Below are 72,089 nucleotides of genomic sequence, written 5' to 3' on the forward strand. Positions count from 1 at the left end.
CGATGCAGTGTAAGTCCTTCTGAGAATGTTTATACTTGCGCGCTTTGAAAAACTTCATTTAGTATTATTTTAACACATAATGCAAAATTTCAACACATTGATCAAAATAGAATATTTCTTAATGAACATAAAGTAAAAATTATGTATTTTGGTTTTTTGGTCCCTTTAATGACTCCTAATTTCTTTATACAACAGAACAACACATATATACAGAAAATAATCGAAAAATTCTATCAGAGGAAAATTTTGAAAAATAAAAGAGCTTAGAAAGTCGTCTGTCATCACATTTATCTCTCTGATATGGACATTCAAACTATTTCGTTTTGTATTTACGGGTCTAAAGGAAAACAAAACCATTCCTTCTCAACTGTATTATAAAATGAAAACAATTATTTAATAAACTCATGTGTCCGGGTCGTTTTGCTATATAAAACTTCATCAGGAACGCTTAGAGTCGAATATTTGAAAGCCAATGATGTATAAAAACCAAAACGAAACAGGTTAAGATTGATTATTTATATGATTTTAACTTAATATGTTCTTCTCAATTATTTCTTAAAAAAAAAACCAACAGCTTCTAAATACATGTTATGTTATTTTTTGAGACGTTTATTCGACAATTCAAAATTATCCTTCACTTCCATTGACAAATATTTCAAATATATGCATGCCAATTAACAGATATGTGATTATTAACAGACTATATTAAAATGTCAGTGTACGTTTTGTCCTCATCAGTATTCATTTCGACGGTTATGATAACTTATCTTAAATTTTCAATTGATCTGTTTCCGTCTTAGGATATTTAAGGCTAAGGTTTGATTCCGAGGATGTTCCCAATGCTTACGTGCCAGTAATGAATAGAAATATGTAATTCGTGAATTAAGGTTAAAAAATATTAAAAAATATGTCAACTGATCACATATAAGATTGCTTGATAGTCTGCTACACACTACTGTCACATTCATTTCAACACACGACCCTCATGCATACATTGTATTTTCACCCTGTCAAAATCTGGTTATTTCGGTTGACATTTCAGCCGTCTTTTGTTTAAAACTACAACCAAAGAACGACACAATAAGCTGTCTGTACCCATTTCTGAAGAAAGAACTTGTCATAGTATAGATAATTGTGTTAACAGAAAAATTAAAAAGTTCAAGGTATGTTATGGTTGAAAAAAACAATGAAAGTTCATTCTGCAAAAGGCCATCATACATTATACCAGCTAATAACCGACCAGGTACCATGCAGACGAAGTAGACACTGGTAACAGTCATTACCATTTTTGTGATGGCTACTTCCTGTCGCATTCTTTCTCGTTCCACTTTAGGATTGAACATTGCGGTCAAAAGTCTGTTAGTTTTAATCAATTCACGTGCAAGAAGTATGTTCGTCACCAAGATCACTGTAAAAGGAATTCCACGAATTAGTATATTGTACGTTACATACAAGTATCCATCGACTAAAGCTTCATCAAACTGGTTGAAAACATGTTTCACAATAATAATTGTAATCATTATAACCAGGATAACGATATACAATTTAACTGTTAGGCCGATGTTCCATTTCTCCTTAAATTTAAGAGGATTTCGTATAGCAAAACTTCTTTCCATCCCTATTATCATTGCACTGATGCAGCTACTTGTTATAAAGATATCTCTTACCAGTGTTGTCAGCCAATAAATGTCCTTGCCCAGAAACTTCTGTGTTTGCGTACTAGTGATAAACGGAAGTGCAAGGATATCCGATATTGACATAATCAAAATAAGTATATTGACGGAAGTCCAAAGTTTTCCCTTGAACAATACTAGCAGTGTTGTACCATTTCCTATGATTCCAAAAACTGATAAACCCCAAAATATGATAACATTTTGTAGGGATTGTTTAGCTCCAATAGAACCTTCTCCCAAACCCAATGTAGACATGTTGTCTGTAGCGCTAATATTTTTGACTGAAATATTGGTATTCATGATAATCAAACAACTATGTAACTAATATTTTCAATTTTGTTACAATTTTTCTCCGGGGATATTTCATTTATGAAAGCCAAGTGAAGAACAGAACATATATAGTAATACATTTATGAAAATCTTTAATCAGAAAAAAAAATAATCCTTCAATCAAAACTGATCAAATTGATGTAAGCATAATAATAAATAAGTTATAGGTTATCGTGAAGTATCTTGAATCAAATATATCTGTTTTCGCTTTGCAAATCAAATATTAAGCCGAGATATGTTAGATCAAAGTTTAGACTTTAATAATTTATTAATCTTTTTATAAGTGCCGCTTTGATTTATAATCATATATTTTTAAATTCATTTAAATTCGTGTGGGATTCTTTTCAAATTTTTGAAATCCTAGAAAAAAATATTCAGATAAAGTTTTGATAGATAAAAGGACAGACAGAAGGATAAATGTAACATTATCTTAAATATACCTTAATATATTTTGTTTGATCCTGTCACTGCATCTATCATAATGCAAAAATTAAGGATTATAAATTTAATCTTAAGTACTCGGTAGAGAAAATATATGCTAATGTTTAATATTACAAATTTATCGATAATGACAAAAATAGAAAACAATATTTGAAGTCTTTCAAACTTATATTAATGTTATTGATAAATGATCAACTGATATAATCTGCCCTTTCTAGTGCAGGAATCTCATTCGGGGATTTTGCTATGAAGCCATTAACAAGCCTAAATTGACATATTTGATCTAAAATGGCAATTTTTTCAGTTGTATATTGTCAAATTAGTTATGAACACCATCATTTAATTCCCCAAAAAGATATGTTAAACACATAAGCATCTTAAAACGTTTGTAAATTACATTTTGTATCTCGATATTTGTTTTGGGAAAACTGTTGCTTCTCCCTTAATATAGATGACAGGTTCTCAACCTGATGCTATTTTAACAACATGTCACAAAATGCAAAAATCTAAAAGAAGAACTAAGGCAAATATGCTTGATTTATTTTTTATTATGCAAATACTTATGATTGATAGTTCAGTGTCTTTTGAACACCAGGAGTAAGTTTCTCATCAGTAGTGTTTAAAATCAACTATACGTTTATTTTTAATAGAAAAAGATAATAACTTAAGCGAAACTTAAAATATCAAAATGCACCACTGATATTATGCCATTAGAAAGCATAAAAAAGCCACTAGCAGAGCAACGGATCAAGTGTAGTAATTATTCCATTGGAGATTACTAATACATGTACTCACGGGATATATTTCTTAGCATTTACCTTCCACAGAAATGATCGATGCAAATAAGTATACTAAGAGGCTAGAAACCGACCCAGAATATGCAATTTTTATATACTGTGCCAAATTTCATCGAGTATTGCATTCATATCAAATTCAAAATTAGACTGGATAAACCGCCAATAAAGACTGATTTCAACTTTGCATAGAAAATAGAAATCATATTGAAAATTTGTTTTAGCCAAGCGAGTCGTATAATAGTATTATCACAGAAAAACTGAATAAGCAAATTCCTTAAAAAATTACGTAAGAAGAAAACAGATATCTCCCTTTCACAAAACAAACTGCAAGAATATTAATGATCACAGTTCGCAATATGACCAACTTTAGTTTGTCTTCTTTAAATCAGGAATTGGCATATTGAAACACAATATATAGTCAGCGACCCACTCCGGTAGTCGACCAAGGATATGCACTAAGAATCTTGCATCCCATCCTACTAAATATTGATATTTGGGAAACTTGGCTGTCAGTGCATGGACATAAGAATTAATAACATGGTCAATATCTGGACATGATACAATAGTTAGCCCTTTTTTGACCGACTCCTTATCTGAAAATGAATTAATTAATATTAACAGTTTTGAAGATTCATCGTTGAAATTTGATTTTATTTATACATCAGTTTTGTTAAATGCATTAAAGTTAATTTCATCATAAACTGTCGTTAAAAAACGCAACTGTTGAATACCGCTGTTCAAAAGTTATAACTCAATTGGGAAAGAAAAAACCTGGTGACAAACTAAAACCGAGGGAAACGCATCAACTATAAGAGGAATACAACGGCACATTATAAACACTGAAATGGCAAAAAAAATAATGCCAACATATAAAGAAACGGACAATGTGATAACAATGCCATATTCCTGACTTGTTACAGGACATTTCAAGAAAAACGGTGGGTTGAATCTGGTTTTATAGCTAGCAAACCTCCATATGTCTGCTTCAATTTTAAAAGAAATTCCTTTTTTTTTGCTATATATATTAGATAAAAAATCAAGAGAAAGCAAATTTAAATACACAAAAAAAAGCAATAAAAAGACGAAAAACTAATGCACAGGACATTTTATGACATACATTACAACTGTCTGGTGTTTTCGTATAAGTATGTCATACAGGTAAATATTGAATAAAACACAGAAAACTTATTTTTTTATCGTATGCCGTTGTATGGATAGTTGTGTCATTGGCACCCATACGATATTTCCTTATATTAAAGTAATTTGATTGTGTACATGCCGCTAGAAGTCGGGGTGATATGATTATCAGATGCTCTTTGTTATAGGATGTATACAGCAAACTCGTTTCATATCGAATCATTAAGTCTGGATTTCTTTTTAATCTTACCATTTTGTAGGATTATAAAGATCAATCAAATTATGTTTTAGAATTCTATCTAATGATTTATATAAACATAAATCAATAGCGTTATACTGTATTAACTACTGTTTAAAAACTTACACTGTTTAAGAAATCCAAGTCCAAAGTTACGCTGTATATCCAAGTGAAGATTGTCATAGTGAACACCTATAGCGTTACAGATGACATCCGGATCTGTGATACGAATTTTAAAACACCCAGGTTCTATGATATGAACAGTGACCCCTCTTTTTTTGCGTCTGAAAGAAAAGAAGCAAAACGTGAAGACCCATCGAACCATTTTTTTTAAAATCCTGTCAAAAGAAAATGCATCATGATTCAACATTTTGTTTAAAATTCCGAATGGTAAATAGGGCTTTTCATGAAAATCAAAATGTTGTATAAAACGATTTGCTTTGAAATTGGGCTCCTATTTCTAAATGAGAACATTTTTTTTTCAGTTAGCGGTCAAAAAAGCTTTCTTTCTGTTAAACTACACACTCTAAGGGTACTTGGAGAATATAAGACTTACAGAGGAACCAATTTCTCTTTTCTAGTCACAGTAGTACACGTTCATCTGTTTGTAAGTAATCATAATAAATACAATCACGTTCCGTCGAATCATTGACATTACATCTATGTCATGGACTCGTTGAATGGCAGGTTTATTACATAATCTGATACATGTGACTTACAACTCTTCAGAGGTTCTGTAAGTTATATATTGTTAGCAAAATTAATTACAATTTCCATGGTGTATCTTTAGGTTTTCAGTCGCATATTTGATTATTACAAAGTTAATTACCAATACCTGCGTTTACAAGAAAGCGAGTAGTACATAAAGAGGAAAATAGGAGCATATGTTATAATTTAAAAAAAAAACGAAAATTTGCTTTTAAACAAACAAATATCCTTCTACACATTTCCGTATATCAAGATTATTATATCATTTTATTGCGGAACTAGGTTCAAGTTATTTATATATTTTCGTGTTCAAAGTATCAAGCGTTAATTTTGGTTATATATGTGATATCTACTCCGATAAATCTCGATATGTCAGTCTTAGTATGTCTTGCAGATTTGAAAGGTGGCTGACTATCTGGGGAGACCAAATAATGAAACATGCATAAAAAAGATTAGACATATATATAATAGTTTTAATTCAATACGACTATTAAGTGACGTCTTGTTATTTGAACCTTCTCAATCCATCAAAGTATCAAGTGTTTTTTATATGTGATATAAACTCCTACTCCTGATTACTTGTTTATTGTGTGCATTGGATATCTGTTTACCTGTGATAATTTCATATATTTGTTTGGCTAAGAGTACCTTGCTTGTATTTTTTGGTATACTTGTTTTATACTGCTTGTTTACATATATGTTTTGTTCATATGTAGTGATCCATAATCCCTCAGCATTCCTCTTGCTCACCTATGATCGGGGTTGATCAGTATAGAGCGGGTATCGGAAGATTTCATAATACTATTGCATCAAAGCAATTACGACTAAACAGTTCTCTCTTTTTGAGTAACACCTCGTCACACTCACGTTACGTGTACGTCTTTTATTCAGTTATTACCGTTCTCTCATTTTCTGTTTCATTACACAAGCTAGCACTAATGATGCTTTTATTACTAGTCAAATCGGGAACTATTCATCCTTATCTGTGTCCGTCCGGGGATCTTTCTGTATTTCACTTAGATGCACGTAGTTTATATTCTTTAGATAGCGTATTAAAGTCTAATCGAACTGGGCTAGACGAAATTGAGTTCGTTATGTGCAACGAATTCCAATATGATGTGATCTGTATTAGTAAAATCTGGTTAAAACCAGATATTTCATTTGAAGATATTAAGATTGATAATTATAACATCCACAGGCGAGTTAGGGCTGACGGGACGGGTTACGGTGGTGTCGCCATATATGTTTCCGACCGATTATATTCTATGCTCCGTCAGGATATATTACATCTTCAAACAGATTTTCCCGACAGCAAAATAACATTTTGTACTCTATCTTTTTTCTTGTAATAAAAAACAAGGTATGAAACACATAAACTTTTTTTTTCATTTGACGGGATTGTACTCAGAATGGTTTTTCCATAATAATTATTCTATATTACTGAATCATACATTTTTTTAAAGCCGTGTGCAAGTGTGAAAGAATGAACGAGTGATTGGATGGTATGTAGTAAGTCGTAAGTCATGTCCTGTACATATTGTCTTGTCTTGTGTCTAACAAGTTTGTAAACTTAAAAAACAACTTTGTTAATTGTGAATCTGTGTATATGTCTTTGTTCAGGAGACCAAAACATAGCCTCTTATCTGTTGGCATTCCTCTTTAAATAAATAAAGAATTAAATTAAAAAATTAAAAAAACTCCTCAGCTTGTCTTGTCAGATTTTGTGAATTGGCTGTGCCTTACCATATTTAATTTTTTTTTAAATGTTTGACAAAATGGTTTGCCAGTAGGTCTAGTTCAAATGTTTTTCATTTGGATTATTTTATCATACGCTTTGGTTGCAGTTGTTGGTAATGTCATACCTTAGCATATCAGAATATCCCTCGGCAGCGTACTTAGACACGGCGTAAGGAGTAGATAATACAGCCATACGTCCTGCTTCACTCGTGATGTTGACAATGTGACCTTTAGACTTTAGAACCAATGGAAGAAAGATACGGCTTGTTTCGACTATTCCTAAAGTATTAACTTCAATTACACTTTCATAGTCTGCTTTGTTCAATCATTCAATCGGCACAACAGGTCTAGATATACCAGCATTGTTAACTAAGCCCCAGATTCATTGCAAGACAAAACAAAATAAAACTATACAATTGATATACGACGAAATGAAGTGTTACTATAGAATAGTGGGTCAATGGGTGGTAAAACAACAACAAAATCTTAACTCAAATGACATTAAGATGTGAACTTACAACTTCGTCTCCATCAAAGAAAATTAAAACATCAATAAAATGGAACACCACAGCTGTCTTATGTGGAACTCTTATATTAGGTAATGTTGTTCTATTATTACTTATAATAACGTACAATATACTAACTCGTGGAATTTCTTTTACTGTGATATTTGTGGCGAACATACTTCTTGCACGTGAACTGATTAAAACTAACACACTAACACGGATTTTAGTGGAGTTCGTATTGTTTCTTATTTATTTATTATTTATAACTGTTGATGTTAAATTTCCTTTGACTTTGGAGTCTTTGTTTACTCCTTTGTTTTGATTGTTATTGTCTTTTGACCGCAATGATCAATGCTAAATTGGAACAGGAAAGAATGAGACAGGAAGCAGCCATCACAAAAATGGTAATAACTGTTAGCAGTTATCTGTATGGTACCAGATCGTCCTTTAGCTGGTAAAATGAAAGACGGTCTTTTGCACGTGAACGTTCATTTGTTTATTCAACCATTACATACCTTGAACTTTCTAAATTTTCTGTAAACACAATAATCTATACTATGACAAATTCATTCTTTAATAATGGATACAGACAGCTTATGGTGTCGATCTTTGGTTGCAGATATAAACAAAAAACGGCTAAAAATGTCAACCGAAATAACCAGATTCTGACAGGGTTAAATACAATCTAAGCATTAGATTCGTGTGTTGCAATGAATGTTGCAAATGGATTTTCAGCAGACTATTCATCAATCTAATATGTGATCAGTTGACATATTTTTCAATATTTTTTAACCTTTATTCACGAATCAAATATTTCTATTCCTTACTGGCATGTTATCATCGGGAACACCCTCGAAATCAAACCTTAGCCTTAACTATTTAAAGACGGAAACAGATCAATTGAAAATTTAAGATAAGTTATCATAACCGTCGACATGAATTACTGATGAAAACGAAACGTACACTGATAGATCTTTATCATTTCATATGCTCTGTTAATAATCACATATACTGAAAGGATTTGCCAATGGAAGTGAAGCATTAATTTTGAATTGTTGAATAAACGTCTCAAAAATAACATGACAAGACTTTGAGTGCTGCTTTTTTTTTAAAGAAATAATTGAGAAGAACATAATTATTAAGTTAAAATCTTATAAATAATAAATCTTCATCCGTTTCGGTTTGGTTTTTATACATCATTGGCTTTCAAGTATTTGACTCAAAGCGTTCCTGATGCAGTTTTGTTTTTCTTTAGACTCGTAAATACAAAACGAAATAGTTTGAATTTCCCTATCAGAGAGATGACTGAGATGACAGACGACTTTTTATGCTATTTTATTTTTCTAAACTTTCCACTGAAAGAGTTTTTGGATTTTTGTTATGTATATGTGTGTTGTTCTGTTGTATAAATTTTTAGGAGTACTAGTCATTAAAGGGACCAATAAAACAACATACATAATGTTTACTTTAGGTTCATTAAGAAATATTCTATTTTTATAAATCTGATGAAATCGTCTGCGTTATGTGTTAAAATAATATTAAATAAATTTTTCAAAGCACGCAATTATAAACATTCTCAGAAGGACTTACACTGCATCGTATGGTACGTGATTACATTTGTAAATATTATAGAAATTTATTCAACTTTGATTATTTAAAAGTATTAGGTTATTATTGCAATAAACATTTTGTTATCATTTATGTTTGTCTAGAGCGCTGGACATGAGGCTAAGCGATTGGTGCTGTAGTGTATCAAAGGTGTGAGTTCGAATCCCGCTGAGGGACGGACAAAAATTTGTCAGTATAAAATCTAACTCTAACACTGTTTGGTGTAATTTTCAGACTTATATAAATATTTGCATTAACCTTGTATCTATATCACTCTTAGATCCAGTGGACATGTATATTGTATGGTTTGTCACTTGTTTAGACTTGTTTGTAAAATATACTTATTTCTAGTGACTGTATAATGAAATGAATCATGATCCTATATGATATATAAAAATTGTTGAGTTAGATTGCTGACAAATGATAAATACATTGTGTATGAAAATAATAATATAACATCTACACACGCTTAAAAAAAACACGTGTCTCATGTCTATCTCTAGATTCACCTTCCGTGACAAGGTAACACTACGACTATTGAAGTTATATTTTAATATAGCGGATGTGGTCGAGTGGTCTAGAGCGCTGGACATGAGGCTAAGCGATTGGTGCTGTAGTGTATCAAAGGTGTGAGTTCGAATCCCGCTGAGGGACGGACAAAAATTTGTCAGTATAAAATCCAACTCTAACACTGTTTGGTGTAATTTTCAGACTTATATATATATATATATATATATATACATGTATTGCACTACAAATATCACAAACACAAACGTGGTTATTTCGTCAACGTACATTATTATAAAATGCATGGATATGATCTTTGGTGGCTTAATGAAAAAATAAAAGGATTTCCTGTATGAAGACAGCATAAAAACTTTGAAAGACAAAAAAAGGTATTTGGAGAAACTTGATTTTCAAGGTTCAGTGAATCACAATTGGTTTAATCTTATTGTAATAATTAAGATCTTAATCTCTGAGTCTTGGTAAAACTTTCCTTCTGGTCTGTTATCCACTGGTTCAGTTAAAATCCATCTAAATACACTAAAGAATCACTTTCTATTGTTGGGAATGACGAGTCTATAATGTTGTTGCACCCATGTACACTTCTTCCGCATCTCTGAATCGAGGCTGAGGACATATTGCCATGCAATGCATTCAATGCATTTTTTGCTCTCATGTTCAAAAACTCAAGTGCTTGGTCGGCTGGAACATTACACCCGATGAATGTTTATGCATCTGTTGTGTTTCAGCTGATGTCCTAATTTGATGGTAAAAGTGACATTAACTGCGCTTGTAAACGAAAGGCTAAAAGTCGATATTTGGTGTGGATATTTATTGTAAATCTAAGAAAGTCAAACCTCCACATTCTCACTAGCCTGTCTCCATCGTTTTCCTTCGATGAATCTTCTGTGATACAGTCTTGGAGACCTTCTCTTAATTAGCAGACAACAGGAATATTTGAATTTATAATCCTGTTTCTCTACCGCCGGGTTTGAAGAAGACTGTTAATCTAAGTCTATCTCTACATCAGGTACACTAAACTCTCTGATATATCTATATAGGAGGATGCCACTACAGTTATAGGACAAACGCCAGATTTTGAGTTTCTTCAGCAAAATAGCCATAACATTATCCAATTAACAGATTATTGATAAATCATTTATGCAAACACTTGTTTATTTGTCGTCACAGCAGGAAAGCTTCTGATTACCACAATATTTTAGATGACTGACCAGAAATGACCACATGTGTACTATATGTACTGTCAAGGACTGGTCCACATAAATAGATTGTTATCAGAATCAGCTAGTGGCAAATGTTATGACTTTTGAATTTTATCTATAAAAGACCCCCCTTTTTATGATACAAATTTTGGCAATGCAAACATTTGAAAACAGAGTATTTGTATTCAGTATTTTATTTTTTATATTTAAGCATATAACTAAATCTACAATATAAATATGAATAAGAAATTACTGATTTTGCAAAATATTTTTTTGTAAACTGGAATGAAACTTGAGAAGTTATCAAATTAAATGTTCCTGTACCACAGGCACATTTTGAAAATGTTTTCTCTTTTAAGCTTAGTAACGGTGTCAAAAATCCAACACAAGTTTTGACATTTTTAAAATTTCCAGTTTTAAAATTCGCTATTTGTCAAGCCTGCAAGTAAAGTGGCCAAATCTAGAAATAACAATCCTTCTATGGGGAACGGATTTATATACGTTTTTCTTGTTTCCAAATCCTTACATTTCTATTGTATTATTGCAACATATGCACTTTTGAAAAATAAAATACTGTTTTTGAACTAAGCTATAATCCTTCTCTAGTGTCACAACATTTAGATTTATTCTTCAGTTATTTTCCTATTTAAAACGTCAACATTTTTGTTAAACCTTCACATTATTTATATAACTAACAAACATATCTTCTACACAATTACAGCATGCAGAGAATTCTTTAATTTTTTTCTCGATATTTTACCGTTATTTTGTCTTGGGTTAAAGTTTCAAATATCAATAACTTTATACAATTTTTTTAACAGAACAGAATTCTCCTCATGATAAAAAAGGCAACTTGAGAAAAGAAAAACATTGTTTTAATGACCCCGCAACTGAAAGTTGAGAGGGATCATATTGTTTTACTCCTGGTCCGTAAGTCCTGCTCCCTTCCATCTTTCTGTCCGTCTGTCCCTTTAGGGGTATATAGCTTTTCCACATAATTTTATATAAATTTGAATGCTAGGAAGTTTTCACTTTACTGGCTGTATGTGCATGAAGATGTGCAGGTGGTCAGTGTTTTGATTTGTGTCGAGCATGTGGCTTTTGTCGCAGAACGTGATATACGGAGTGATTCTGGTGGCAGCGTAAGTTAACTTCTTAAAAGCTTTACATAATCGAGAGGTCAACTATATTTGTTTTTTGGAATGATTGTGAGGTGTATTATATCTGTCTGGCAGCTTTCATCTGACCTTGACCTTAATTTTATGTGTCATTGGTCAATTGGTTAAGTTTTCATGGTTAAGTTTTTTTCTTAGATACATGTACTATAAGCAATAGGTGAACTATATTTAACGCACAGATTGATTGTAAGGTGTGCATGTCTGGTTCATCTGACTTTATTTTCATGATTCAGTTGATAATGTTTAGTTTTCCTGTTTAAGTCTGATTCATAGTTTTTTTTATTTTTGTTTTCCAGACACAATAGTATCTTTTAAAAAAATCCAACATTGACTTTGTTATAATACAGTTACTTCACAAGTGAAGTGCGTTGATATCATTTTGTCTAGTTTTTATTTGAACTAACCTTTCTCAAACCTTAATTTTGAATTATTTTCTAAATACGGTAATGATATTTGTAAAAAAATGTTTTCCAATAATTTTAATTCAAGAATTTATTAGGGTCATATTCAAATGTAGGTACTCCTAACGGTGCCTTGTTGCATCCCCTTTTCAAAATCCTTTATTAATTTAGTAATTAATTCCTGTAAAAATCCTTTCAAATATATATACAAAGAACTCTTTTAAAAATATTTATACTATATACACATATGTTGTATTCCTGGAACAGATTTCACGCTATAAGTTTCTATACAACAGTGTTCTACAAATTCTGAAATATACACTAATATATTGTTTCTGATTTGATCTATTTGTCTCTATGGTCAGTGGTCTGATAGTAGTCTCAGATTATAATCTCTACCAGCAGGGAGTCTGATACGAGGTTGTAATATGTTGAATGGGTTAATTAACATCAATAAATTGTGCAATTTGATATCTCCTAAATTTTAGGATGAAATTTGGCGTTTGTCCTATAACTGACTATGGGTTTTTCTACATTTTCCGTCCCTAAAAATATCTTTTGACACACCGGAAAGCCACATGGCAATCGGTTCTTCTCATTAGTTTTCTTCCCATGATCTTTCTCTGTAAGGATGGCATCTCTGTTTGAAGGAATTTGGAAACTATTTTTTGATACATTTTCAGAAAATAAACAATTATAAGTGAAAGTCGTCTTCTCTTCCTTTGTTTTAGTACTCAAGCTCTCTTCAATGTCATTCACTGAGTGTATATTTAGCACATTCAGAGCAGCAAGGATGACATGCTCTTTGTTCAAAACGAAGGAAATCCCGACAACTATTTACAGCATCTTTTACCTGCAATACAATAAAAATTAATGTTTTTTCCTGTTTAAAGACATGTATTTAAATTTAATTTGAATTGATTGTAACCATTAAGCGTATTTATCTTTAAATTATCTCAAAGTTATAATATATATAACATCAGTAGCAACAACTTTCTTTCTGTAAAATATGAAAAATACTTAGTAGTAGCTCAGCTTCCTAATGCTGATAAACTGAACATCTGTTCGAATTAAGACTAGTTTAAAGTACTTTACACATTTATCAGAGAAATAAAACAAATACATGGACTTGCCAGGCAACTTTTTTTCCTGGATTCTTTTGAAAACTGATGCGGTATATGATAAACAACGAATTCCTTGCAATCTTTCAACTCTTTGATTTTTCCAACAAGAACCCTTTGTATCAAAATATTGTATTCCTGGTTTAGTTGAAGTTAGTCATCTTTTCTTGGTAGGAAAGCTTCATTTGGTATATTTAGTATATCAGCCTGAGGTACATAGTCTTCCAGGTCATCTGCAGAAACTCTGTCATGAACAGCTAAAGCATGGACAATATTGTGCATTTTGTTAGACGTATCGTCTGTTTTGTGTCTAGCTTTTGTCATCATGTTTAAGTTGTTCATAGCAATTTTGAAAGAAGATATGTCATCTGTTTCTGTCGCTATATCTGTGGTGTAAGGAGACTCTATAAAGACTTCTGCTGATGTACAATCAGGTGTATCTAGATCTGTTAAAATCAAATTGTAATAAAAATTAAATTTAAATTATCAAAAGAATATTAATATCAGAGTGCTGCTCATATAATAACTAATAACTTGACTGTCATTACTTCTTTTTGTCTTGCTTATTTTCTTTCCTTAGCGGTTTCTACAAGTACATGTGTTTTAACATCAGGTTATATAACATGTAATTTCTATGACATTTGGTCTCTTGTGACAATCATACCACATCTTTTTAATCTATATACATGTACATTTTGAAATATTTTTTTTGGTGTCACAAACAGATCTGTAGCACAACACATTTCTTGTTCCACACTTCCTAGATTGTACATGCATATGTTATCACGAAAAGATGTATTTACCTTGGTGCGAATGTGACCCCTGAACATCAGAATACTATTAATGGCTTGTTTTAACCCATCTGTGTATTTCGGTTGAAAAGCAAGATGGCTATGCTGAATACCATTCTTGGTATCTGTTTATTCTTATTTCCCGCAATTAGTAACATCAACACTGTTACCAATTGACATTTTTCTTTGAGTTCATTGTAAGCTCTCATCCATGTAATTTGTCTTGAACTTCCTTTAAATCCCAGATGTACCTGTGAAGACAATACCAACATGTAAACAAAGAAGGGAGTAATTTGCATGTACATGTACAGGGGCAAATCCAGAAGCTTGATGAAATAGGGGCACTATGAAGCCAAACGTATATGTTTCTTTAGAGATGTATAAATGTATATGCAAGTGTTAGTGGTAATGGATAAAAAAAATGGGAAAAAATTACAACATTCAAATATTCAGTTAAAATAAATATTGTTTGATATAAAAAAAAAAAAATGTTAAAGTTAGTCACATAAAAGACAGTTTCATAAATTGATACCAACAGTCTTGACCTTTAACTACTATATTTATATCTATTTATTCTACAAAAACAGATTTAGATGGTTATTTATTTCATGGTCAGAAGATCTAGATTTTACCTGTTATAATTTTTTGATTTATAGAAATTAAAGACAAATAAAAATAAAAATATTTATACTATTCCTATCAATAAGTACATGTAGTCTACATTAAAGGATCTAAGAGACATATAACATATACAATGTAGGTGTCAAAATTACACATAAATGAGATGGGATTAATTAACAGTTGATTTAAGAAGTCAAATCCTGCTGTGATTAATTTCATGTCAAGATAACAAATGGATAAGCAGACTCAGTAGCAATAAAATTATGCTAGAAAATTGTCTCACTATACAAATGAAATCCTTGAGCATGCATGTACATGTATGTCCATATTGCATGTGCACAAAAGTTTGGCACTGAATTAAACTTAAAAAGTATACATTTTACTGTTTGATAACACAGTAACTTTAATACCATGTAGAATGTGGTTCTATTTTATCATAAAATGACTAACCTTCACTTTTTGAACTGGACTGACAGGAGATGTTTTAGTAGATTTAGGGGTCTGTCGTGGAGTTTTGTTGAAATTTAATCTCTTTCTTCTTGCTTTTGGAGTTTCACATGATGTTGCCATTGGTTTCTTTCCATGGAGTGTGTATCCCGACTTCACTGGAGTCAAACATTTCCTCGATCTTTGCTTAGTTAGAGATTGTTTTTCCTGTGCAAGTGAACATGATTTGATCCATTGCGTTATTACAGTTGTGTTTTCTGGATGCGGCGATGAAAATTTTGTAGATGCTACAGAGTCTGGTAAAGTAAAAGTTTCTTCTGCCTCCTATATATACCCTGTATAACATTATAGCACTAACTGTCCAAAACCACTGAAATCTTGCAGTTCAACACCACCTTAAACAGGTAAACTTACTTTAAAGTTTCTAATATATTGATTTCACCGTGAATCTAGTGAATATTCCTTCTGCATTCCTTCGTTTAACTCTTCAGATCAAACACGTGTGTACAATGAAAACACGTTTCTTGCTCCATTGCACATGTTTACAAACAATTTTGAACTCCTCCTCTATTTCGCGCCATACGTCAAGATATATTGATCCCATGATGCAGCTCGATTTATAAATTTCCGGTTGACGCGTTTTGACTGTAAGTGCATTCAGGCGTTAATGGAGTGATCATACTGATCGTAATATAACGACTGGATTATTCGGGTTATGTTTTATATTGTTATTTTGGGGCATTTTATAGCTGATTATGCGGTTTGGGCTTTGTTTATTGATGGAGGCTGTACGGTGACCTTAATTGTTAATTTATGTGTCTTGTTTGTCACTTGTGGAGAGTTGTTTCATTGGCATTCATACCACATCTTTTTTTTTATAGATGATTCAACTCTTTATCAATCCAATAAACTTGTCTTTGGTATCCCAAACATATATTGTTATGTTTATGGTATGTAGTGTACAACTAATGTCGGATACTCATAGCTAGACTGGCATTCTCATGATTACATCGGAAGATAAATCCGACCTAACAAATCAAACTTAGACAAAACACAGTATATTGATATCAACATTTAATCACGTTAAATATGTATATCATAATTGTATGTTGACGGTTTGAAAGACATCTATTTATAGACTCTATGGCCCCTATTTCAGCCTATTGACCTTAAGGTGTGATACACACAGGACACGACACACAATACGTCCCAGAAATCATACAAAAAAGGACTTAAAACAAATATTCCGTTAATTTAAACAGTTTTAGGAAATTAACCCTGCATGTCATAGCTAAACAATATCTTGGGTGAATAAATAACTATCCTTTTTATATATTTTCTGTTTCTATACCTTATTTTGGAACTTCAGGTAACATGGTTATTTATGGTAGGTTGTTACCAAAATTTATGACAAACACGATGATTTTAATTTTCTTATAGTCAACTTTCCATTTTTGTGTAGCAACATCCCAGCGGCACCAGCATATGGAGTATATGTGTCTCAATTGAAACGTTACTCTAGAGCTAGCTCAAAGTACGTTGATTTTGTTGAACGAGGAATACTACTTTCTCAAAAGTTGCTAAGACAGGGCTATGAATCAATCAAATTAAGGTCATCCCTCAAGAAATTTTACGGTCGCCATCATGAGCGGATTGGTCATTATGCCAAAAGTGTGTCAGAAATCATATCTGATATTCTTCCTCAGTCATAATTACCTTCCATCATTACCGAACTGAACAAGGAAATAACACGACGGGTGCCGTATACGGTGCAGGAAATGCTTACCCTTCCTGAGCACCTGATTTCATTCCCAGTTTTTAGTGGAGTTCGTGTTGTTTCTTAATTATTATTTATAACTGTTGATGTAAATGTCCTTTGTTTTTGTGAGTCTTTGTTTACTCCTTGGTTTTGATTGTTATTGTTTTAAACCTTTTATCAGAAAAAGGAGGCGTAATTTGATTGGTTTATTTCTAGTGTAGTTATTATCTATCTATCAATCAATGAAATGTTATTTGAAATTTTAACTGTAGTATTTGACAGGATAAAGCTTTACTAATGCCAATTAAAGATTTAAGACTTGAAGTTAATCAGTAAATAAACAATAAACATATAACGATTTCATAACATTCTTTATTCGACTTATTCAAGTGTCAAATTCAATTTCTGTTATTTTTGTTATTTTTCTTTTCTTTGTTATTTTTCTTGTCTTTGTTATTTTTCTTTCCTTTGGTATTATTTTTATTGTTCTTGCCTTTCTTATCTTTGTTATTCTTCTTATTTTTTATTTTCAGCTTTTCTTTAATCCAGTCTGTATAAGCAGAAATTCTGATATAAATACTTGGAATCCTTGCATCGCAAGGGGTAGGACCAAACGATAATACTCCTACAAGCTTTTTACTGCAAACCAGAGGCCCACCACTATCTCTCTGAATAAAAAAGAAATATCTTAAAATAAATTCAATATAAGTATACAAAGCCAAATTCTTGAGTAAATAAAAACCACCAGTCGAACTCATTTTTGTTTTTTCGACGAGTGTTTACTGATATCATACGCCCTACTCTTTTTTTTATCAATAGTATTTTAACGTATAGACAAGAATGTAATCCGTAGTTATCTTTGTTATATTGAGACATGATTTGTCCTGTACAAATCTAAAAATGAATTTTATATTTTTCTTGGTTAACATTGCATAGACATATACCTGACATCGCGTTTTTTTTTTTTTTTTTTTGTTTTTTTGTTATTTCCCCTGCTTAAAAAATATGTTTTTTTTTTCTATTTTGATAAGCTAGGCACTTGTTCATCCTTCAAAACAAAAGACAGACAGATTTACTCTTAAAAAAATACCGATCATAGATAATGAAGCAGATGTGAACAAAATAAAAAAAACTTTGACAGGAACCGTATTGGAGCTTGAAGTAAAAAAAACCAATTGATATTGGTGTGAAAAGAAGCTAAAATGTGTTAATATATGATGTTGTTTTAACCTTTCAAATAATAATAATAATAAACAAATAAATTCTTTTCTGTTAACTCATTGCATGTAATGATACACCGTTCCAAGAGGTAATATCAAAATGAAAACCCCACAAACATTAGTATTGTGAATGTAACTACGTACCTTGGCCTTAACCAAAACAGTATTTGTATTGCAAATAAATCAGACTCATTACGACTTATTGCTACTAGAGTGAATCATGCGAAATTAGAGATTTTCGATTTAACCTTTAAGTTTGCAGTAAGAAATTGCAATAGTTTATTGGTGGTTAATCAAATAGATATAATTGTTCAATAGAATTGTTTGGCTTCAATCATGTATGTTCATATAAATTGTTTCAATGAATCTTAATAACTATGTTTTCTATAACAATGTTCACAGGATTACGTTTCATATCATGACTCACTTGATGTAGGATAAGTTCTCACAAGGAATCTAAGAAACCAAGAGTTCGAAGTTGTGTAATAGAAATAATTCCTTCTACCATGTGTCAGACACCATCACGACTTTACTGACAATAGCGTAACATCTGTTTCACAAATGACGACGGATGAATTCCATTCGTCGTTATCATAATCCAACAAACCCTTTCACCTTGCGAATGAGACTTTTTGTCGTGTTTCTATTTTCACGAATAACACAAAAGTGACATATGTGTAACAAGATCTGCTTACCTTTCTTGACACCTGAGATCAATCCCGCTTTAAAAAGTGCGTGTTTATAAGTCGTGAGTTTACTATGTTGTGTTTTGTAGTCTAATGTTTGTCTTTTCATGTTTGCATCCTTTTTGCCATAGCGTTGTCTGGCTTATGAGTTTGAATGTCCTCTTTGATATATTTAGTCTTTCGCTTATATTAACAGCTTTTAAAATTTGAACCGAGGAACGTGGTATCGATTTTCTACGATGTATATGAAATGTTTGTAATCATATGTATCTATAAATAAAACGTCTAGATATAAGTCAACAATCTTTCTCGCGAGGGAACGGGTTAATTACGAGTAATGATACGTGTACACAATAATTTAGATATAGTCGGACATCTTCGAAAGATTTTTGAAAGCAAATACAGCTTATTATTTTGATCATCAAATATCCTTTATCTTGAAATTGCCTAACCAATGTGAAATTTACTGAAACGAGTTAACAACTTTGAATCTATTATGTAGGTTAATGAAATATAGTTACATTACAAGAATCCTTTTTCCCATCCTGAAGACAAATGATGTTCTTCAAAAACGTGTTTGGAAAAGACCAGGAAGTATGACAGTAGTCACTTGTGACAACAGGAATCGAAACTACTTGCAGACGATCAGGATAATTCGACCCTGTAATCAAAATGATTAATAGTCCAAATTAATCATGTTGTTAATATCCTTAAAATAATGAGTTTGAAATTTACTTTGTTGTTGTAAAATTTATATTATGTGTAACATTAGTGTCACCATTCTTCCAGGTGACGTATGAGTAAAACTCTAATAAAGATGTTTTTAAACCCACGTCACTTTATTGCTATGTTTTCATTGACCAAGGTCATACGATGATATCATCTTGTGACATTTTCCGGAAAACATACGTTTCCTTCGAATTTGGTGTAACTGAAAAATGGTTACACTAACCTTACTGGATATCATCTACATCTGTCTTCAAACATTCAGTATTACCAGAATCTATGTATAGACAATCTAAATGTGTTTCTCACTTCTGCATTCGTTAATGTCAAGTTTACAATTCCGAAAGCATGACAACCTCTCAGAGAAAATAGATATGACAGTTGGGAATGCTTTCTTGCTAGTCCAATATTGTGTGACACTAGTATTAAGGCTTTTTTCTTTTTTTTTAAATTAGAAGAAATATACCAGATAAATGTGAATTTCATTAGATATGATACTACTATATCTGATGAACATCAAGTATCAAAATCATTTGTTGAAAAAAATACAAACAGGAACTAGCATTAACTCTATCTGCTATTATAAGACTTGTTAAAAGTTCAAAAGGATCTAAAGATATGTATGTTATTTTAAATAAAAATATCAGTGTTCCCAATTAATAAGTTAAGATGGACTGAAGTTTTTGGCTTTGGTCAAAATCATTGGAAGAAAAATATTAACTGCCATTTGTTTTCTCAAAAAATACTAAATTACAATGGCTGCAGTATATATCCAATCATCGAATCTTAGCTACAAACAAGTTTTTTTTCCATAAAATTAAGATTGATAATAATCCAAATTGTACATTTTGTAATAGAGAAATTTAAACATTAGAACATCTTTTATAGGATTTGAGCAAAATCCAAAGTAATAAAAAGGATTTCAAAATAGTATACAGTAATGTGTGTAGTTTACTTCCGAACTTAGACCTCATAAACAATAAATGACATAAGTATGGATGTATTTATTAAAGTTGATCATACACGTGTTTCTATTATGTAAACAATCACACGTGAGTGTATGTCTGCATAACGGTCATCTATTGATGTTTATATCAAAACACAGGTTTGTATTTTAAATATATGATAATTCGGATTGATCAATATTTGTCGCATTGCGTAAATATATTGAATATGATATTTGGGATGGTAATAGCTCTGTATTTTTAAAGCACAAATAGTTTCCTTGTTAAAGTAAGTTAAGATATATTGTCATTCGAAGCTCGTATACTATTCTGTAAAGTGCAGTTGAGGTAAATCCCCCCTCCATTTGAATGGCTGTATTTTTTAAATAGTTTTACGTTTAGATAGATAACTATTTAGTTTTACGTTTAGTTAGATAACTATTTATATACTACCAGTATTACATTGCTTGGTTGATCATTAAGACCTCTATGGATATGTATAAAAGATTTCTCATTTTCATTTTTTTTTATTTTGCAGGTTGTCGTGGACTTCGCAGTTGTTTTGCCGGTATAATGATAACATCAAAACTCAAATTTAATTTCGTTTTAATAAAATGAGGTAAGTTGCACATGCTGGTGAGCTATTCCTTTTAATAAAAGTTACTCAATCGTTTAAATTTAGATTTTGATGTTTGGGAGTCTACTTTACAACCAAAACTGGCACTTGTATTGAATTATGTGTGAATAATCGCAAAAACTTATTAAATCAGTATTTGTTCTTACGCCGACATGCAGTCATCACTCTCCCGTTTCCATCGAAATTACATTTAAAATTTTAAAACAAGACTCATTTTAATGACAAATTCGTGATTGTAAGCGTGCAGATTATGACGGTCTTAAAAACCGGTTTATCGGTACTGACTGGGATGACGTTATTTCAATCGAAATTTCATTTGATACTTTAAAACAAAACTCGTTTAACAGGCAAATTCGGGATTTTACGCGTGCAGATTATGATGTTCTTAACCACCAGTTGATCAGTACTGACTGAGATGGTGTTGTTTTTATTTCAAATAATATATATTATACAGATGTGACATTTGTCAAACCATTTTAAAGTACTGTCATTAGATATATACCTATTACAGAAAGGCCAAATGATAAAACATTTAGAAACAGCTTGATAAGAAACAAGACATCGAAATACAATTCAAAACAAAGAGAAAACTTTCCAGATCGCTGGGAAAAATAACCGAAATTCGTAATTTTTACATTCAAGATGTATAAGAGATATTTGACAAAATTGGCCGGATATAACAACATTTGTGACCTGGAAACATAGCACGCAGGTGTCGAAAAACTAAATAAAGTTAAACATCTAAGATATCAGTTTAGTTAGAAAGGCAAAAGGTTATCATAATTGCCAACTGATATCACAAATTATTGACACAAATATTCCTCCTGGTAAATGGTGGTGCATTGCCAAGTCTGTATGAAATTTTACAAAAAAAACAGAGATTCACCTATTTTTTTTTGTAGCATGATGGCTAAATGTTTATTTATCCATTAGATAAGTCAGAGATCACGAACGTTGATTTTGCTTATATAAGTTATACTTATACGGAACCAGAAATTAATGACAATAACGAGCCTTCTCCATGTCATTTAAATAAATTCGTTATCACCGAGAAAGAAATATAAGACCAGTTAAAAATCTTGAATGTTAAAAACCAGCTGGAATGGCGGTGTCAATCCTATCTTTTAAAGATGTTGCTAGCTTTATTAACGGCATACACGCAAATATAATTGGAATACGAGATGAAAGGATGTTAAAATCAGACCTGGGTCAATTACATGCCAAAGTACTATAATTTATTGCATATCAGTTTTGGTAATTGAATAACAAAAAAGGCAACACACGTTATCATAATTGTATTGTCATTGTAACAAAATACAGTTAAATCACTTGCGTGCTAAAAACAGGACCAAAAAGGTTAACCAACTAGTATGGGGCTTTCTTTTAGATGTACTGTTTGGTTATGAACCATTTGTACAATTGTTTTAATTATCATTTAAAGATATCTGTTATATAACCTCGTATCTTATTTATTGTATTTTTTGCACTTCTGTCGTTTAGGTATTTAATCACGAGTCATTTGTTTTTTTATTTTCTTAAGTTTTTCTCATTAAGTCCTTTCACTAACACTTCTCTTTATTATAGTTCAAACCTTGAAAATACCAAATGTTTTCTCTGAATCTTCTAATCCTGTTGTTAAACGTTCTCGAGAAAAGAAAAGACAAATTAGAAAGTCAAGGTATCTGATTAATATTCAGTTGTGCTGCTATTCTTATACTAGTACAGTCTGTCTTTTCGGGTTTTTTTTCGTTTTTTGTTTGTTCATTGCGTTGTCCTTTTGTGTTAGACTTATGAGTTTTTATATCCCTTTGGTATCTTAAGCTTCTAATTTCTATAACTAATTTATGATAAATCTTACCACTATCATTGGTAGCTCCCCATCCAGATATTGTGCACAATTCACCAGTATAATTTTTCCCTGTATCCTTGTCCAGGTCGATTTTATTAATGGTAGACTCATATTTAAGCGGCATCTTTAGCTGTAGTAGCATCAGGTCAGCGTTTGTATCTTCACCAGTTTGATATTTTTCGTGCTGAAACATATTGAGTATAATTTAATTTATTGTATTATCAGTATATGTAAACGATATGATTGACGTTAGTACAAATATAAAACTAAAGAAAAACAAATCGTGATTGTTTTCTTCCGAGAAGAACTAAAGTTTTTAAACTGAGTATGAAGTCGTACTTTGAATTTCTCTTGCTGGTAAAATGTAATGACTTTTGAAAACGGAAATCTATCATGAAAATAATATTATGATATCCTTCCTTTCGTTGTGTAATTATACATGTATTCTTGAAATAACTTGTGTAGTGGGTACTGAGTAAATTTCTCTCTATCGACTAATGTGCTGAGCATAAAAGAGGGACGAAAGATACCAAAGGGACAGTCAAACTCATAAATCTAAAACAAACTGACAACGCCATGGCTAAAAACGAAAAAGACAAACAGAAAAACAATAGTACACATGACACAACATAGAAAACTAAAGAATAAACAACACGAACCCCACCAAAAACAAGGGGTGATCTCAGGTGCTCCGGAAGGGTAAGCAGATCCTGCTCCACATGTGGCATCCGTCGTGTTGTTTATGTGATTACAAATCCGGTAAATAGTCTAATTCGGTAGGTCACATTCATGAAAGGGAAGGGGATTGTAGTTACGACGTAAGGAACATATCCGATAACCAACTCGTGATGGCGTCCGTAAAATTTACGAAGGGATGATTTCAACTTCACCATTTGGAACTCTTGGTTTAATAGCTTCCTTGTGAGCAGTAACCCCCTATCAAAAAAATCATGATAGGAAATGCAAGCACGGGAATATCGTATCAATTGTGAGATATATACCCCGTATGCAGGTGCTGCTGGAATGTTGCTACTTAGAAATGGAAAGTTCACAATAGGAAAGCTGAAATCATCTCTTTTGTCGTAAAGTTTTGTTTTCAACCGACCCTCATTGTCAATTTCTAGATGTAAGTGAAGATATGAAGCCGACTTAACTGTATCTGTAGTATCCTTTATCTTCAATTCGATGGGATAGATGCGTTCCACATAGTCACCAAATTTTGAATTGTTTAGTGAAAGAACGTCGTCTATATAGCGGAAAGTAGAGTTAAAGGATATTGCTAACTTCTTATCTTTCTTCCTAAGAAGTTCCTGCATGAAGTCAGCCTCATAATAATAAAGAAACAAGTCGGCAAGTAGAGGGGCACAGTTTGTTCCCATTGGGATGCCGACAGTCTGTTGAAAAACACGTCCTCCTCAAGCATCTTGATAATATCGGTTTCAGAGAATTTTTTGTTTGAATCAGAGTGATTCTTTACAAAGTATGATTTATCCCTCCCTAAGACAAGATACTTGTATCTACGTTGGCCATTCTTTTTTATGAAGCAAAGTAATACCAACTCTTTCAATTTGTCTTTTAGTTTGGAATAATCGTCTCTGCAACAAATTCAATTACAATACTACATTGACTATCTATTTCTGCAAAATACTGTTAAATATATTTTTATGTGCCTATTCGATGACGATACTTTTTCCCTAGTACTTTAGTTACGTTGAAACAGTATGTGAGATTCTAAATGGATATGAAATTCTAAAAAGATAATATATATATACAATAACCCATTTGTCATTCAAATAATCAGTATTAGATGTTTACGTAGTTACCTCTAAGTGCAAAGAGATAAAGCGAAGGAAAGGAATCAAATATATAATGTCACGAAAAACAATAACTACTCTACTTTTGTTACAATTCAAATATGTTGCAAATCAACGATAAACATTTATTTGCAGCAGACAATTTTTTTTTAACTGACTGATTTGTTTCAGCATTTCTCCTAAATCATGAAAAGTACCATGTAAAGTATCGAATTCAAGTAGCATACAAAACTTAATAAACCACTTATGCCAAGCTGCCAACATATTTAAGTTATTTACGTTATTTAAGGTACCGGTACTTTCTTTATCAAACCAACAAAAAGTTTCAATAAAGTTTATGTATCTATAATTAAAAAAAGGAAGTTATATAAGGAATGACTGTAATCTTTTTTCTGTCTGTGAAGAAATAACATAAAAAATGTGGTGCACACTTTAATAACGCGCGTGTTATTTCGAATAAGCAGAAAAAAAATATTACAGTCATTTCTTATAATTTAATTCTTAATTCCATTTTAAACCGGAGTAAATCATGAAAAACGTTGATGACGTCACGGTCACATGCTAAAATCATGTCTATGGGCTGATAAACCAACGACGTCAAGCAATCAGAAGACACGTTACATCCAAAATTAAATTATTCTGTTTTGTACTGATGACGCAAAGTATATATTCAAATTAACGGCAAACAGGAAGATATGAATACAAAATAATGTTTATTATAATATTATAATTAGCGAATCGCGATCATGTTTTATTACAGGGACATCAATCTTAACAGAGAATCAACTGTTCATTGTTAATATACATTTAAATTGGTCCGGTAACGACCAGTTTTCTGGTCCGTTTTTTTTTTAGTTGAAGACCGATTGAATTTTTTACTGTAGAATACAAAATGTAATGTGGATCCTTGTAATCCAGAGAGCTTATGCTTGACCGATATTAAATAAATAAAAATAATATCTGTTCAGAAGCTTTGCAGCTAATTGAGTAGGTGTTTAAGCGTGCAGGTAAACAAATCTTCGGAATTAATTGACTATAAGCGAATTGTATGAACAGTTCTGAATTTACCGCTGATGATAACTCTGCAAATAAACAGACAATCATAAATCAAAATTGGAAGTGTTTTAACAGCTTTAAATGTCATAATGACCATTTAAAATTAATATGGGGTTAATCTGTATGAAGTCATCCTATTCAATAATACATAAGAAATTGTCGACATAATTAGTGTTGTCCAAGCTTACGAACGTATAAATAAAGGCTACAGTAGTATACCGATGTTCAAACTCATAAATCCATGGAAAAAAAACAAAATCGGGGTAACAAATTAAAACTGAGGGAAACGCATTAAATATAAGAGGAGAACAACGACACAACACTACAATGTAACACACACAGAAACGGACCTAGCAACAGACAAAATCCCACGAGAATAACAAATATAACATCAAAACCAAATACATGAATTTGGGATAGACAAGTACCGTGACACGTCTTATCGCAATGTGAATTTACACTTAAAAATAAGAGAAAACAAACGACGAAACGTTAAAATGTAACACATACAGAAACGAACTATAATATAACAATGGCCATATTCCTGACTTGGTACAGGACATTTTTAAAGACAAAAATGGCGGGTTGAACCTAGTTTTGTGGCATGCCAAACCTCCCCTTTTATAACCATGTGAAATATAACATTAAGATGACAACTCAACACTACAGGACTACAATATAAATAAATTGGAGAATACAATTGACAAAAAAACACACGAACAACAGCCAACAAAAGGCAACAAGTTGAAAATTTTAATACGCCAGAAGTGCATTTTATCCACACAAGATCTACTAGTGATGCCCAGATACAAAAGTTTGAAAGCCGAAACAAGCACAAAGTCGAACAGCATCGAGGACCAAAAGATAAAAAAAGTTGTGCCAAAAACGGCCAGGGTTTTCTGTTAGTTACCAGAACAGAAACAGTGAAACAGGAAAGCAGGATGGGTGTAATATTACATGTACATCTATGTCAATGAATAGTTGAGTATATAATTTACTACTTATTGCCCACATACCACATAGTATTTTTCCAAGGGTATAATCTGTTTCATCTGACTCAAAAAGGAGCTTCCGGCTACTACTCTCATATTCTTTGGCCTAAAATAAAAATAAAATCACACTGTAGCGATATACAGATTTTAATATACTATATAAAAGAAGATGTAGCATAATTGGAAAAAAGATAGCTCTCCACAAGAGACCAAATGACACAGAGTAGCTAGGTTACTACATAATCTTCATCAACAGCAAAGTATATTTTCGAGATTTTTGTACAAAGCTCCATATTACTTAATTTAACCCGTATAGCACCCCCTGTTTGAAAAAGATTTTTTAAATTTCTGTTTTGCAGTATATCGTTGAAACAAATCATCTACATCCGGTTTGAGTTAGTGACATATGAAAGCTTTTAGTTTTATTAAGTTTAAGCATGAAATTATAGCATAAGAAAAATATCTAAATTGTCGAATTGACATAGGATCTTGTCCTCAATTTCGAGTCTAAGGACCATTGATCTATGATTGAAAATAAACAAGTATATGACACGTCAGCACTTATTTCATCGCTGAACAAACAAAACCAAGCGTTGCAACATCAATTGCAAGGTATGCCACATGTCCCGAAGAAAAGTCATTTGGAGAGTTTTACAGGCATGTCATGTAACAAGTTTCTTTGGTATATATATTTCTTATTTTTTCAGTTAAAACAAAAGACGAATAAGTCCGAGGACATGAATAAAATAAAAAAATAAATAAAAACAAGCTTTTAAATTTTGTAAGTTAAAGTGGAATTATTCTTGAACGTTATATAACTTACAACCCAGCTGTCAAATCTATTCATATTTTGTCGTTCTATGCATTGTATATGAGTATCGTAAAACTTGAATGAGACAGCTTAAGCTAATGTGCCGACATGAAAATGTATGCTATTTCTAAAGTTTAAAGAAGCATAACTCTAGAACAGTCAGTCATTAACTGCCAAAAGCAAATTCGAACTTATTCTGCTAGTTCTTCGAATTGTGTAAAAGTTACATAAGTAAAACGTAAGTAAATTGCGGATACGAAAGAAATGCAATATTACAAGGTATAAAGGGGTATAATTGTAGAGCCTTAGATGTGTTGCTGTCAAATTTCTATATCCGTCTGCAATTTTTGGTTCTAAGCATTTTAAGTATTATCAATTCCGAATGAGTTCAGACATAAGTTATTTGGTTGACCTTTATGGAATAACCGTTTCACAAATGATTTTGGATATGTTCCTTACGTCGTAACTACAATCCCCTTCCCATTCATGAATGTAACCTACCGAATAAGACTATTTATCTGATTTGTTATAACATAAGCAACACGACGGGTGCCACATGTGGAGCAGGATCTGCTTACCCTTCCGGAACACCTGATATCAACCCTAGATTTGTTGGGGTTTGTGTTGCTTTTTCTTTAGTTTTCTATGTTGTAACATGTGATCTATTGTTTGTCTGTTTGTCTTTTTCGTATTTAGCCAGGCGTTGTCAGCTTATTTTCGATAATTGATTTCAAAACCTGGACGAACTGACAATACAAGACGACTAATTAACAAATATGACCATATCAATAATTATACGCATTGTTTAAGATCTTCCTTGATTATTGTTTATTTTAATTGTTACCTTTTAACTGTGTATTCCATGTTTGAGGAAATTGACGTGGATCTTAACTTTATTCGTATTTTTTCTGATTTAATTTAAAAAAAAAAACACATGGATCTTAAACCAAAAGACCCTAGGTCCATATGATATATGATTAAGGTGATATTTCACCATACAGTTAATTTTAAGCTTCAAAGCTCTGAAAAATCTAATCCAATGACTTGGTACAATTTCAACCAATATTTGAAAGAAGAAGACTTGACGCATCTAACAGTTTTAATGAAACAGTTATTCGCTATCACTAGTAACCCGAATTTAACTTGATCGGACAAAAACGCATTAACGCTGTTTAAATGAGATTAGTCGTCATTTGATAAAGATTGACAAAAATTAAAAATCATTTTTAATTTATTTCAATGCATATCAAATCATTTTAATGCCAGTCAAATAGATTCGCTTGCAGTCGTTCAATTTAATTCAAGTTGGCGGTAAGTTACGTCAAACAAATAGGCCACGCCCCCGTTAAACTATTTCAAACTGGTATTAATTCGGTTTAACAGGTAAATCACTCAAGCAAAACAACATCGATGTGTCTTTCGTTTATTTGTTTCAAACTTTATCGACTTATATATATAAATGCGTGTATTCTTATTAAAGTCATATACTTATCACAATTTAAACAAATGAATGATCAATACACGTAACATATAAGGAATTTAAATAAAAAAATAAAATATTGATGCACGGTTTAAAAAATTTAAAACTTGTGAATCTGTTAAAAATAAAATAGTTAGATGTTTAACATATTTTGAATTTGCCCAAATGCAGTAGATCTTTATCTGACATATTCGTTTCAAAACTTGCTGAGTGCTATGAAAACTTGTGACATGTCAGTAATGTATGGTCCATTGCAATGACTTACGAAACTTTGGGTATTCCTGTATATTTCCGTTTCTCTTTTTCTGTCTTACTATAGTGTACTCGTAAATCAAATATAGACACGGAAATTAAAGTTACTTACAAAAATTATTTATTTTTCACATAGTTTAAATCGATGTATCTTATATTTTCGGTCAACAACAAATATTCCCTAGCTGTATATTGATATATGAAATAGCTTGTAATAAAAGCAATTTTGTGTTAAATAATAAAATAAATGAAGATAATGTTGACATTTGTTGAATTTAATAAACAGTTAAGTCTTGCACAACTTTGTAAATGAAGGAACAGCTCAATAAACTTTTAAAACTGTGTTTCAAATTGTAATATCGGTCACTGACGCGAAACAGGCGTTCATTGTGGAAAAGCAGCACAATACGAAAATTGTGAATTGTGGTTCCGATTCTGTAAAGGGATTATTGTGCTGTCATGCACCGTGACGTACAAAAAGTCTTGCTATAAATGAACATATATTCTGATTATATGAGATAAATGTTAGTCTGCGATAACGATGGGTTGGTTGATTTAAGTTTTACGACCTTGACTTGCTCTAAGTCGACATTATCTTACGTCTAATGCATTTAAAAAAAACCGTATATTTACGTTTAGGGCATTTAATATAAGTCTACCTACCAAATAAAATCAACATAAACATTATTAAAATAAACAAGAATGGAAAAGAAACAATTATGCATTGTTGCTCTGATATAATTTTTATTAACTATATTTGAGCGGTAATGTCTTAATAAAAACTTATTGTCGTTTACATAAAATATTTCATCTAGATGCTTTCGTTGAAGTTCGCGTTACATATCAAAATGAATTTCATTGGTTGGAACGTTTGCAAACTTTCAATCCAGGTGTTCTCATCGAGGTCCGCGTTCATGTTTTAATTCAATACACAATATTTCATCTAGGTGCTTTCGTTGAAGTTCGCGTTACATAGTAAAATGAATTTCATTGGTCGGAATATTTGCAAACTTTCAATCCAGGTGTTCTCATCGAGGTCCGCGTTCGTGTTTCAATTCAATACACAATATGAAGTCCAATATGTTAATAAAAAAAGAATTTTAAACTCTACGATGTCCGAGTAAATAAATAGAATTTAGAAAATAAAACACTTTTACGATTCTTCCAACACAATAAACTTCCAACACAACAAATATACTATCCTTTTCGCCGATGAATAATTATTACTATAATATAAGAACTAGGATTTGTATACTATTCAATCTGGGAACAGTATACCTAACAATATATATGTTCCTGATTTGATTTATTCCTCGAGAAAATAAATTTCATTTATTCACTTAAATCAATAATTGATCAACTTGAACTTTGAAAAATTTACATTAATATATCTTTTCGCATCCTTTAATTTAAGGTAATTAAATCCGAAAAAATAAATAAAATTAATTGTATTATTTAATTTAGATTCTTTATTTCTTATAAAACCAAGTGAACGGTAAAAAGAAAGATATTTTTACATATATTAACATACAGATTTTGCGTATGACCAGTTTACACAAAGCGAGCAACAAGAATGAGAGATTGGTGATCAGCCTGGAGAACATACTTTTATGTATATATAATTCAAATTAATTTACACAAATTTTTTAAAACACATTATTTTTTTAAATAAATAAAGTGCCCAATTTCGAAACATTTACTCGGCTTACATAGTTAGGTTTAAGAAAAGGTCTTCTACTTTCTGTTAGAGTTGTGCAGTTTAGAATATAGTGAAATACATCAACCTATCTCTTGAGAGTTACAAAGTACACAGTACCTTTCCTGTCTCATAATTCTACGCCATCTACCGGTTGCTATAGGTAACCGATGATTTCCAGTTCTAAACATATACAACGTTATCTTATCTTTATAACGTAATAAGTCTAAATATTCTACAAATTCAAAGATTTCTTTAAACAGTTTTTAACATATATAATACTTTTGGAGAATATTCCATTTCTGATTTCCAAGTCTGCTGAAATTGGTAAAAAAAATCTCTGTTTAATGCTCAACTTTAACCCTTTTGGATTAAAACTATAGTTACTCTGATTTAACCAAATATTTTAAAATACATATTTATTCAAGATATTTTTTATACAAATCAACCAATCGAAAGTAAATCCACCATCTACGTTGAGTTTATAAATATATCTATATAATTTACTATCGGAACTGTTTACAATGTTAGACCAAAAAGATACCATACGGTGTTCCACATATACTGACATAGGATAAGCGCCTAGCTCTCCATAAACCATAAAGCTTGGGGTTGATTTTTTTCAAGTTTAAGAAAAGTTTACAAAACTTGAAATGCACTTTCTATTGCATCAATAAAACTAAATCTCCAAATTTCACAGCCATATAGCAATATAGGCCTTACAATCTTATCAAAAAGATCGTACTGACATTTAATTACTAGTAGATTAACTAAAATAATTGATTCGATATTTTTATTAATCAATCGATAAATTGAAGAACTGAATGGAATAAAAACATAAATAAAGAAAATATTTGACTATCCTACAGGTATACTAGCCAGGAGACTGTACAGTGGCGGATGCGGGTTTTGTTCCGTAGATAAGACCTCCCGTTTGTTTGACGAAATTATTTTTCAATTGGGACATATGGTTTGAAACCCCTCTTTTCTGTGACCAGTGGTTGTCGTTGTTGTTTATATTTTTCTATAAGTGTTGTACATCAATCAGGCCGATAGTTTTCTTGTTTGAATTGTTTTAATTCATATTTGTAATTTTGGGAAATTTTATAAATGTTTAAGCGGTTAGGTTTTCGCTCGTTGTTGAAGGATGTACGGTGATATAATTCATTGGCAAGTACACCACATCTTCTTACATTTATTCGTTAAATCATGTAGATCTTCATCAAGTCTAAATAAATAAATGATTTTGAAAATGTACTTATTGATAACTATACAACTTTTAATTCCAAATGATTATGTTTATCTAACATAGAATTATTATCAGCGGAGACATATACACATTAAGTCTAAACTGGTTTAAAAAATTATTGTCACATGTATATGTAATAGTGTGTTTTTATGTAAAAAAACTCTGTGAATATCTACCACTACTGTTACCGGCTTAAGAGATCAGCGTTTCTCGCAAGCTTTTAATAAACAAATTCAAACCAAAACAAGTACATAAAATGCATATTTTTAATCACAATATAGAAACACTTAAATTGTAATACATATTTTTATGAATAATTCAATTTTATTAAATCTTTGTCAATCAGACATGTACAGCAGCATCAAGGGATTGTAAATATACAATTCCTTATTTACAATTCCGTGGCAGCATGTATTCTTCTATATTGTGACCTATTTGAACTAAAAGAAACAGAAGAAGAAGAAGAAGTCTGGAATTATCGCTATCTGTTCGACGGTCTAAAGATTACAGTGTGTTATCGATCTAGGTGTTCTCGCTGAGGTCCGCGTTTTAAATCTTAAGCATTTCAGTGGTCAATAGATTTGCAATCTTTCAATCCAAGGTGTTCTCAATGGAGTCCGCGTTCATGTTTCAATGGGATAAACTATTTTGTTAGTTTTCTATCCAAGTTAACAAAGTAGATTTTTTTATCCGAAAAGACGGATTTTTCTACATGTTCTACAATAAATTTGTACAACGATTGAATATTGTTTAATGCATAAATGTCCAGGTCGAGATCGAACTTGCTTTGCTTCGACGAAAGTACGAATTTAGAAAAATCACAGATTTATATTAAAACTAGAACGTTCAAGAACAGTTAAAGAAATCATCACAATTTTGTTTATTGTTAGTTATTTTGTACAAATATAACTATAATGCGAACCCGAGGTTGTGAAATAGCACGTGAAATCGCAGCTGAGCGTGAATTCTTTGGAAAAACGACGGTTCTATGAATACCTATTGTCAATTTCAAGTTCTGTTTCGACATCATTGTAATATATGTCACTGGACGTTAAGACTTCATCCTTAATTTCGTCTTCGTCAAATAGTGCTGTTGGTTTCTTTTTATTATTATTACATACTAGTATACATGAATACACCACAGGTTATTCCTATGTAATGTCATTTACTAGATATTTAGTGCAAAGTAAATTTTAAAGATGAAAGTCGTATTAGTTCGATAATGCTTCAAACTAAATATAAACTGAGAATACATGTATAACTGCCATATTCCGAATCCCCGACATTCATTTGTGTAAATGAAGAAAAGATAACAATGATCGGTATCTGTGTGAATCTACGTCTCAATCAAGCTTCAGATGTTACAGAATATTCAAGATTTACAACTTTTCTTGAATATGATTGCCAATGGAATAAACCATGCAGGAGATTTCAAACTAGCCCAATTAATTTGTGTGTGAACTATAACAACTGAAATCGTAATTCTGTTGTAGTGTATATTGGTCGTTTCTGTAACATGAAGGCGTATGGCAACCATACTACCATACTGAGTTCAAAAGTACACCACAACCCTTTTCTTTGTGCATAATACGCTCAGGAACATACATCTTACTATTTTGCATGGATTGGTAGTAAATGTAACTTTTTAACTGTAGTCCATTTGACATCAAAGTATCATACGGAGGCTAGGATTTATAATTCGGCTAGTCTGGATGACTTCGTACAATACCCCCGCTCCGCATTCATTATAGTTTAAACATCCATAATTTAAAGTTTAGATCCTTTAGTTTGCATATATATGGATATGACATTTAAATTTCGTATTGCTTAGTTCAACCTGCAACACATTTTATTTGATGTCACCAATGGTAAACATGTAAAATGAAACAATAACTTACTATAATACCAATATAAACTTTTGTTGTATGATTATACAAACCGAAATCACTACTAGACTAGGTGTTGACACGCTCAAATTAACAAAATTGTGTTTCAAAGAACCAATGCACCAAATTGATTTCATAGGATTTAGTTTAACATTTAAACCAGTTCAAGGAATGTATTACTTGACAAGAACAATTAAAATGTAGGACAAATTCGGCTTACAACACGAACTTTGTTCAAAGAATAGTACCAAACATGTGACAAAAAGACGGGTATGTAACAGAGGTATCGCAATCACTGATGGATTGGTGGATAGTTACTGTTTGTTCAACGTTCAGTGACAAGTATCTCATGTGCATATTGCAATACCAAATTAAACTAACTTTGAGCAGACGACAAAAGCGAAATTGTGACAAATTTTATTTCCTAGTGTTATTTAGGAAGTCAAACATGTATATGGAAAGTAAATTTTACAATTATTTATTGAACAAGATAAGAGGATCAGTCACTATTATTTATTGAACAAAACAAGACTGAGTTCAAAACCGCTAAAAGAAGTTAAACCCGGTGAATGACACTCCTTATTGCTGAATTTGGGTTTGGCTGACCTTAATTTATATTACGTTTTAAAACAATTATTCAAATTAAATATACAATTATTTTACTGGTTTTTTTTTAGGGGGGGGGGGGGTCATTTACCCTTAAAAAAAAAACAATACAGGCCTATAGTATTTTGAAGCATTTTTTAAGTATTCAAATATTATGAAACGTCTTATATTTTTTACAACTACAAGGAACAAGCAAGTTTGTCCATAAAATGATTGATATTTCAGAAAATTGTATAGTGTGTTCATTGTAAACGTAAACCAGAATGCATATAGTTGTCTCTACTTATAACAGTCACAAATCATTTCTAGAAATAAAAATCAGCGATTTACCATTCATGCAATAATATTTTGTCGAAAGTGATCGAGATTACCTTATCAGGTAATTCAAGTTATCGGACACTTAATTTTTTCCAGAACATGTTATAATAGTTAATATCCGAGCCATAAAATACATGTATTATATCTGGCATAGTCCCAGATTATATTCTTTGTTAATATGCATCCTTCATTTAAAGTCTTGTTTTTCTTATAACACTTTACATCGTATATCAGGGGCACTGCCGAAAATAATCTTTCAAAAAGCAAATCTAAGTTGTAACCTTTATAACTTGTATGTCTGATAATTTGCTCACATGACAAGAAATTTTACAATAAACATTGGTCACGCACGATAGATTCTGATGTATGACACGTGCCGCTACAATAAGCCAGTTTAAACGCATCAGCGCACACATGTTTGTCGAATAGGCCAGTTGATTGGAGGAAAGTTACCGAAAACCACGCCTACCTTTAACTAATACCCAATCAAACGCCTTTGACATAAATATAAATAATACATGGGTAAGATTACAGAGATTTTGTTGCGTATTTAATATTTGAAAAAGTTTAAGACTCTTGATTCAAACTTAAAATTATAGAATATGCTCGTAATGCATTTTCGCAATTTCGTTTAATTTAATTTTATACATAATTTCACCTACCTGGTGAGGATAAAATACTTAAAAAAAAATGCAAATTACAACTATTCCGAATTAAATGGTTGTGATAAATGGATATCAAAATGTATTAAACAAAAAAAAAACAAAGACCAGTTTCAACAAGAATGCTTTGTTTTTATTGCAGAATCGCATAAAAAATTCATGTTATCGTATTTTCAAAAACAATTAACAATTTGAAAACTGCTTTTCATTTTTACCTTACTAAATTCACATATTACGCAAATACGCATATGTGGTAGTCGCCACTTGCCGCTCAGTGAGTCTAGAAGGTGGTAGGATTTACAGAGAAGACAGAATATGTCGTCTCTGTGACACAAACAACATTGGTGACGAGTTCCATTTCATTATGAATTGTAGAACATTTAAACTATAGAAAGAAGGAAATGTTTAAGGAACTACTGTTAGTCAAACCCTAATATATCTTTAAAGTTAATCAACATTTTAACTCTTCAAATATTGTAATATAAGAAAAACTATGTAAAAAATATAAATGTGAAAGTCAGCTCTCCATGTTAATTTAATTGTATCGTTTACACATGCATGTAATAATTTTACCTTATAGTTATGTTTATGTATGTTCTTGATAACTAGTAATTGAAGTTTTATGAGAAATAAAGTATTCGTATTCCTTTAAACCATAAATTACAGTACACGAAGACAGCCTAAGGGTAAAGTACAAGTGAATATATCATAAAGATTATATTTAATCCTCATCCGTACGCGTCCTTGTAAATGCAAAACTCTGGATTTTACTTGATTCAATGTTCAGTGGTAAGTATTTCATATATGCGCATGTCCTGAGACAGAAAATCGAATTATTCATTCACTTATGGTCTTCAACAATAACGATTGCGGGATGATGGACAGGAAGACTTCAAGCGTAAGAGTGTGAACTAGCTGTCAGTAACTTAAGTACTCTCAGATCTTTTCTTGCTGGTGTCTTTTTGTTGTTCTGGTACACAAGTGAATCTTTCATTGTTGAAGACCCTTTAGCGACTATAAAAGATGAACAGGAATAAAAACGCTGACCATTGATAATTTGTATTTTTGTTAAGCATTGACTTTGTGTGCGATTACTGTCCCGTGTATGTTTACTCCATATGCCTTTATTTTCTATAAAAGCGTTTGTCTTGACAGTTAGTTGACACGACTTATGACGTTACGCCACGAGTTATCGTTCCTGACGTTATCAAATAACGTTCACACAAACAAGTCAATGCAGCCGGTTCTGCAATCACAAAGTGATTAAATAATAAAAAAAAATATTTTTGGAAACTATTTGACATTTTTATGGCAACTTTTTCTAGATGCAGAGTGTCGAAAGTTTGTATGCAATACGTAACGGTAAACGTTTTGACATAGGTTGCTTTATCGTGTTCCAACTTCTTCTGCTCATTTTTTAAAATGAATTACTATATACTTTTAATTTATATTCTCCTTTTTTTAATATTTAAGCATCTGCACGATTTATGTATATGTTCTCATGAAAAATGGACTGAGTTTTATCATTTTATTTCATTCTTAGTTTATTTTGCAATAAATACTTTTCATGATGCACGCTGTATCCCTTGAAATTTTGTTTTGAAAATAAAAATCTTACATGTATCTTTAGAAACTTAGGATGATGTGTAAAAAACGGGAATTCGTACAACTATTAATTCGTGTTAAAATGGTCGTCAAAATCACCGCTCGGACAAAATGGAAAAAAGAAATTGATTTGGATGAGAATACGGATAGAATAAGTCGAAAAAGTACAATACAAGCAGACTTTGAAACTCAAACAGAAAATAGTTTGTTAGTATGGAAATTCAATGTAAAAAAAAGTGGTTTAACTTGGTTATTTTGCCGAATAACATTCTATGTGTTCCAAATGTAAACAGTCTCATAAAACCGTTATAGTTTAGGAAACATTTTAAAAATAAAGTGCTAGCTAGACCAAGTTTACACTGGACATACAGTAACATCGGAATCAGGCCCGGGAAGGTTACCGTAGGCTGAGAAATACATAGAAACTTGATTCGGAAAAAACAAAATAAAAAAAATCAGGTCCAGTTAGAGTCTGATTAAAGCCAGTCCCAAGTATCCACTTGCGTCTATAAACGCAAGCTAATAGTTGGGACTGGCTTTAGTCACTAAGTAAAACTGGTTTCGTTATAAAAAAAATTCTCAAAATTTACAAGCAAACGACTGACTTATCAGTATTCAAATAGCAGAAAGAGACTGAAATAGCTAGATCTTGAAATCATTTAGATTTTCTATTCTTGTTAATTTCCGCTTGCATGGGTACTCGCTGGTAGTGTAGTTTTTTTGTGTGTGATTTGAGTTGGAAAAGATGTACATGTATAAGTTCGGAGACAAAACGACTAAAAGAGAATTAACATAGTTGCCTTGTTAGGCCATGGGGGGCAAATTGCTCATAATATACCCTCATTGTCCAGTGTCAGTCCAAATTTTTCTCAAACATTTTCCCGGATCGGCTCTATTACAAAACCTACCTAGTATTGTATTCAAGTTAGTGTTAACTTGTTCTCGTCCCGAACAATATTTGCCACTGGACGTTAAGCAACCAACAATCAATCCTACAATTTACACCCGTTACTTGAAACTTTAGTTGTTAAAATTTAAATCATTGCCTATAATTTTTTCAAAGAAATCGACAAAATTTACGAACATTTAGGCAAAAAGAAATATATACGTTACCGCTTGATAATTATGGAAGTGGGGTAACATGATACTTTATTTATAAAAAGTACAAGTACAAATAAAATAAAAAGATATATATGTAACATATTATTTGTACACTAGTTTGCTGTTAGAACGATTAATAGAGATATGGGATATACAATTTATAAGATAGCTACAGTTGGACATTTAACTATATCAAAACCAAATACACCAAGCAAATTAATTGTGACTAATGCTAATTGGACGAGTATCTTTTTATTTCTAATTTGTAGTCAGTTTACTAAACGACGGTTCCCTAAATAGGAAAGTTTTGATAGGTATAATTATCACAGTAACATTTCAGTCTCCTAGTACATATTTGTTTAAGTCCTAAAACTTTTGTTCTTCTGGAGAAAATTCCAACCATAATGAGATAAGGATGTGCTGTAAAATTGCCAATTAATCAACTTTCTACCAAATACAAAATGACGGAAATGTTAGCTTGCTTACATGTACATTGCTACTTCATTTTATATCTCAAAATTACCATTCAATTATATGAACTGCATATTCAAAAATATGTTTTGTCACCAATATCCTAATAGAGCACGTATCACCATACTGTTTCACCCGTGTCCGTTCTACCGTCAATCGCGCACTTGGTGTATACATATAGGGTTTATACGGCTTATTATTAAGGACTGAGTGCTGTCTTTTTGCTTCAGGTTTAAATTATGTACCTGGTGTTACCAAAAATGTACTCATATTAAAGGTGCGCATTTCGTCTTGGTTTCCTTTATTTTTTGTTCATGACAGGTTGCTGGATTAGACGTTTTGATAAAATATAAAAGGCACGCAGACTCCGGCTTACATCTCCTACATGTGGAATTTCTAGCTGAACCTTTGATATTTCGCATTTGCACTTTGTTTTACTTAAAGAATGCATTTATGATCTCAAGATTTGTTTCGTAAATAATTTTCCACAAATGACACTGTTGAACTTTGTGAAATTTTGCATACAATTTGCACTGTTTGTCCGACTTACTGAGCTTGAATTGTATTGTCCCGAACATGCATGAACTATTTGCCACTGAACGTAAAACAACCATCAAAAACCGAGCAATTATAAAACTGTTTACTGAATCATATTTTTAAAGTACTATAGTTCTGCATGGATGAAGCAACGACACCACCATTGCCTTAAATGATGGAGTAAAAAACTCAGTAATTCAAATGAATCACACGTGAAATTTTTCATGTTATTTTCACGTGGACTTTGCAAAAATATGAAGGTATTTTTCATGATTTTAATTAAATTTTAGAAAAAAGATATTATTTTAATAATGTTATTTTTAAAAATAACGTGCATTTAACGTGTACCAAATTCCGGTAATTTATGCATGAACCATTATCATAAGTTTCACGTGTAACCAACCAGTATAAGCAAGTTTCAAGTATTTCAAATGACCATTTACACTTAGACTATAGCCACACAGTAGGACAGTAAATGAACAAAAGACAAGTAAATCAGAAACATGCATGGATCACGCAAAAACATGCAGGGGCGACACCGGAGTAATGGGAGCTTGCTTCTTGCAAGACATTCGCCGTGAAAACAATTTGATATGAAGACAAGCCTTTGTTTCAACTTTGTTTTAAAATTTCCAACATAAGGTTGTTACGGCCCAGGTCAATGTTCTTAAGCATCACATATTTGTCTTTCATTTTACTGTTAGCTTTCTTAAATAAATATTCACATATAATAGACTATATTTTTTATAACTTCTTTTTTGTTCAATTTCAGTTAAACACTATTTCTGATTTCTTTTTTATCAATTTTAAATGTCTTTTTCTTTTTCTTCATCTTTTTGAAACCCTGGTTTTGTATTACCACTGACCAGTTCAGTAAAGAAACAGCTGCTTCATGTTTGCATAAATGTGTTTGTAACCAATCTATAGCTAACATGCTATTATTTCCATATTTTTTATTCCGTGTCTATAGATAGTCTCGATCGGGGAGACAAGATTTATTTTGTCTGTTGGTTGCTTGGCTAGCGTAAACTAATCGATTTACCTCATACTTTGAAGTTAGATGGGGATTGTTTTTAAATAAATGCTTTAATTTTATTACTCTCTGTTGTATTTATGATGGCTTGGTTTGAAGCGAGAACAGACACGAAATATGCGGATGAGTCCTTAAATTAAAGGATACGAAAAGATATATTAATGTAACTTTTTCAAAGTTCAAGTTGATCAATTATTGATTTAAGTCAATAAATCAAATTTATTTTCTCGAGGAATAAATCAAATCAGGAACATATATATTGTTAGGTATGCTGTTCCCAAATTGAATAGTATACAAATCCTAGTTCTTATATTATAGTAATAATTATTCATCGGCGAAAAGGATAGTATCTTTATTGTGTTGGAAGAATCGTAAAAGTGTTTTATTTTCTAAATTCTATTTATTTACTCGGACATCGTAGAGTTTAAAATTCTTTTTTTTTACCATATTGGACTTCATATTGTGTATTGAATTGAAACACGAACGCGGACCTCGATGAGAACACCTGGATTGAAAGTTTGCAAATATTCCGACCAATGAAATTCATTTTACTATGTAACGTGAACTTCAACGAAAGCACCTAGATGAAATATTGTGTATTGAATTGAAACATGAACGCGGACCTCGATGAGAACACCTGGATTGAAAGTTTGCAAACGTTCCTACCAATGAAATTCATTTTGATATGTAACGCGAACTTCAACGAAAGCATCTAGATGAAATATTTTATGTATACGACAATCAGTTTTTATTAAGACATTACCGCTCAAATATAGTTAATAAAAGTTATATGAGAGCAACAATGCATAATTGTTTCTTTTCCATTCTTGTTTATTTTAATAATGTTTATGTTGATCTTAATTTGGTAGGTAGACTTATATTAAATGCCCTAAACGTAAATATACGGTTTTTTTTAAATGCATTAGACGTAAGATAATGTCGACTTAGAGCAAGTCAAGGTTGTAAAACTTAAATCAACCAACCCATCGTTATCGTAGACTAAAATTTATCTCATATAAACAGAATATATGTCCATAGCAAGACTTTGTGTACGTCACGGTGCATGACAGAACACTAATCCCTGTACAAAATCGGAACCACAATTCACAATTTCATATTGTGCTGCTTTTCCACAATTTACGCCCGTTTCGCGTCAGTGACCGATATTACAATTTGACACAGTTTTAAAAGTTTATTGAGCTGTTCCTTCATTTACAATGTTGTGCAAGACTTAACTGTTTATTAAATTCAACAAATGTCAGCAGTATCTTCATTAATTTTATTATTTAACACAACATTGTTTTGATTACAAGCTATTTCATATATCAATATACAGCTAGGGAATATTTGTTGTTGACCGAAAATATAAGATACATCGATTTAAACTATGTGAAAAATAAATAATTTTTGTAAGTTACTTTAATTTCCGTGTCTACATTTAATTTACGAGTACACTATAGTAAGACAGAAAAAGAGAAACGGAAATATACAGGAATACCTAAAGTTTCGTAAGTCATTGCAATGGACCATACATTACTTACATGTCACAAGTTTTCATAGCACTCAGCAAGTTTTGAAACGAATATGTGAGATAAAGATCTACTGCATTTGGGCAAATTAAAAATATGTTAAACATCTAACTATTTTATTTTTAACAGATTCACAAGTTTTGAATTTTTTAAACCGTACATCAATATTTTATTGTTTTTATTTAAATTCCTTATATGTTACGTGTATTGATCATTTATTTGTTTAAATTGTGAAGTATATGACTTTAATAAGAATACACGCATTTATATATATAAGTTGATAAAGTTTGAAACAAATAAACGAAAGATACATCGATGTTGTTTTGCTTGAGTGATTTACCTGTTAAAAGCTCGGGTCTCAACACGGTTTAAAACGAATTAATACCAGTTTGAAATAGTTTAACGGGGGCGTGGCCTATTTGTTTGACGTAACTTACCGCCAACTTGAATTAAATTGAACGACTGCAAGCGAATCTATTTGACTGGCATTAAAATGATTTGATATGCATTGAAATAAATTAAAAATAATTTTTAATGTTTGTCAATCTTTATCAAATGACGATTAATTTCATTTAAACAGCGTTAATGCGTTTTTGTCCGATCAAGTTAAATTCGGGTTACTAGTGTATTTATACGGTAGCTGTGGAGTAGCAAACATAGGTTAAAATCAAACTTAAGAACTTGACATATACCTGTGACATTGACTTCATTTTATTTAAAGGAGGGGCGAAAGATAAAGGGAAAGTCAAATTCATAGATCTAAAATAAATTGGCAACGCTATGGTTTAAAAAGAACATAGAAAACTAAAGACTAAGCAACACGAACCACACCAAAAATTGAGTATAAGTTGAACTAATGTCATCAACTCACAAAACACCTGAAGTCTATATTAATGCTAATGGTTTACTTGTTTTCAAATATTCACTACTGTTTTATAACAGTGTGGACAGGAAAATTTGATTACGTGCTCAGGTCATCAATTGACTGGGTCATATAAAGTAGAACGTTCGTCTGTTATGCCTTCTTATCACGTCGTACTTATTATAGAGATTTACACTGTGGAACCTTTAAAGGTTCTTAATACATAAACAGTGATAAATTAAATAATTCGAAAAACTAGCACAGGAATTAACCTTGTGTTTGAACTGATTAGATATTCAAACATTCTATGCGGGCGTGATTATTATTTTACATACACATTTTTAATAACTTAAAAAGTTCTCTTTTTTTGGACGTCACTTGAGATTTAACAATTTCAATTGGCTATTTTTTCACTCAGTAAATTTTAATTTTTATCTTGTCTTCAATGTTATATTAGAAACAATGCATTATCAACTTTCAATAGTTGTGCTAATACAAAATGTACATAAAGGAGCAACCTTTTAACTGCAAAGTATGGGAGGAATTATTTGTTTTTGTCTGAATCAGAATGTATTTTTGGACGCTATCAATCAAATGACTTCGTTCAAAATTTAATCCTATATAAGGTATTGGGATATCTGATATCAGAAATTTTTTTTTTCATCTGCTTGACCACGTTTTTTTTATAATTTAGGGATGACAAAATATTTTTTAGGAAAAAAACATACCCCCATTTTGAGGTTGAATGGTCTTTCCCTTAGTTCAGTCTTTTCGTGCTTAAATGATATTGGTATATATTGAAAACTGGATCTGTTCTGCAAAGAACTATATCAAAAACAAATCTAGGTAACAGAAACGTATTCATGATTATGCACCGACTATTCTTCTTTTTCTGAGTGTTGGTGTGTGTCGTTTTATTCTTTCCCATGCACATACATGACTGTATAAACATTATTTTCTTAACTATTTAAATGTCTGCTGGCAGGCCTCTGTAAGACTAGACGAGCGTTAAATCATAGATATCGATAACCGATAACAAACAAGTTAAGGGGAAATGGTTAAGTAATTTTAACAATATAAGTTTTATGGTTATTCACACGTTTATGGAAATACCTCTATTACTTAGTTGACTATTTCACCCGGTTATTTAAAATATTAAAATTAGATACTCGAAATCTTAATTAAAGTCGTTTCCGATACTAACTATTTGCAGAACGAAAAACACAAGTCCATTATGAGAAGCATGTTTCAAAGTTCTTAATGTATCCAATTACAAATGAACTGGATGTTGGTAGGAATAAATAAAAATCAGTTACTTCTTGAAAAGTTTTCATTTTTGTAATAATGATTTAGAAGACTTTCAAACCAAAATTAATAAGATGAATGTAAAAAGTAGAAAAACACGTTTGTGATTCAAGCCATAATTCTTTAAATTCATGTCAAACGTACAATATCTTAATCATGAACATTTATACAGATTACAAAGTATGGAATAACGAAAGGAAAGTAAAAAATCATTGGTCAGAACCAGGTCAATAATGCAATATCAAAAGATAGGAAAAAAGACAAAAATTGACCAACAATCGATCAACAAAAATTAAAAAAAAACATTACAAAGAATAGTACTGTGTAGACTTAGCAATATAAACTCAATTAGAAACTTCGAATTATCTCTACAGCTCCAATAGCTTATTTTTTTTGTGTTCCACATGAATGTGAAACCCTTTTGTTTTATTTTCAGATTTATACATTAACTGTAAAAAGAATAACTTACTCATAAGCAGGATAAGTGACACAATGTGCAGCTGTAAGAACCCAACTTCTGTCAATAATTGCTCCTCCGCAAATATGAGTAAAAGTGCCGCCTTCATAATCTCTGGCCTGAACTGAAACCATCCATGGATGATCTTCTATGTTGGCCTCTTCACCATTAACAATCTTTACACTTGTATCAGTCGCAAAAGTCTAAATTATGATATAAAATTTATTGGAAAAATACTTTCCATTCTCAATTTTATTTCTAACGATATTTTGTATCAAACCCCAATTAGAATCATTTCGACTAGAGAAATGAAAAACAAAAAAATATCAATAAATCAACAAGTTAAAACGGTTTCATTATTGCGATAATAAAAATTGTCAACTTTCCCCCTGATTACAATAAAACAAATATCACCATTAAATTACCATTAAAGATAAGTATCATTCGCGACAATAGAACTGTCATCATCCGATAAACTTTTAAACTCGTTTCGATTACATCGATTATACAGTTACATCATCAGGTGAAAAAGTCAAAATAGTTCCTTAAAAGTGACTTATTCAAAGTAAAGACAATTCTATTGAAGCTCAAAAACGTATCTTCGCCTAAAACACGAAGTTTACCATATTTTGAAACATGATACTAATTTAACAATTGTCATAATCAAATTCCCAAGAAAAAAAGATAATAATGTCAATGTAATAACAAATTCTTTTCCTTTGGAATTATAGCGATAATTAGGTGTTTATAATAAAATAAAAAAAAAGTAAAAACAATTCAGTCATGATAAAGGTAGACTACAAAAATAGCTAAAATCATCTTTCTTTACACTTTTATTTCGGTAACCAGAAGGCCAATATGCTAGATGTTACTTTCTGTGACTTAATGCATACAGACAGTACATCGATCAAGTAGTTGGCTAAATTTATTAGAAGATACCATATTTATTGTTTTATAATCGGACGTGCTACAATTTACTCATCAAGGATGTTATAAAATGTGTTTGGTTTCTAACTGCTAGCACTGAGTCGATACCTCTGATGATATTCTTCGTGGGTGTCATCATTTATTAATCAGTGGTTTGGGTCCGACATCTTCATTTTTATATATCATCAAACATGTATCTAGGAAGTACTACAGTTTCGTTAGTTTGTTTCTTTTAAGGTGGATAGGGTGTCTTCCACCATCTTGGATTTTGAAATACCAGAAAACATCGGTCTAGATCTTTGATAGGATGTGCAAATTTTGAGAGTAGTAGGTAATTCATGTGAAAGAATTGTCATTTCAATATAGAAAAAGTAATGTATTATCACATTTATGGTTGTATTTTACAGAAAAACAGAAATTTTTCTTTGATTCATTTTTTCAAACTTTGCCACATAAGGGGAGGCAACTGAAATGTAAGGGCAGATAATTCAAATTAAGGTTCTTTTACAAAAGAATATGTTAGGAATTTCACTATTCTATTATGTAGCAAGAAAACGGGTCCGGTGACCTGATTTTTTTTCTTTTTCATATCTGAAAGCATACTATTTAAGCTATCTTCTCATATTTTATCTCAAAATTCTATGGTGCAGTTTTCGTTTTATGGCAGAAAATTGGGTTTTCCATGCATAATCTATACAAAATCTGTCAATTTTGAACAACCTGTAGCATAAGCACCGTGACTCATTCTTTTTATTATTAAATTTTTAAAAACCATGAAATAAACTACATTTTGGCAAATTATCACCCCATCTACCTTAAAGCAAAATATAAGCTTCATTTTATCTTATTTTTAATTGCAGGACACCACATCGATACCCGTCATTCATTATCAATAAAGTTTACTGTGTTCCTTTAAAAACTGATGTATGTTAAAACACATTGATGTTCATTCATAAGCAACACTGTTTATAAAAGTTGAATTGGATCATATTTTTTTTTATCTTTAATAAATGTTTATATACGTACCGAAGCAATATAGATCACTACAAATACACAAGAAACTTAAATTATCAATATCATCATTATAATTATCAGATTATACTTTTTCGCCTTATCTTTATATTACATTCGTTTGAGAAAATACTATTACAACACTTGCACTCATTTTGTATTGCTATAATTATTCCTGTACTGAAATGAAAAGGTCTGAACAGTATTGAATGTCCCGTTTTATACATGTCTGACAATAATCTAAAATCCTAGATATAACTGAATAACTGATTTTTCAAACGTTCACTTTGATGTTCAGATAAAAATGGCTATTTAAGACTGAAATACATTTACTTTTGTGACGATACATAACATTTGACGTTTACCCTATCGACCCAGTTGGTCGTTTTTCGTTTTAAGTTCATGTGATTCTCTGAGTTATTGTATTTGTTATCCTAATTTGTCCCTTCAAAAAAGATTTCCGATACTTGAAAATAGGAAAATTTGTCACCGAAATTTATGGGTAAACATTATTAACTTACCGACAAATGCGCTGACGATGAATACTCGATACATCTTTGTGCGAACTAACAACTTCACTTCTGAAATCTAAAACATGCAATACCTATTATATGTATCCAATGACTAATTGACCCTAAACATGACATAGATATATAAAAAATAAATGCAATGCTAATGAGATAAATACACGATCATCAAACATAACAACAAATCATATGAAATACGAAAAGAAAAGAATCTTAAAGACAATTTTTCCAAGAGAGAATACTGTCACTTTGTTCAGCTACATCGGTTGAAACGATTGCACAGAACAGTTATACAGAATCTACATCTTGTTTTTTATGATTTCAAATTCTGTGATATACAAAAAATATGTTTTGCGTTGTCTTGTCTCAAACTAAGATCAGATTCATGAAAGTCGAGATATTTCGGAAAGTTGTAAATCACTAACGTAACAAATATAAGTCTCTCAAATATATTGTAGTAAAAAAATATACCTGTGTTTCATGTTTGTATAGAAATAAAACGAAAGACAATATATATGATATAAACTACCCACAGCTTGTTTTCATTTTCTACGCTATCTGTATCATAAGTATTCTTATGACTTACTGCTAAAATACTAATAATGTTTTTCATTTTCTCGATCATTCTAGTCATTGTTTTATGCAATATATCTGTGAGATCAATATTGCATCATTTCAAACGAATTATTTAAAAAAAAAGATATAATTTATCAATTGACAAACCTGTATTGAAATTTTCTAAGACGGAATAGAAATGTTCGTTGTTGTATTACCTCTTCTGTATTGATTGAAGATCTGAACAGCCAGGTATTTATACATGTACATCTACGTAGTGCGTGGTATGTAGTTGAAGCTGTTACATCTGGTTTCGAACATTACATTTTCAGCACGTCGATAACAATTTACCAAATGACATTGGTTAATTGCTGACACTAAATAAATATTTTTGTATGATAAAAAAATGTAATTATATGGTTATTGATAAAAAAAAAAAGAAAAATCCCAAAGGAATAAAGAAAAACATAACGTTCAAACAAAATGACATAAAACTCAAAAGACAACAAAAGATTGAACTATACAAAACAAAACAAACACCATGGTTGGTCTATGGTACTCCGGGAGGGTTGGGTGTTCGTGTTTAACTTGTGGCACCCATCATGACATGAGGTCGGTGATATCATATACTTAGAAAGGAGGAATATATAACTCCGATGGGGAACGGACCATAGTGCTTGGTTAATGTTACTTACAGTTATTGTCAACTAAAAGATAGATCATATTATATAAGGAAATGCTCCAAATCTAAACATGGATAAAACGGGAAAAAGCTGACAAAAAATCTTTGGACTCTTTTTTTAATTCAGTAATGAATATAGTTGATATACGTATTCAACATTTTAAAGAACATTTTACTATTAACAATAACCACAATAAACCTATTTCTCGTATCAAACATAAACTAAAAGAACTAGCCAAGGAATTTGTTTTTGTCCCGGCCGATAAAGCTGCTAATAATATTATTATTGTTTGACGTAAATTTTACATTGAGGTTCTGAAAAAGGAAATCACCAATTCACCAACATTCCAACTAACTCCATTTTCAGAAAACGAAATCTGTAACAAACATAAACTTTTAGCCACCGCTTTACAAACAGAGCCAAATACAATGAAAGTCCCAACTATGTATTGGCTTCCGAAGCTACACAAAACCCCTTACAAATATAGATTTATTTCGTCTTCAAGCCATTGTTCAACTACTAAATTGTCTATTCTTCTTACCAGCACACTTGGTACAATTAAAAACCTGATAATAAATTGTTCAAATAAGGCCTTCGAAAATAGTGGAATAAATTACTTTTGGAGTGTCAAGAACTCGTTGGAAGTACTTGATAAATTGCATGCTTATATTGGTGATTTTCAATCTGTTCAAAGTTTTGATTTTTCTACCCTGTATACCACATTGCCTCACATTCTCATTAAGAAAAAATTCACACACCTAATTAAATGGGCATTCAAAAAATCAGAATGTGAATATATATGTTCAAATTCTTTGAGGTCATTTTTTAGTAGAAATAAACAAAAAAACTATGTTAATTGGACATGCTTTGATACTATATATGCCCTTGAATTTTTACTAGATAACATTTTTGTTCGCTTTGGGGATTCCGTATATCGTCAGATTATCGGAATTCCAATGGGGACTAACTGTGCACCACCTATTGTAGACCTGTTTTTGTATTGTTATGAGTTACAATTTATGACAAAAATAGGCAAAGACCCATCGAAACAACATCTGATAAACAAATTTAATAATACTTTTAGATATTTGGATGATATTTTGGCTCTCAATAATGACGACTTCAGTATGTATATTAATGAAATTTACCCTGTTGAACTTACTTTAAATAAAGCTAATACTAACAATGACCACTGCCCTTTTCTCGATCTTGATATCTATATCACTAATGGAAAGCTGAATACTAAAATTTATGATAAAAGGGATGATTTTTCATTTCCTATCGTTAATTATCCGTTTTTAGATGGTGACGTTCCCTTGTCACCATCTTACGGTGTTTATATATCTCAACTTGTACGATTCGCTCGTGTATGTAACAATGTTTTAGATTTTAACGAGAGAAATTTATGTATTACTGAAAAATTATTACACCAGGGTTTTCGATATCACAAACTAGTCAAAACATTTACTAAATTTTATCATCGGTATAAAGACATCATTCGTAAATATAGCCCAACATGCAGACTTCTAATACGTTTAGGTATTTCACATCCAATTTTTTATGGAAATATTCTTTATAAAGCACAAAGGTGTCAGTATTCACCTCAGAAACTTACAAAACCTTTGAATAGACTTATTAAGAAGGGATATAATTACGATACTGTTGTCAAGTCATTAAAGATTGCATATTTTGGCGTTAATATTGAGTCACTGATAAGGTCTTTGCATCGGAACTAAACACATTTATTCTAAAAACAGTTGTTGGCATGACACGGGTTATGTTCTTCTCATATATGTTATGATGGTATGATACTAAACCCCTAACGGGAAGGATTGTGCCTGATGTTCATATGATGAAATCATAATCTTTCAGTCAGTTTAATTGAAGTCTGGAGCTGGCATGTCAGTTAACTGCTAGTAGTCTGTTGTTATTTATGTATTATTGTCATTTTGTTTATTTTCTTTGGTTACATCTTCTGACATCAAACTCGGACTTCTCTTGAACTAAATTTAAATGTGCGTATTGTTATGCGTTTACTTTTCTACATTGGTTAGAGGTATAGGGGGAGGGTTGAGATCTCACAAACATGTTTAACCCCGCCGCATTTTTGCGCCTGTCTCAAGTCAGGAGCCTCTGGCCTTTGTTAGTCTTGTATTATTTTAATTTTAGTTTCTTGTGTACAATTTGGAAATTAGTATGGCGTTCATTATCACTGGACTTATTTGTTTAGGGGCCAGCTGAAGGACGCCTCCGGGTGCGGGAATTTCTCGCTACATTGAAGACCTGTTGGTGACCTTCTGCTGTTGTTTTTTATTTGGTCGGGTTGTTGTCTCTTTGACATATTCCCCATTTCCATTCTCAATTTTATTCAAAATAATTTAAATGTTTATACAATCTTATAAGGGTTCACATAATTCTTCTCGTCTACATTTATGTATTACCATAAACTATTAAGATTTCAGTTACATTGTATATACTGATAACTGGAAGTGTGATCTGTTGAACTTATATGTTGGTTTGATTTCCAAGATGAAATAGTCGATACTTAAAGTATAAAAGATTGATCCAAATATGGCAGCGGGACAACATTTGATTACTCACAGGAAATTGTAAATCTGAATTTAGAAAGTTCCTAAACAAATCCTATTAGATAAATATTTAATAACGCACGTATCTTTCTAGCTGTAAGATAGCACATTTATTTGCTACTTAAATACTGACTATTTTTCATTACCTTTAAATTATAGCCTTATTTTATTTCCATGCTGTGAAGTTAAGCATTAAATGCATTGCTTTTTAAACATGTATCAGTAAAATCATTAACACACGACTAAACTTATCTATAAATATAATCAGTCTAGTATTTTGCCAAAGAAAGTCAACACCAGATCAGCTATTAGAAACGTATAATTGTGTTCATTTCAAAAGACCTTTCTTTATTTGCGACTGAGGTTTTGGAATTTTTGGATTTTTTTCTCTTTCATTTTTGGTTTGACTGTCATTAAAAATTAAATAAAATTAAATAAATTTGAAAAAAACCTGTAATCATACATTTGATGAAATAATCCGAATGTTATTAGAACATCAATGACACATATTACACTAAATAATTCTAAACATTAGCAAATATTGATCTAAAGACCATTTGAAATCAGGTCTATTTAATTTGAAAGCTGTGTTATCATCTCGGTTTCGGTTCCAGATCGCACATCACTTGTAACATTATTGCCTGTTAATTGCTATGAAGACATCAACAAAAAGTTTGGTCAGTTTAGTTAGGCGAACTATTGTTCCACCAATATTGATAATACGACAAATCTTTCACGCTTTTGTATGTTGATTAACTTAATTTGATCTGATTTTGTATTTATATAAAGGGTTTGGAAACTTCTAACTTTGCAAATCACAACTCACAAAACCTCAAATGAGGACTCGTTGCAAAGGTCAATTTATGTTCACTGCTCTTTCGTGATAAAAGCACATTCAGAATCCACTCTTCGGGGGGGACTATTTGGTGTACATGATTTATATTAACAATGAAACTTACAAACAGCGTTTTTTGGTACATTTATCTTACAAAACTACATGTACTGTTAAAATATTCTATTATTTTTATACATTTTCGTTATTGGAAACGTTCGTTAACATAGTGATTACATGTTTGTACTTTCATCATTTAATTTATGTTTGTATAGATTTTTATGTATTAAACATTCCTGTTTTTCCTGGTGATTATTCACTACATACAAGATGTCACACTGAATATGATTATGCAAATATTATGTAAAATAATGATGTAAAATTATTGGCAAAATGCATTTAACTGATTTGTCTGTGTTTTTGTGTCCAACAAGAAAAGATTATTTTTTTCACCACAAGAGCACTGTCTTTGTTTGTGTCCAACAGGTAAAGCTACAATGTGTCTTTTTTCCCCACAAGAGGCAAAGCTCTAAATATTTGGCCGAAATATTGTCACATTAGTTTCTTCTGATGAGATTTATGATACAACAACACTTAGAACCCCGAAATGAAGAACGAATATTTCCAAATGTTCACTCGTAAAACAAATTGACTTATTTATGTATTCTTTCAAAGGTGGCCTGAATACAAATTCAAATCATCAACCATTCAACCTGCCAAAGTTACTTTTCTTCGTTTTTCATCTTTATTACATGTCCATGTAGCTGTTTTCAATACGGGCTTAACATTATGTTTAGACTATGAAAGAAAATTATATTTCATATAGATACATAAATTAACTCATGAAAAATAATGAAGTAATCTTACTTTTGAAAGTAAAATAATTTAATCTTTAAGTTCAAATGTTTAAAATGATTGAGACTTGCTAATGTATTGATATAGTTTTAGCTTTGAAAATCGTCAGATCGATATTTGTTGACTGGATTTTATGTTGTTTTTTTTTTTCTTTTTTTTTTTCAAAATGATAATCAATCTTATCTATGGACAAGTAAAACATGATCAACTGACATCTTTTTCAATATTTGTTTATCTTTATTCACAAAATAAATATTTCTATTCATAACTGACACGTTGCAAGCATCGGGAGCACCATCATATTCAGGGCTTACCATTGAATATTCCAAAAGGGAAACGGATCATTTGAAAATGTAAAGATCAGTTATGATAACCGCTGTTATGAATACCGGTGAAAACAAAGTTTACACTGACAAATTGTGAACAAATCAAAGTTTCCAAGCGATCTAATGTCGCAGCATTCACAAGTTCAAACATAACGCGTATACTTCACTACAAAATAATTGTTAAGAACCTAGCAAGTATATATAAAAGAAAAACGGGCAGGGAGGTTTAAGCTTAAATATCTGCAAAAATATTTTTTCAAGTATTTATAAGATTCAATAAAAAATTATTAGAATACATATAGCTAGTCTTTTCGGTCAAGGTACTTTGACAATGTTTGACAAGAGTACATTATTCCACCATTGGAACTAATAAACACGTAGACACTATGCATTACATTTATTCAATATTTTGATATTTCAAAAGTATGAAACTTAGGTGACATCGTTTATGTAGGAAGACATTACAAGGAAGCATGTTCTTGTTTTTTTATTATATGTATTAGTTTAAGGACATAGATTAAACTATTAAAGTACAATGATGTAATATTGAATTTATCAAACGTTTACAAGAAATTGATCGGATATGTTCCTAATGTCGTAACTACAATATCTTTCCCTTTTCATGAATGTGACCCACCGAATAAGACTATTTACCGGATTTGTAATAAGACAAGCAACACGACGGGTGCTATATGTGGAGCAGCATCTGCTTACCCTTCCGGAGCACCTAAGCTCATCCCTAGTTTTTTGGTGGGGTTCGTGTTGCCTAGTCTTTAGTTTTCTATGTTGTTTTTAGTACTATTATTTGTCTGTTTGCAAAGGCGTTGTCAGTTTATTTTCGATCTATGAGTTTGACTGTTCCTCTGGTATCTTTAATTGAAATTCAATGTATTTATTGTTATATTTACGGATCTAAATTTAAACAAAAAAACTCATTCTCAACTGTTGACTAAAAATAACACTTTATAAATTGTATGCGTCCGAATCGTTTTTCTGGATTAACCTTTGACATGAACGATGAGAGTTAATTTTTTGAAAGTTAATGATGAATAGAAAGTTAAAGAGCTGAAGATATATTAATTAAATAATTTTAATTTGTTTTCATTTTAATCATTATTTTCAATAAAACAATGCATCCAAAGCCTTGTCATGATATGTATAGACTTTTATGCAATAATTCAAAATAAACATTATACTAAAGATATTACATGTAGGTTCTTTTGAAGAGAATCATTATAATTATTTAAAACGAATTTTTGATTAAGTTGCCTAATTAACTTATTTTAGATATTTCCTTTAAACAAGACAATATTATTCAAAATCAAAATATGAAATAAATATATATTAATATATATATTAATATTAAAAGCTTACAATTTACGAATAAACAAAGTGAGATTATTTTGAAGTAACTATATAATTAAATGTTATTTTCGAAAAAAAAATTTGCGACCGATGCAGTGGATTTGATTTTGTTACATTTTGACCTTCTTTTATCGTAAGGAGAAAAGAATATTACTTCGGTCTTCATCCCACTTATGTTTCATGTTTCAATCCATATAGTTTTATTTCATGCAGATCTATAGGAAAACAACACTTATCATTCTCAACTGGATTATTTTATTTTTCTCACTTTTTTCTTCTTTAAATGCCTCTTCAAAGGAGCCATTATCCTAGTCAAGTTATATGTTTTATTCGATAACATAAAATTAATATCATACTTAAGATATTTGCTTGTGACCAGGAAAATGGTTATGATAACGTTTTTGAAATTTAAAAATGATCAAATTGATTACTATATAACCATATACATTTTCGCTTTGGCAAATAAAAAGCTAAGGCTTAAATCAAAGGGTGCTCTCGATTCTTACAAATTGCAAGCAATGAATAGAAACATTCAATTCCACAGTTTGCAGAAAATAATTAGAAATATGTCAGGTAAACAGGTTTTTCTTGTTCACTGATAACATTAGTACATGATTTGCTTCACTTCAAATGCAAAATATTTGATGTTTATGCATGATAACTAACAGATTTGTGAATTTAAACATAGTATGAAATGATCACAATTTGTCAGTGTAAACTTTGTTTTCACCGATATTCATTTCAGCGGTTATCATAACTGATCTTTACATTTTCAAATGATCCGTTTCCCTTTTGGAATATTCAATGGTAAGCCCTGAATATGATGGTGCTCCCGATGCTTGCAACGTGTCAGTTATGAATAGAAATATTTATTTTGTGAATAAAGATAAACAAATATTGAAAAAGATGTCAGTTGATCATGTTTTACTTGTCCATATATAAGATTGATTATGATACTGCTTGACGTCCACTGGCATCATTCCTTTGAAGACACGAACTCAATGCCGCCATTTTATATCACACTGTCAGAATCTGGTTATTTCAGTTGTTATTTCAGCCGGCTTTTGTTTAAATCTGCAACCAAAAAACGACACAATAAGCTGCTTGTACCTATTTCTGAAGAATAAAATTGTCATAGTATAGATAATTGTGTTAACAAAAAAATTAAAAAGTTCAAGGTATGTAATGGTTAAATAAACCAATGAATGTTCATTCTGCAAAAGGCCGTCTTTCATTATACCAGCTAATAGACGACCTGGTACCATACAGATGAAATATACACTGGTAACTGTCATTACCATCTTTGTGATGGCTGCTTCCTGTCTCATTCTCTCCCGTTCCAATTTAGCATTGATCATTGTAGGCAAAAGTCTGTTAGTTTTAATCAGTTCACGTGCAAGAAGTATGTTCGTCACCAAGATCACAGTAAAAGGGATTCCACGAATTAGTATATAATACAGCACATACAAGTATCTATCGACAAAAGCTACACCAACATGCAGGTTTAAAGAATGTTTCACAGTAATAACAATTAACATCATACCCAGTATAACAATATACAATTTTACTGTTAGGCCGGTATTCAACTTCTCCTTAAATATAAGAGGATTTCGGATGGCAAAACTTCTTTCCATCCCAATTATCATTGCACTGATGCAGCTACTCTTACCAGTGTTGTTTGCCAATAAATTTCCTTGCCTAGGAACTTCTGTGCTGGTATACAAGTGATAGACGGAAGTGCCAGGGTGTCAGATATTGACATAATCAAAATAAGAATGTTAACTGAAGTCCAAAGTTTTCTTTTGAACAAAACAATAATTGTTATCCCATTTCCAATGATTCCAAAACACGATATTATCCAAAAACAGTTTGTAGCGACCGTCCAGCTCTTTGGAAATTATATGTTGAAGTGTTTTCAGTAACGCAACTATTTCTCAATGAGAAATTTGATTCCATGGTATTCAAACAAAGAAAAAACAATAAGTTCGTGTTTGTTTGTTTGTAGCAATTGTGGCTCCTTGTGAATTTCGTATAAATGAAAGTAACTTGATGGTCATATATATAATATCTTCTCTAAACTTTTAATATTCAGGACAGATAATTATTTAGGTGAATTTGACTCAATTTATGTGCATGTATAATTCAATAGTTTTGATGTTCACAAAAGTAATACAATATTATGTATTTTCTTAGTTTTTCAAAGAAACGAAAAAAGCTAGAATATATGCATAATGTTTTTAATAAATATGTATATCCAGATCTTAGTTTGATGATCTCTTAATTATATATATGTTCTTCGAAACTCCATCGTCTCTGAACTCTTTTAATTTGTCAGCGTTTGAAGAGTAATAATATGTATTAGACGTAAGAAGATGAAAGTCTAGTAGCAAACTTATAATTTAGATGATCCAATATACCAATTAGATTTATCTTAACGTTATCATCTTTTTCGTTAATCGACAGATAAAAACAATACTCATAAAATCTAATGACTGCTTGCAATTACAAGTCTATGATCACACCTGTATGACCCTGATACAGATTAATCCAGACGTCGACGCGTTCTAATCGAACACAGCGTACACGTGTACCACTGAATTATGACAGTTAAGAAATCATAATTTTAAAGCAAATACTATACATAATTCGGATATTTAGCTCCAATACATTCTTTACTAGAATACTCATTAAGTGTTTTTTTTTAATATGTGACATTTTTACAGGCACAAATTAAAAAACAACGCACGACAATGCCACTGACAAAAGCATGCTTGGTATTTTTATATATTTAAAACATAATGTTTATCGTGTTTCATTGTTTTTAAAACATACATTTTAGAAAATTCATTGTTTAGAGTTGACAAACTTATAAAGGTCGTAGATTTATGTGGTATCTAGTAACAAAAACAAAAACACCCGTTTTAAAGTCTCTTTGTTTTCATGCTGTGTTCGGTTCGTTATCATTACACTTTTCTATACTGTACGCTTCGTTGAGACACCATTGTATTTGTCAATGAATTTTCTATGTATAAAAGAATGCTTCGATAGGATTTTAACCTATATACGTACATGTTTAGAAAAATCAATTTACCACCGTAAGATGCATTCAATAACCTATAATATCCGTGGTATTATTAAAACACTTTTGGAGGTATTTTGTACATGCTAAACATTTCATTATCTATACGAAAGTGTAAATTGCTAAGAAAATACAATTATTGGACAAATGCTAATATCACTAGCTGAGCAAACGGATATCCTCGTCCGATTATCATTTTGTTAGCAATTTTTAAAACGTTGACATACAATGAACTGTTACACCACTATCTAATGTTAGGTGAAGGGATAGGTTCCCACTGACATGTTTAGCCTCGCAACATTCTGTATTCGCCTGGAATTCAGTGGTTATATATTTGTTTTTCTTTCATTATTTTGTGCATAAATTAGGCCGCCAATTTCTATCCTTTGAATTGTTTTATATTTTTCTTTTCGGGGCCTTTTATAGCTGACTATATGCGATATACGCTTTGTTCATTGTTGAATGCCGTTCAGTGACCTATAGTTTTTCATTTCTATATCATTTGGTCTCTTGTGAAGAGTTATCTCATTGGTAATCAATGACAATCCATGGATTATAGGCTTTTGGCCTGAATCTCAGAAGCGAATTCAAGGGGGTTATTGAATATGATAGAGTTAAAAACATGTTAAGACAATGAACGTTTATTTTAAAGCCATTGTTTATAACTAATACAGTTTCTTTGATGCATGTGGAGATGTAAAGGCGAATAGATGATTGTCATCATTAATTAGTTTGCTTTCTTAAATTTTTGTTTTTTATATCTTTAAGGTATAAAGGTTATGCTAAATTTCCTCCAATATTACAGTCTTTTTACTGTGATGTCAAAATCCACAACTAATTTTCATTATGGTTATTATAAGCATCTTACAGTCTATAACCACCCATATAAATTTCATTCAAATTTGGACTTATGTGTGTTACATTGAACACTCTTATCTTGATGGAAAACCACAAAAAACACAAATCTGAAGAACTTGTTAAGTCCCAGTGAACTATCATTTGAAAAATAAGTTTGTTGGATTTTTGGTAAAATACATATAGAAACGCAAAAAGTTTGTGTTTTTCTAAACACTATTTTTTGCCATTTTCTAAATTGTCAGCAGGTTTCTGTTTATTCTATTTGAACTTGAAAAAAGGAAACACATGATAAATGGATTACATGATGCACGTGCACTATGATTGATAGTTGTTTTCCTAGCGTAATATGGTAAATATTTATGCCTGAAAATCATTAATTACCAAAATAAATTATGAAGGTTGATAGGGATGAGATGGTGTTGGTGGTTGGGGATGGACTGGTTCTTCAAAATTTCGTCCTATGGGCTCCTCAAAAAGTTGTTTGTCGGAAGAAAACCAAAGGGACCATATCTATATTCCCCAGTAACCCTTGGGGTCATCGGCAAATAATGCGGTTGGGTGAAGCCTCAATTATATACCTTACCTTAGACATTTGCTTTGTTGCTTCTTTCATTTCTTTATAGTTATCAATAAAAAATGAGACGTTTCAAAGTTGGTCCTGAAAATTTTATAAACCCCTATTTGTAAATGACACTCGTACCTAATGGCTGATTTTTGGTTGCTTATCGTTCACTTGCAAATATTTCAAGCTTGTTCCGGATGAGCACAAAGTACCGACACAAAATACAGGTAGGTTCTCGAGGGAGGATCACCGGAATTACGTTGGGGAAGTTTGGACTGCCACTAGATAAAATGAGGTATATTGGAAAAATGCAAAAATGTTACCCCATATTGAGTTTTTGCAAGGATTCAATTCGTTAAGTGTAGAGAGCTTAGTGCTCTCTACACACGAAGAATTGGGTATATTATTCCAATTCTGACTGTACTTGGCTGCGGCCTTGTACATCCACACAGTTAAACGAGTGTCCAACTTCAACGAGAGTTTTACTGCAGTTAGGAAAAAGTCCAAGGTAACCATATCTATATTTCCCAGTCACCCTTTGGGGTCACTGGTACATAATGCGAATGGGTTAAATATGTTTGAAAGTCCATCATCTGCTTAAAATAAGACAGTGGTGTAAAACAAAAGACGACAATAGACTTCAACAAATTCTTTCATCGATTATACAGATTTGGCTAGAAAGTTTTGCCGCACCTGTCGAATTCTTACTTAAAACGAGATATCACATCATAACGTTCACCGTAATGTTGTTTAAATAGCAATTGAATTTGATTTTGAAAAACCGAAACATAACTAAATATTATTACCATGCATCCACACTTATAAGAACTCGTGAGATCGTTCATCATCTCGATACTGTTTTCTTATATTTGGCATTGCACAAGTTCATGCGTTTTTATTACTTCTTTACACTTGATCCGTTGTATATATACTGACTGGTATTTTAGTCTCGAATAACATAGTTTACCTTTTAGTTGTAATTGGCTTTGAAATAACTATCAGTTACTACACTGATTACTCTAATTTCGTGTTTTATGTGTATTGTTTGTGTGCCTTGTACATGTACCTATATTTTGAGTTGAGCCAATTGCAACGGTACTTTTTTTTATTTTAAGCATGGTGTGCTGTTACACCAGTGTTCCAAGTTAGGGAGAGGGTTGAGGGCTCACATGTTTAATACAACGCATTAATTCTTTATGCGCCCATCTAGAATCAGGAGCCTGTAGTACAATGGCTATATAGATATGTCATATTTGTTATTCGTCAATAAATAATTCGCGAGTTTTTTAGCTTTAAATGTTTCAATTTTTTTTATCGGGGCCTTTGATAGCCAATTATATGGTATAAGTTTTCCACATTGTTGAATGCCGACCGTTGGACTATGATTTCGTACACTCAAACAAAATATTACAACTCAAAACAATCGAAATACAAAACATGTACAACTAATAAAACAAAAATGCACACTAACGAAACAAACAAATAATTAACTTACTGAAGTTCCTGGGTATTTTTCTCGAAGATAAATGTTGGAATGTCAACATATATTTCAGTGCCTGCTTCATGAACTTTGTAAATACTAGACACAATCATTTATACACCTCTCCATTGAAGAGAGTTCAGGTGGCGGCATTGTATAAAGATAAGGATGTCGGAATGGGCGTGACTTTTATTTATAGATGGCGCAGCATTGTAATATCAATCGTAGGCGCAATCTGCCAAATGTGTAGAGGAGGCGACTTGATCGTAACCCTTGGCTTGCGAAGATGAGTCAACATAAACTATGATTAAGAATAAACAAAAAGAGGTGATTTGTAAGCTGATTTAAAAGTGTGATATAATGTATCACAGGATTACGTCATTTTCAGTGTCCGGCATTATTTCCTTGTTAATTTGTTCAAAAGCTCTACCAATAAAACATACAACGCGACCAAATCTGATTATAAAACACACATAAATAAACTTATACTTGTACTATTATTTGTCTGTTAGTCTTTTTATTTTTTTAGCTATGGCGTTGTCACTTTATTTTCGATTTTAGGTTTGACTGTCCCTCTGGTATCTTTTGCCCCTTTTTTATTAGATTTTACAGAAAGTTTTATATTCAAAATCGGAATTTAAGTCGAAATTGCAGATAATTAAAAAGGGACACGAAATTTAAAATATCCATTTTATCCTTTCAACTTCTTGATCAGAGAACAAAAAGAAAAAAGAAAAATCAAGTTTACTTCTACCCTTTTTTTAGACTTTATTGATCACTTCAAATTTCATGCTTCTTTCACACATGTCGATGAAAAAAGATTTTACATCAAATTTTCAATTTTTCAATCATAACATTTATTGTAAATAAAAGATTTTTTGGCTGGAATTTCCGATAATATTGATTTTATTAATGCCATGTGTGTAGAAGGCATTTCTTTGTTTAAGTATATCAACATGAGGTCAAGGACTACATCATGTTCAATGCATGATCATCTAATTACATTATCTGATTGGTCAGTTCTTAAAATCGGTAATTAATATCAAATTTCTACATGTGCTTGGACATGCGGTCATTCGCCTTTGTTTTGGGAGAAAGAAAAGATCGTTTTGAATTTATCTGAAAAACCGAATAAACTGTAGAAAGGCATTCATCGAAGAATCCACAGATTAGAAGGTAAAAGCGAACCTTAACTATTATTTTATATATTTTTAATAACTTAATTTTTAATTTATTATTATTTATTTTTGAATTGTTTGTTGCTTTTGAACCATGGTCCGGCGTGCCTTAATTTTTGGTAATTCTTATATTCGTCGTTTAGAAACTTTTACTCATGAAAACTGTGATCGAGGTTGGTTAAATTTAGGTTTAGACGGAACCGACATCCAGGTGGAATTTTTTGGTTTGGGGGGAGGGACTCTTCGCCCCGGTAATAAATGTGTTCTAAAGCAACAATATATGCATATAATTGAAGAATATATGCCACATTCGGTTTTTCTTCAGGTTGGAGGCAACGATTTGTCCTCTGAAAATGAGCCCGTGAAAATAGCAAGAGATATCAGTGTTTTTGCCGATTACATAATAAATTGCTATCATGTTAACCACGTGGTTATTGGTCAACTTCTCCCGAGGTATTCCGAAAGACCGGAAGCTTATTATAACAACAAGGTTTACATTGTAAACAAAGAACTTAGTCATTTAGTAAAAGAAAGAGACAATGCGACTTTCTGGCATCATAGGGGGTTGTGAAAGAACACCCCAGATTTATTATTAAAAGATAAAGTTCATCTTAATGATGAAGGTATGGAAATATACGCTAGAAGTGTCCGTGCTGCTGTTGGTAGCCTTTCACGAACATGTAATGTCGAGCAAACATGCGTTGCAAATTACCGTTTATGATTGTTATAAACTTATTGTCCCTATTTGGACATATGAAGAAAAGAAGCATACACTATAATTATGTAGTTATCTATGAATTATTTGCATATTATTACTCCATCACCTTTTGTAACGATTTATAATCTAAATTATCTCTGAGTGGTTGTGCTTAGTATGCACGTGGTTGTGCTTATATGCACATGGTTGTGCTTATACGCACATGGTTGTGACACTGGTGACATGAAAGATGTCTTATTTGTAAATAATTATGGTTGGTTACATCATTTATATCAGAGTTATATAATATAATATGTCTCTTTTTATATTTAAATATTGATTATCCATAATCATGGTTTATATACTTTTATTTTAGTATATTATTAGGTTAATTATTTAATCAGAGAATAAATCATGTCTTTCCCTATAATGGTTGTGTCACAATAGGGATCGATTTTGGTACTATTAAAGAATTTTATTCATATTGGTTGGTTTTATAAAATTGGTTTTGGAGTAATAATTAGCATACATGTATCATAGTCAAACTTAACTTTTAACATGAGTACATTTTGCTAGATATATCATCATATCAACTATGTTAATTTTATTGACAAGCATTTTGGTTTAAAAATTATACTTATTTACATTTGTAGTAACATTCTTAAAGTTCTGTGATATACAGGATTTCTATTTTTATTTATTTTGTTTTTGTTTTATGTTTTTATAGCAAAATGCCAAAGCAGAAGAGCCGAACAAGAAGAAAGGCTGCTCCTCAAAGCATTGAAGAAGATGTTCCAAATTTAGTGGAGGAACAAAGTGAGATACCACCACTATACAGGCCACCAGTGCGGAGACGCAAGACCAGACGAGCTGTTCCTGAAACAATTACTGAACAGCCGTCTGTTCCAACAGCAAATGACATTGCTGATGCTTTATTCCGAAAGTTTGAAAGTTCCGGCGTGCAACTGGTAAAAGACAATACAGCAGTTCCAATTAATGACTTAACTGGTATGTTGTCGTCATCATCCACACAACCAGAAAATTCATCAAATAATGACTCTCAGGGACAAATGTTAGCTGTCTTCCAACCGCCATTGTCTTCAGATCCTAATATTAACACGTCTTCTGATGGTGAGCTGTTAAACTCTAACTCGTATGCCGAGAATCCTTATGCTTGTGACATGTTGAGACATTCTATACCTTTAGATTACCATGTCAGCAATAAGGTTAAATCTGATGTTTGGTGTGATAACTATGTAAATTTTGCTTTATTATTACCTTCTAACATTGATGATACATGTAATGAATCAACATTATTTGAGAATTTGAATATAACAATTTCAAATAGGAAGTCTAACAAAGAGCTTTTGTCCATTCACCAATGGACAAATGCTTTTGACATATTTATGTCTATATATCTTGAAAAGAATTTGAGGTCGGCTAGAGCATTGATTAAATATGGTTTTAATGTACGGTCATTATGCAAGTCCTTGGGTTTCCAAGCCGCTAAAGTATATGATGAGAAATTTAGAAAGATAAGAAAAATTTTAGGGTTACAATGGGATCAAATCAATGATGAACTTTGGCGATCTGCTGCTTTATATGAAAGACAATCTGATTTTTCAGGTCAAAATAAGAAGTCGTATGCTAAAACCTCAAACTCAGCCCCAAATTCTTTTCAAAGGAGGGCCCAGCATCAGTATCAATTCCCAAATGGCTATTGCTGGGCCTTCTGTAAATCAGGGGAATGCACAGCAAAGTTTTGTAAACTCAAACACCAATGTGTACACTGCAGCAAGAAACACTGTACCCTTACATGTCCAGAGCAAAAAGGAAAACAGGCAAACTTTGTCAAAACTTCCAACACCAATAAAGGTTGAAAATTTGGAACATTTTTTAGTAGGTTATGAAACCCAGTTGAAAGATAAATTGATTCATGGTTTTTCTTTTGGATTTTCAATTAATTCTTGTTTTTCTACATCTCTTAATAAGAAGATTTTCCCTCCAAATCATAAAAGTGCAAGGGAAAATTATCATGTTGTGCAATCGAAACTGAATAAAGAGATTGAAGCAGGCAGAGTTAAGGGTCCATTTACAAAGCCCCCTTTCCCTCTTTTTGTATGCTCCCCTTTGGGTTTAGTTCCAAAAAAGGAACCCAATTCTTATCGATTAATACATGATTTGTCGTATCCTAAGGGTGACTCTGTAAACTCTGGTATTTCCCCAGAATTTTCGGCAGTACAATACCAAAACATTGAAACAGTCATAGATTTAGTCCAATCTTATGAATCAAACTGTCTAATGTCCAAAACCGATATTGAGCATGCATTTCGCTTAATTCCAATAGCTAAAAAAGATCATCATCTGTTAGGTTTTCATTGGGACAAACAGTTTTATTATGATGTATCCCTCCCCATGGGGGCTTCGTCCTCGTGTCAGCTATTTGAGGCTTTTTCTACAGCCCTCCACTGGATTTTAAATGCTAAATTTCAAATATATGGCGTATCACACCTGTTAGATGATTTTTTCTTTGTCGGAAAAGCTGGCTCAAATGAATGTTATAGTGCATTACAAACTTTTCTTTGTCTTGCTGATAAATTGGGGGTACCCATCAAATCAGAAAAAACACAACTCCCTACTACTTGCATTACTATCTACGGTATTGAAATTGATTCTACTCAGATGGTAGCTCGATTACCTATGGAGAAAATAGAAAAAATTTTGCAATTATTAAGTAAATACAAATGTAAACGCAGTATCTCACTCAGAGAATTGCAATCCTTATTGGGTCTTTTAAATTTTGCATGTGGAGTTATCATACCTGGGAGAGCCTTTTTACGTAGGCTTTTTGATCTGACTATAGGTCATACATCTCCTCATTATAGAATCAATCTGAATTCTGATGCAAGATTAGATCTTAAGTTATGGTACAGTTTTATTGAAAATTACAATGGTAAATCTTGTTTTTTATTCAAAGAATGGGTTTCATCAGATTTTTTAAAACTGTTTTCTGATGCTGCAGGTACTTATGGTGGTTTTGCTGCAGTTTTTGGCAGCAAATGGTTTTCAGGGAAATGGCCACCGGAGTTAATTGATTTACACATTACAGTGAAAGAACTTTTCCCGATTGTGTTAGCTATTGATATATGGGGCCCTCTATTAGCAAATCATAAAATACTGTTTTTAACAGATAATTCAGCTGTTGCTGAAATTATAAATAAGACATCATCTCGGGAAAAGAATATTATGAGACTGATCCGAAGATTAGTGTTAGCTGCATTAAAGTACAATATCTATTTTAGAGCCAAACATATTCCTGGGAAAACAAACGTTATTTGTGACTTGTTGTCTCGTTTTTCATTTCAGGAAGCTCATCAGATTGCTCCTTGGTTAAGTCCAACTCCTGTGGCCATTCCACCTCAATTTTTGCATCTATGACTGATAAGCTTGTTAGTGCATCATTATCTGCTGCTACTCAGTCATCATATAATAGAATGCTAAGTGTGTATTCAAATTTTTGTCAGAAATATTTTCCAGGAGTTAATGTACTTCCATCTACTCATGTCATGGTTGCTCATTTTATTTCACATTTATTTATTCAAAATTATCAACCATCTACAATTGCGTCTTACATATCAGCCATCAGTTTTATGCATAAAATTAAGTTCTTACAGGATCCAACAGACACATTTTTTATTAAAAAAATGTTAAAAGGTACAAAACAGTTGAGACATTCTGTTGATACACGGCTGCCAATAACCTATGACATTCTTGTAAAATTGGTTAAGGCTTTACCAAAAGTAATAGTAGGCATTTATAATCAAGTTTTGTTAAAAGCTATGATGTCTACAGCTTATTTTTGTTTCTTAAGGATTGGAGAAATTGCAGTTAAAACTGAGTCTGAAATCTATACAGTAATTCAAAGGGAAGATATAAAGTTTGAAAGCGTAAATGGTCATGTGAGCAATATGACAATTACTATGAAGTTCTACAAACATAGTAATCTACAGAGTAAGACATTATCAATAGCTAGACGTCCTGAAAATTATTTATGTCCTGTTAAAGCTATTGAGGAATATCTAAGGTTACAAAATTGTCCACATGGTCCTTTATTTCGATTTAAATGTGGAAAACCTGTTTCGGGTTTTTATTTCAATTCTTCACTAAAAAGTTTGCTTAATTTCGTAGGATTAGACACTAATTTTTATAAAGGCCACAGTTTCCGAATTGGAGCTGCGACATCTGCAGCTGCCAGAGGTGTGCCGTTAGCCTTGATCCAAAGCATGGGTAGATGGAAGTCGAACGCTTTTCAACATTATATTCGACTTGATAATTTTCACACTTAGATTTAATATAATCTCAGTCGCTTATTAAGTACTTTGGTAGAGGTCAACATGGCTTGCTTTACCTTATTGTGATTTTTTGTATTTACTTTTAGAGAGGTCAACATGGTTTGCTCTGCAAATTTAAGTTTTTTTGTTTTTTTTTTTTTTATTTCAGTCATTTACTATATGTAATGGTATTTATTGGGTTGGTAGAGGTCAACATGGCTTGCTTTACCTTTCCTTACAAGTTTAATTATCAATGATTATTTTGTATACTTATATATCATTTCTTTCTTGTTTTGTTTTGTTTATAATATGTGTTATTATTTTTGTAGAGGTCAACATGGTTTGCTCTACACTTTTACTGAAATGCTAAAGTTAAAAAGATTATATTTTATTCAATTTTGGGTGTTTTTTATTGAGGTCAACATGGCTTGCTCAATTTTCTAATTCTGGAGTTCCTAAGTTGAATACAGAGTCCTCGGTTGGGGATCCCTCTTGGGATTTGTGGCACTTTTTCAACCCCACCTTTGCTTATTAAAGTCATTGTCATTTATGCAGTACTATTATAATTGTTAAGATGTAAGTTGCATTTTAAATTAATTTCTGAATAAATGACATTTTACTCAACTTGTATTTTATTAACAGCAAACATAGCTCAGACTCTTTGATCTTGGTCATTTATACAAGGTTTTCTCGTTGTTATCTGTGTCAAGGAACATTAGCTGACAAAATAACATTTATTGTAAATAAAAGATTTTTTGGCTGGAATTTCCGATAATATTGATTTTATTAATGCCATGTGTGTAGAAGGCATTTCTTTGTTTAAGTATATCAACATGAGGTCAAGGACTACATCATGTTCAATGCATGATCATCTAATTACATTATCTGATTGGTCAGTTCTTAAAATCGGTAATTAATATCAAATTTCTACATGTGCTTGGACATGCGGTCATTCGCCTTTGTTTTGGGAGAAAGAAAAGATCGTTTTGAATTTATCTGAAAACCCTCCCATTTCCCTCCCTTTTAAGTGTTATTATATAGGACATTTATTTTTTTCTTTAAACATGAATTAATTACAATATTCATGTATACTTGTTTATATAATTTGTATATACATATGTTGGTGAGTTAATTTTTCAACTCACTTTTATTTTTGTCATTTTTTTTTTTTATGTTTATTTTGTTACGGTGTGGCACTTTTTCAACCCCACCTTTGCTTATTAAAGTCATTGTCATTTATGCAGTACTATTATAATTGTTAAGATGTAAGTTGCATTTTAAATTAATTTCTGAATAAATGACATTTTACTCAACTTGTATTTTATTAACAGCAAACATAGCTCAGACTCTTTGATCTTGGTCATTTATACAAGGTTTTCTCGTTGTTATCTGTGTCAAGGAACATTAGCTGACAAAAATTACTTTATAATATCTCCTTGTCAGATGATTTGGTTTACAATTAACCAGGACCCAGAGATGTCCCGCTGCTCAAATAGCACACCCAGGTGACGTAAAAAAGATGAAATATTCAATAAACATCGTAGACTAGTATAAAAAGAGAACAACGGATATCAAAGAAAAATCTATTGATAGTTGTTTCCTGCAATCCAGTAGCAAATATTACATGACTAGATATAACCATTACCCATTTATTTAATTCAATATTGACAGAATTAAACTAGCGTCGTAAAGTCCATTGTGAGGATATTTGAGTGAGACTTTCGACTGACCCCTGTTTACATCTACGACCAAAGCATGACACAATCAAGATTCGTGTAAACTTCTTTGAAATCAGAACTTGTAATTGTATAAATAACGGTGTTAACTGAAAAAATTAGAGAGTTCAAGGTAAGTTAGAATTGAATATATCATTTGACGTTCATTACATAATAAGACGGCCTTCCGTACACCAAGTAATAAGCGACCAGGTACCATACAGATGAAGTCTACACTGGTAACAGCCATTACCATTCTTGTGATGGCTGCTTCCTGTCGGATTCTCTCCTTTTTCGACATTTTATTTGTCATCTTGCTCAAAAATAGGTAAATTTGTTAGCAGTCCAAAGACAAGAAGTATATTCTTCAGCAAGATAATAGAGAAAGGAAGTTCAAAAATTAGTATATAATACGACACATACAAATGTTTTTCGTAGAACGGGTCATTAATCTCTGTATACACGTGTTTTATGAAAACAATTATTACCATAACGACTTGTATTTCAACATACAGTTTTACCGTTAGACTAATGCTCCATGTTTTCTTGAATTTTAAAGGATTTTATGGCAAAACTTCTTTCCATTCCAATTGTCATTGTACTGATGCAGCTACTTGTTATAAAAATATTTCTTACCGGTGTTGTCAGCCAATAAATGTCCTTGCCCAGGAACTTCTGTGTTTGCGTACTAGTGATAAACGGTAGTGCTAGGGAATCGGACAACGACATAATCACAATAGGCATATAAACTGAAGTCCAAGGTTTTCTTTTGAACAATACAATCAATTTTATCCTATTTCTGATAATTCCAAAAACCGATGTTATCCGAAATATTATAACAGTTAGTAACGACACGCCCGGCTTTACTATATAGCGTCTTTGTAAATTATTTGTTGACGTGTTTTCAATAACGCAAATAGTTTTCGACGAGAAATTAGATTCCATGGTATCCAAAATGTCGCAGGAAAAATGGGACACCAATATAACATCGACTTGGGATGAGGAATAAGTCACCATAAACCCACAAACTAATCGTGGTAATGCGTGTGAGCCATTTCTGCATTTAATGAGTCGTCCAATTTATATATACTTTATTATATAATCTGCAAGTATACAAATTGTAAACCAAGTTTACAATTATGTTCAAATAAATATAAACAATATATTTGACTGAAATATTTGCATGCAACGGAAGCTTAATGTGACCTTAACTTACATACCAAAAAGCGTCTTTCAAGCCATACTGAATTCTTTATATGAAATACTAAAGTAACATTACTTTAATTGAAACATTTTAAACATGGCTAAAAGAATAAATAAAGTTACAAGTACCTGCAGCGGTGACTTTAGTCTTCCGCCTTCCTGATTGTAAAAATGACCAGTGACTAACTCGAATAGTGAAATGGTATTAGTATATATATGGTTAGTATTGCCGCGCTTTGAGCTCATGCATAACTCATGCTATTTGAATATAAATATATATCATTTAAATAATAATAAGAATCGCTTTAACTTTCTATTGTACTATTTAAATATTCAGTACGTAAAGCAAAACATAGCGTATAAAGCTATAGTTTATTTCAAAATACGCAGCGCAAAATTATTGTCGTCAATCGTCAAGAAACATGAATATGAAAAATGAATATGATATGAATGGAAAACATATAACACTGAAAACACAAATAATATGAAATACTTAATAATGAAACAAAAATGAATAAATATATCCGGTAACATACACCCCGCCTACAAACAGAACACATACATAGCCAATATGTTCGTGTTTTTTTGTTAATTTTTTATCGATTTAAATAAGTAGATGGTCATAATTAAATATATAATATAATGTTTAAACATTTGATCTGCAGGAAAGAAAACCATTTTTTTTAAATATGTCTAAATTTATGTGCCTGTTTAAGTCAATGATTTTAATGTTCACGAAATCACTTTGATTAAATTATTTTTTCTTTGTTTTACCCCCAAAAAAAAAAGAAAAAAATGCCGAGACATATGCAGTTTTTCATTATTCAATATGTATAATATAATTATCTAGATCGTAGTACTGTCTTACTTTGATGGACGCTTTATTATATATGTATATGTTCTTCGAAATTCCATCGTCAACTCTTTTCAATTTTCAGCTTTAAAAAAAAATCAGATGTAAGAAGATGAAAGTTTAAAAACAATCTTAAATTTTAGATGATCCAATATGTCAAAAAGACTTATCGTAACCTCATTATTTATTTTCATTAATGGAAAGACCAAAGATTATTTCTAAAATCTAATGACTGCTTGTAATGCAGGTTTATGATACTTTTCGTTGATTTTATTTTGCTTTTCTTAAAAGCGCATACATATGATTATGTCCAAGACAATATAAGTATTTACGCATAAGGTTCACTGTATGAGTATGTTATGCATGCACTTAAAACGGTTGCCATGTTTGTCTTATGGATCTCCCACGAAACTCCATTGACCTTTTACGTGAAACGCACGCGTAAATTTTCATTTAACTTTAGACTCACCTGAATCGCATGTGACATTTTTAAAATCACATAAGCATGATGAACTTTACAAACACAAATTTATATGTTTGATGATATTAATTAAATTTTACAATTTTGATGATATTTGAATAACTTTATTTTAAAAATTCACGTTATTCTCATATATATTTGTTTGAGGTAAAATTCCAGTATGTCAAATGTCCGTGTTTATACAATCACCAGTATCATCTGTTTTATGTTTTAAAAGAGGGACGAAAGATACCAAAGGGACAGTCAAACTCATAAATCTAAAACAAACTGACAACGCCATGGCTAAAAATAAAAAAGACGAACAGAAAAACAATAGTACACACGACACAACATAGAAAACTAAAGAATAAACAACACGAACCCCACCAAAAACTAGGGGTGATCTCAGGTGCTCCGGAAGGGTAAGCAGATCCTGCTCCACATGTGGCACCCGTCGTGTTGCTTAAGTGATTACAAATCCGGTAAATAGTCTAATTCGGTAGGTCATATTCATGAAAGGGAAGGGGATTGTAGTTACGACGTAAGGAACATATCCGATATCATTTGTGAAACGGTTATTCCATAACGGTCAACCAACTCGTGATGGCGTCCGTAAAATTTACGAAGGGATGATTTCAACTTCACCATTTGGAACTCTTGGTTTAATAGCTTCCGTGTGAGCAGCAAACCTCTATCAAGAAAATCATGATAGGAAATGCAAGCACGGGAATATCGTATCAATTGGGAGATATATACCCCGTATGCAGGTGCTGCTGGAATGTTGCTACTTAGAAATGGAAAGTTCACAATTGGAAAGCTGAAATCATCTCTTTTGTCGTAAAGTTTTGTTTTCAACCGACCCTCATTGTCAATTTCTAGATGTAAGTCAAGATATGAAGCCGACTTAACTGTATCTGTAGTATCCTTTATCTCTAGCTCGATTGGATAGATACGTTCCACATAGTCACCAAATTTTGAATTGTTTAGTGAAAGAACATCA

At 31.5% G+C, this 72,089-nt stretch overlaps 2 protein-coding genes across 5 annotated transcripts; one reads left to right on the plus strand and one right to left on the minus strand.

Moving 5' to 3' along the window:
* Nucleotides 1-25,421: 25,421 nt before the first annotated feature.
* Nucleotides 25,422-47,526, minus strand: LOC143084170 (chymotrypsin-like elastase family member 1). The gene is made up of 5 exons (XM_076260579.1): nucleotides 47,464-47,526; nucleotides 46,958-46,974; nucleotides 45,017-45,207; nucleotides 27,169-27,250; nucleotides 25,422-25,439 (listed from the first exon to the last, which is right to left on the minus strand). The coding sequence occupies exons 1-5, from the start codon at nucleotides 47,495-47,497 to the stop codon at nucleotides 25,422-25,424; spliced, it is 342 nt and encodes a 113-aa protein (XP_076116694.1). The 5' UTR covers nucleotides 47,498-47,526.
* A 13,982-nt stretch (nucleotides 47,527-61,508) lies between these two features.
* LOC143082671 (integrase/recombinase xerD homolog) lies at nucleotides 61,509-68,171 on the plus strand. 4 transcript variants are annotated; one of them, XM_076258478.1, is made up of 3 exons: nucleotides 61,509-62,453; nucleotides 63,255-63,658; nucleotides 65,894-68,171. In XM_076258478.1, exons 2-3 carry the CDS (start codon nucleotides 63,259-63,261, stop codon nucleotides 66,871-66,873), a joined length of 1,380 nt encoding a protein of 459 aa, XP_076114593.1. In that variant the 5' UTR covers nucleotides 61,509-62,453; nucleotides 63,255-63,258; the 3' UTR covers nucleotides 66,874-68,171. The 4 variants fall into 4 exon arrangements, with proteins under 4 accessions (XP_076114593.1, XP_076114595.1, XP_076114597.1 ...); XM_076258480.1 differs by having other exon boundaries at nucleotides 61,509-61,828; XM_076258482.1 differs by having other exon boundaries at nucleotides 63,255-68,171.
* The last annotated feature ends 3,918 nt before the right edge of the window (nucleotides 68,172-72,089 follow it).

Source organism: Mytilus galloprovincialis, chromosome 7 (assembly GCF_965363235.1).
Source record: "Mytilus galloprovincialis chromosome 7, xbMytGall1.hap1.1, whole genome shotgun sequence".
Taxonomy (NCBI): Eukaryota; Metazoa; Mollusca; class Bivalvia; order Mytilida; family Mytilidae; genus Mytilus; species Mytilus galloprovincialis.

Bases quoted from the DNA above. Each gene is read 5' to 3' on its own strand.
- LOC143084170 (XM_076260579.1), bottom strand. From the start codon at position 47,497: ATGTATCGAGTATTCATCGTCAGCGCATTTGTCG. The intron at 27,251-45,016 runs GTAAGTTATTCT...TTTTTATTTTAG, and splicing joins GTCACTTATCCTGCTTATGA to GCCAAAGAATATGAGAGTAG.
- LOC143082671 (XM_076258478.1), top strand. From the start codon at position 63,259: ATGCCAAAGCAGAAGAGCCGAACAAGAAGAAAGGCTGCTCCTCAAAGC. The intron at 63,659-65,893 runs GTGAGCTGTTAA...TTTTCATTTCAG, and splicing joins TATTAACACGTCTTCTGATG to GAAGCTCATCAGATTGCTCC.